The sequence below is a fragment of the Leiobunum rupestre genome, chromosome 5 (genome assembly GCF_980474605.1).
Source record: "Leiobunum rupestre chromosome 5, qqLeiRupe1.1.hap1, whole genome shotgun sequence".
NCBI lineage: Eukaryota > Metazoa > Arthropoda > Arachnida > Opiliones > Sclerosomatidae > Leiobunum > Leiobunum rupestre.
The window spans coordinates 54,448,702-54,520,790 of record NC_143388.1 but is presented as its reverse complement, the minus strand read 5'-3'; the positions used below and the strand labels follow the sequence as shown (position 1 = coordinate 54,520,790).

Below are 72,089 nucleotides of genomic sequence, written 5' to 3'. Positions count from 1 at the left end.
TTAATCACCTGTCAAAATTTCCTCCACGTTTTTAAGGGAGATCATATTTGTGTGGTTGATACAACGAAGAGCAATAACTAGGATACAATTAAGTAGATAACTCCATTATGAAAAGAATTAAAAGCAAAACCCTAAACAAATTTTAACATTTGCTAGTCAGGATTGTAAACACATGTATAAAACTATACTTATTATTAATATTAGTATATAAAAATCTACTACCTATTTATATTTTTTTACAAACTCTGTGGAATATTATATTAATACGTGATCCACATTAAGAATTTTGAGTTTAAATAATTAACAATAAATTTCAGAGAAATATAAATTTAGTTTGAGAGCGATGCTTCCAATTGTTAATAAGAACTTATGCCTTCGTTATATCATAAGATTTCGAGATAATGGTCTTACTTTATCAATAAAAATGTTCGTCAAACAACCATAGATAGGGATGATCTTATCTTTAGAAGGATTTAATCATATGTACCAAGGGGAACGTTTTAACGGGATTGTTTTTATACATTGATATTTACTTGTTTAAATTAAATTTAAACTGAAATCCATAAATCAAGGGTTTTATGATACAGGTTGTAGAACATGTTGTCTAATTAGGAAATTATAGTTTAAGCTAAATTCTTGTTTACTGTGATACCTCGGTTTTAAAAAATATTATATTATGTGTTAAAGAAATTTTGGTTTTATTAGAATAACAGAATCTAAGACGCCCGTACGTTCAAAAAGCGCACAAGGTCAACAAGTGACGTTGCCTGTTGAAACATGTAAATAATTATCTCTATGTTAACGGGTATATACGAGTAAGTTAAATGGTTTTATAATTAACGTTCGATATATGGGTAAAAAGTTACACTTATTATTTATTAATATAAGATAAAAGTATTTTTGAGAAAAATTCACTTCATTCTAGTGAGACATTCCAAATCTTGCTAATTTTTAATAATGATATATATCTTAAATTATAATAAACGCTTTTACAGATATTTGATTTATAGAAACTTCGCCAACAATATAAAAATACAAAAATGATAAATAGTTTTTATTTATTTTTACGTTTTTATTAATTAAATTTCAAATATATTGTTTATATTCAAAACCAAATCCATTCCACTAGAAGCAATGATGCTGTTGTTCAAATGTAATGTCTAGAGGGAATTCAACATAAAAACCGCTATTTTACCTACGTAAACACATTACAACAGCATAAAATATAATAATAATGTTACGATTTCAAAATACACAATAAAAAATCATTTCATTACATTTAAACTTTCTGTGGTTGCCTGTCAATTAAGTCTTTTGCGAAATAAATATTATTATCATTATTATTTAGTATTATAAAAGATTGTATCTTCAAAAAGTAAATTGTTTATAAGCTTTGGTTTTAAAACAAATCATTTTTGTTTACAATTTTTTTTCAAATTAGAGGATTTATTAATTGATATTTTTTTAATATCTAGCGTTTGTTTGTAAAAACCAGTTTTTTTCTTCTCACTGGCTCTGTGGAATGTCTCCTGGCGAAACGTGAACTGCGCTTATAATTTTATCGTTTTAGCGCGGAGATGTGAAAGTGAGTAAAAAATAGAGTAGGATCAATGATGCCGGATGTTAATTAACTTTTGCGTTTGAAAGTGTGACATTATTAGTAAAGTGGTAAATATTCAAACTTGTTTTACAAGGTTGTAATGTAGTTGATAAATTTTACGCGTGACGATAATTAAGGGGTGGTTATCAAATCAGTTTTAGAAGGCTAATGTGATAGAATGTTGAACCAGTTATATATATCCTAGAGGTAATTATAATTTATGAATTTAAAGATATATAGACAATTATTTTTGTAGGCAGAATTTCATAAACCGTGTCTTGCAGGACTGCTTTGCGTGTTTCTGGTAACGTGGTTCAGCAGAAAGTTAAAAATATAAATCAAATAAAGTAAGTTATGTTTTATTTGAAAATAATTAAAATTATTAAACTTAATTTTGCTTCAATATAGTCAGAAATAAACACCCGTCCGTTCACTGTGTATAGCCAGAGAAAATTCTATCTACGTGTTAAGGTATTCACAATGTTGCTATTTTTAATTAAAAAAAAGAAAGTTAATTATTTTTTATTTATTTTATAAAAACTGTTTTTCCCATTTTTAGAATTAATTAATTTAACATTGAAAACCAACCAGCCATCCATTTGGGTAAAATTATAGTCTTTTGTATTGCAAAAGTATCAATAAAAACAACATTGTATCGTCAAAAATAAATAAATGTAAGAATTATTTTATATTGACAAAGTAGTACGTTTTTATGGTAGGTGGATAAAATTAAACATCTGAATCGCTAAACCAAAAACATTGTATCTTTAAAAGTAAATAAATTGAATTTTTCATAATACATTAAGGACTAAATCTCTGTCGGATATCGCTCGATCAAGTCTATTGTAATGTTTTGTTTTAAAATGTTAATCGATTTTTTATTATATAATTAATTTATTATTTTAAAATAACTGTTTTTTTTTGGAATTTTTATTGATTGTGTTACTTTAGAATGGATTAGTTTACAATGGAAAACCAACAAGCTATCCTATTTGGGGAAAATTATACCTTTGTATTGCAAATGTAAAAACATTGTATCTCCAAAAGTAAATAAATTTTATTTTATTTCGACCGGGGTAAAACATAAGGGGCTAGATCTCGGGCGGATATTTACCAATCAGCCCCATTGTAATATGTTGTGTTTTACAATGTGTACTAATTGCTTATTATGTAATTATTTTTTATCTATTTATCTCCAAAAAGTAAATAAATTGAAGTTTTATTTCAACAGGGGTAAGTTGGATATCACGTGACAGACAAACTTGTTAAGTCTATAAAGCGAAGGTTAAGAAATTGTTTCGCTATCTCGTAATTAACATAATTATACTTTTAAATTGACAAAAAATGAAAAAAATTGTGACCAAAAGTAAATGACCATCAGTAATGGGTGGGGGTCAGAGACGAGTGCCGATATCTCGCCCGATCGTGTCCAAACTTGTTTCGGTGATAGACCGACGCTTGGGGGTTGTGGTGAGGGGTCAAGTATCAAGGTCAAAGGTCATCTTCAAGGTCAAATTTGAGATGAAAACCAAAATATGTTGTTGACTTTTTTCCAAGGTTGTGTGGGTGGTTTTTTGAAAAACATTTGACGTCATTTTGGCGGCCAAGATGGCCGCCATCTTGAAAAAAAAAAACGTTATAATTTGATCCACTACTTCTGAAATAAAATCTACGTTCCATATCTCCTTCGTGCAGAGCTTGGTGGAGGGTTGCTCGATACGGATGGAAGTTTTGATTGTGAAGAGTGGTCTACACGTAGTAAGTCGATAATCCGAGATCGTCGCTTGCATCTCTGACGCTGGCTCGAGGATACGCAACAAAATAGGCTAGAACGGTGTCTCCCATGTTCATGTTTTGACGACCTTAGAGTTCGGCGTTTGGATAAGAAATAATCACTTTATTTATTTTTATCCACAAACGAAAATTATCCGGGAAAAAACGATTAGTTTACATGTTAAGTTGCTATATTGCCGTGGATAATATCCATGGATAAACAGTTAATCGTAATTTTTATGGTTAATCAAAACTTTAGCGGTTTATTTATCTGTTTCGCCGAACTCTAGACGACCTTGTGCATGAAATCTGGGATTGACGTTTCCGTAAGTCTGAATGTCATAAACAGCTCCAAGAACGGTGTTGTGGCTTGGTCTTCTATCAGGATATCGAACGGTGAACAATTCTCTAGCCCTATGCGCGTTACGATTGGCTTCACAATAAAAAATACCTCAATTGGAAACAATTCCAACATCCTTATTACCAGTAATATGTTCACTTGGGAGTTTTCACAAGCCTAGTAAATAATACCGCAACTTACAAAAAATGTTTTTTATATAAAGGAAAACTTAAATTTTAACCTTTATAATTTCGTTATATTATTTAAATACCATGTAAGTATTAAGATATCGTAAATTAGATAAAGTTAAGTAAACTCCATGTTTCATAATTAATTGATTATTATATATATTAAATAATTATAAAATTATATATTAAATAATTATTAATAACTGAAAATTTGTAATACATGTATATTTAGTATCAACACTTTACCGGATTTGAAATAGGCACCCTTTCTTTGTAACTTAAAAGGAATCGTTTATTAACATAATATACAACAGGTACGTAAATAGTCCCGGCCAAAAGATTCTGGATATTTTTGTTTCGCTATATTTTTCAACCACTTGTACCAAAAAGTCATACGATACATTGTTCGAAAGGTAATAAACATGAGCCGTTGAGTATTATTTTAACACAAATTTAGTTTTGTGATTGTATACGTAGTTAAAAGTAATATTGTTTTAGGGTTAGTAATTGAAAATATTTCAAAGAACCACTCCTGACTATACATATAAATGATTATTTTTTCTTTAAATTGTGAATTCCGCCTAAGATTCAGTGAAAAATGAACTGGTCACAGCCGAGGCTGCCCCCTAAGAAGGTTAAATTGAACCTATAACACAATATAGATGATATAAAATGAATATTTTGCAAGTGTTGATACTTATAGGAGCTTCGTATTACAAAAGGTAAAAATAAAATTCGGAAGCATTTATTGTACCATGTGTTTCTTAACGTATTTTCCAAGCTAACCAAAATGGTGGATTGGAAAACATCAATACTGAAGGGTATAAGGTTTTTCTAGTTATTTATAGATTTGGTTTAGTTTTCCGTTACAACAAACATTACAGGCGATACTAAAAAGTTCAATGCCTCTATTTAACACGCAATGATTTGCAATTAAATATTTTATCAATTTACTACACAAAATTAAGGGTTGAAAAATATATACATAAGTTAACAGTCTGTCATGGCCTAAGCGGGACGACAAATGCCATGTACCTCTTAACTTGATTTTGCGACTAATATCAACGCCTACAGCGACTACTTCCAGGGCTAGATCCTTTATTCTTAAAGATTATAATTTAGAAAATATTCGAGCATTATTTATCACACATCGTTAAATACGTAGTAATAATTTCTAAAAGATTTAAACCATTTTTTGTATGATATCCAAAATAAAAAATTTCAAAAGTGTTGAATTTCAAGAAAATGGTTATTGATTTATCAAATAAAAACAAGGACAATACCCCCTTTTTTTAAGAGCTTAATTTAAAGCTCTTTTATAGAGCTATCTAATAGAGTATTTATATTTCGTGTTTTCAATCGCCCACATGACCCTTTAACCCCTCGAATGAGACCCCCAAAAATAAAAATGTACATTTTTACATCCAATAACCTGGTATCAATTCTAGTTAGGACTATATAAACTCCACCGTTGAATTGGCCTTGCCACAATGTGTAAGATTGTGTTATTTTGTTAAAATAAAATATATTTATAAAAAGTTATTAAACTTAAAGCGAAGGGGTACTGATATACCAAAAAATATGGGGTTTCGGTTAAACTGTGTTTATTCTAAAACTTCTCAATATTTTCAGCTAAAACCTTGGATATCAGATCTATCTGTGTTTAAAATTTAAAATAAAATCGATTGACCCATGGTGACATGAGTGGTCGAAATCGTATGGAATGACCCTGTTAACAAATTTCAAATACTTTTAGTATAGAATCCAACGTAGGCTTAAGAAAATACAAAAATCACCATTCTGATCAATAGATTAGTTTTGCTGCATTGTCTCCTTTCCAAAACCATTTTTCGATTGAAAATCGGTTTTTTGATTCCGGAAATAAGGTCAATTAACCAAAAGCCAAAATCGCGATTTTTAAGACAAACGAAAATAATAATAAAATAAAATAATAATAATCAGCTAGGCTAATACCCAAGGCACCACCTTAGGCCTAAGTCATCATGTGACTTTTGAAGCCCTTAATTCAGGTGGCCGGGTTACAATGCGTAGGAGGGTGGTGGCAAGCCCTGCATGCAAAAGAAGGCTTCTATTTCAGACAGTATGTTTTTTTCTGAGCGCTTCTTGGTAGATACCAACATTTCATGTCAACTTGACTATTGCTATAGGAAATATTATAATAATAAATAATATTGTTATTGTTAGTGTTATTATAATCGTTATATTCATGAGTAAAAAAAACACAATATAATATGACGCAACAATTTATCTTGTTTGTGTTAGAGTAAAGTACTTGACAAGCCATAAAAGCAATATGCATAATTAAAATTTAAGGTTTCTTCCTTGAATGAAATCTATTATCGTCTGCTTCTCTCCACAATAAAATAATTATTATTATGAAGTTTTCAAAATATTCTGTATTTTGACTTCAAGTTTATATAAGCTGTTTTAAACAGAATTTTAATATTATTTATCTAGGGGCGCTTTTGAATTTAATTTTGTATAACTCGTAAACGACTTGCTTGCCTTTAGAAGTCTTTGAATTCATTTTATTGCCGTGCAATTTGTTTATAGAAAAGTTCATCTTGTTTTTAGAAGTGTTCTACTTTATAAAGTGGCAAATTCTTTTGACGCCGTTCAACTCTAATTAAGCGGGGTTTTATTGGTTTTTAGCGGAATTCATTTGGCATTTATAGGAGTTGATACTTTTATAGGATTGTTCGGCTGCTATTTGCCGGTGTTCGACTTGTTCAACTGTTTTTCAAAGGTGTTCATCTCAGTTATTGGGGTTTTCAACTTCTATTTACTGGTCAATCGTTATATAATCTTGAAGAAAACTAAAAAGTTGATAGAAAAAACAACTTAAAACAGATTTGAAACATTTATAAGCAAAGTGAAAGGCAATTGAAAAATACTGAAAGTCAATGAATAACGTTTGAGGCTACAAAATCAATTTTAATCCAATTAAAATAGGTTAAAAAGAATCCAAAAAACACACTACTTTGTTTAATTTGAAGCCATTACGAAGATGGCGTGATCAAATATTGGAGACTGCATTAAACAATTTAGATTAAATTAATTTGGATTAGTTTTTGGTACATTAATATTTCATCAGACTTAGTTCCAAAATATTTTAGTAGAGTAATATTTGATCAAGTTGAAATCTAAAATGTGCTAATACAGTAAAATGTAAGTATCCCATTATTACTCAAATAACTTGCGATTAGATTTTGATCCAACATATTTGGATACCGTAACATTTGAATAAAGTTTAATCCAAAATGTTTTATCGATATAACATCCAAAGTACGGCTACTTCTGATCTTGACCTTCATTATAATAAGTAACAGCTTCCCAAAATTTGCAATTTTCCACCCTTAAATTGGCGTACTCGATTCTCGACCTTCAGAAAGGCAGTTTTCGAGATCTTTAGTTTGGGCATCCCTGTTTTAGAATAAATATGATCCAAAATATCTGAACGATTTAAATATAGAAAATAAGTTAAAAAACAAAGAAATCTCTCATCACGTTATCTCAAAGTGGAAAATGAACAAAATTTAGAAAAACTTTTGTAATTGGTGTAAAGGATTAATTAGAATGAATACGGATGAGCTAATGAGCGGGCTTTGAATTTTGGTTCTTTAATATACACGTTGTTGCGAAATTAGAAAATATATATGCATCATGGCGACTTTTGTTTTTTGAATTTACAAAAAAAGAATGAAGAAGGTTAAAATTCTTACTATTTTGAGAGATATGCATTCAATTAAATTTTAACGATTTAGAAAATTCACATGATCAAGGAAACATATGATGTTTCATTTATATCATTGATTTATAACAATTGAAGACTAAATGAGTTTTTGAAAATAAAGCATGAGGGACACATAATGGTATTTTTTATTATAAATGGGTTTTAATAAGTTATATTACTTAACCATATTGTCACAGCAACTTGCATTGTTCTTAAAAACGCATTAGTCGCTGATCATTAGGAATTGATTTACTACATAATATTTTTTCATTCTACAAGAAGCAGTTATTTAAAAATAAGATAACTGTATACATAAGCTTAAGTATACAGGGTGTCCACTAAAAAACGATCCAGGGCGAATATCTCAGAAACCGTTTTCTCTAGGAATTTTAAATTTTTATGTTACGTAGCTCGTGCAGAGGGGAAAGAAGAATGATAACCTCTATGACCTTGAACCATGTCTTCCAGGTCATCCAAAAACTATCTCGAGAATCGTAAGTGTTAGAAAGTTGGTTCCAATTAGAAAAGTGTTCCCCGTCACGTTTTATGCCTACATTGCGTGAACATGATCGGATTCGACCAATAGTAAGTCGAGAAAATTGGTAAAAAATCACAAAGGTCGTAAAAGGCAAAATTGCAAGACAGCGCTACTAACTCCAAAACAAGTCGTGCTACATTATCGAAATTTGCTAGACAATCGCATCATGGTAGGATATTTTAATATTTGGAAAATTGTACGACCTTGAACCATGTCTTCAAGGTCATACTAAAATTATCTCGAGAACCATTAGGTTTAAATCAAAAATTCCAATTAGAAATTATAATTTAAAGTTATTAATGTGACGAAGAACAACTTTCTAATTGGAATTTTTGCTCTAAACTACAATAGTTTTAGTTTAAACCACATGCAATAGTGACTGGAAAATCGAAAATAGTTATCAGTAGATCTAATGAAAAGTTAGTTAAAAAATGGTTTTCTATTAATGACTTAGAATAAAGTATACAGCTTAGGAAATATCCTTATTATATTTAATCCCACTTGGAAAGCACTTTGATATTAAATATTTATGGGATACACAAATGAGGTCAACAAAAATATAATAACAAACGAAACGTTTTAATTTATTATTCAATTAATATTAATTAAAATACTAAGAAAACAAAGTGGTTTTCCAAACAGATAATGCTTTTTTTCGAATAAAGAGTTAGTAAATTGCCTCACGAAACGAATGGCAATATTTTAAATTTTTTAGTTAATATCGCTAGTTTGTTGTTTTGATAAAAATAAGATTTACTGCTGTAGATCCAAATAACGTTTATCGAAAAAAGAACGATCTTATTCTTATGCCGATTAATCTTATCAATACTTAATTTGTGGTGAAGCATTAAATGGTGTTTATTAATTTGTTATTAGTGTACTATGCTATATAATGATAGGATAGGATAAAAAAATAAGCCTTTTTTTTAAACATGATAAAATTGATTCAGTGCTCTACTAGTTGGAAAATACCAGTGTCTGTTCGTAATCAAGGGGGAGTGGCGGATAGTGTGAATTAATTCCTTAAAATTTGTTCTTTTACTAGGTCACACCCATCAGATAGTATTTGATTAAAATCCGTCGCCTCATTGTTAAACAGTGAATGCAACTGCAGATCTAAAACCATGCTTGCAAAATCTCTAGCCGATTTTCCTGAAATATATTGTTTTGGTTAGATCACGCTGATGAAAGTCAGATTTATTGTTTGAAAACGGATGCCATCTTGTAAAACAGCGCTTAAATAAATAATTAAAACGACCGCAAACGACAGACATGATTGCAGGAAATGTACGTTTTTCACACCTTGCGAATAAGGCTTTTTGTGTTTGGTTCAATTTTCAGCTTATCTTGGTAAATGGTAGTTCTCACAAGGAATCCCTTAAGTATTTCTGTATCGTTTTCATTTCCTGCTGTTCTCGAACATTCACGAGCAAAAGTATCACCAGCAGTGAAATAAATTTCATTTATGCTCCTTGGATAGCAAATAATCCCCACAAAAATGAAACCGCTCACTTGTACTGTTTTATTATTTCAAAAATGTATACACCACTAATGAGCTATTGCTTAAGAAGTATTTTCCCTAACGCGAACGGTAAGGTTCAGATTTAGCGCCGGTGAGTGTCATCTCCCCTATCTGTTTCTACGGCCCATACATCCTGGTAAAGTCGGTTCAGTTAAGGCCGGTTTCGTTTCGCGGATTTTTTAGAGGTAAGGTAACTCACCAATAAAGCTTCAAGAAATTTCGTTTGCATATTTTTCATTCAAAAAATCTATGGAGCTTGGAATATATCAAAATAAGAGATAGAAAAGGCATTTTAAGAAAAGATTTATTGGATTAAATTTTTTTTAAACTACTTGACAAACTTAACGCCATTATGTATTATTACGGAAAAATATATTTCATGATAATCAATCAAGACCTGGTTTTAAAATTAACATAATAATTTTGCTTACAATGGTTCAAACCTTAATAAATGAGTCGAAAACTAGACCTATTAAAAAGAAAAAAAGAATTGATCAATAAGTGATGATGAATCTCTGGATGAACAAAAAGAAGATGATCATACCTACAATACGTAAGAACAAACGTATGACTTATTTCATTGTTAATAGCAATATGCGAGCCAGGTTATAAAGAAAATTATAAGAAATAAGTAGTCATGACAGTGCAATGTTACTGAATATTACTATGGTTAACATTTTAAAACACTCTCAAAACTAATCCGCAGAAGCTTGATCTCAGTTCAATTGAGCCTAGTGAAAATAGCATTAACCTACACCTACTGTAAATATCTTTGACGAATCCGAATCTATCCTCAAGTTTGGTAGATGTACTCTGTTTGAACTATCTTAACGAACCAGAATAGGTTGTATAAATTTGATGTATTCCTTTAAAAAAACGACAAATTGATATAGATTTTCTAAAATGTAAATAAGAAAAAATGATGTTGATAAACAAGACTCATCACGAGATCTCAATATCAGACACAATGGCAAGATGTTATTTCTTAGAAGATACAAAACAGATTTGATAAAATGTCTACGGTATACATACAAGAGTCTAAAAAGGTTCTTAAAATTTAAGTGCTTTGAAAAAGGTCCGGTGTTGATTCCGTTTAAAAAGCGTATGCCTTCATTTTTTAAATCAAACTCTCAATTCCATGAAAATTAAAAAATTCTAAGTGAAATAGTTCTTGAGAAGAAGTCACGGTACGAGCAATTTCAGACACGCTGTAGAATCTCTGCGATTTATATTAGAAATAAGGGCTTATGAGTCGCAAGATTTGACTTCTTTAAATGTTCCGAGAAAATAACTTGGTATGTGAAAACCGCAATTTAAACATTATAAGAATGCCATTATAATACGAAACGATCCTTTAGTCTCGCCGTTAAAGCGCTTAAAGACTGGTATCGGATTGTGGTATATCATAGTGAGAATATGCTTATTTTATAAAGCCTCGGACATTTAAACATTAAACTTGTTACTATCGAAATGTCCACCAAAAAAGAAACTAAGAAGTTGGAATTTCCTCACTAGAATATTTAGGCCATGAAACTTCAACTAGCTGGATAATTGAAAAAGCTAGATCTTAGGATCAAAAACTTTTTAGAAGAACAAACGTGATTCGATAGAAACAAAAATCACTAGCGTGTAGCGGAAATTAAATCTTCATAAAATACTTAATTTTTTGCACGCTTATGTACAAAATAACAAGTGGTTTCGAGGCATTAGGCAGGCTTTGGTTTCCCATAATGGGTGAATATAGCTGCGTTGGAGATTCCCTGGTATGACTTAAGAAACGTATGGGGTAAGAAATGACACGCCACATTTAGTAAGCAAATAACATTGCAAAACAAACAACATATTCCGCATGGAAGAATGAAATAAAAATTTGCAAATTCCCGCTTGTTGTAAGCAGATCGTCCAACGGAAGCACGAGCTAGTCCAAGCATCCACGCGGAATGGTACTTCACATTTCATTTGTTTGGTGGCCCAGTTTTTGTGTTGTTAAGACAATGAAACAAAGCTTGTTAGGATCCATGTTCATAAGACTTTTTTGATTTATTGGGAACCTAAGAACCCGCCCTAAAATGAATGATCTACTTTTATTTAACACCCTGTATAACAACAGTAGAAAAATAAAATGTTACATGGATTGATCTTATCTATGATTTATTATACCAGGAAGAGAAACGACAGATAAAAATTTATATGAAAGTGTGCAAACTGTGCATGATCAATGGAGATGTAGGATAGGAGAATAGAAAGTTCAGAATTTTGGAAGACCTATCTTATTTATCCGGCAAAATGCGATTTTAATTTCTTCTCCTTTATTTAATTAACGTAAGTTCTGCAATTTCCGAGTACAAGCCGCGAGCGCACGAAGTGTAGAAGTTAAGGGAAATGGCCTTTTTATATTGACTTTAATATTTTTTTTCGCCAAGAGTAAACGAGACAATGAAAGTAAACTTTAATTGCGTAGTTGAATATATAATAAAAGTAAATTGCGTGAGAACGAAAATCGATTTTAGCTTCGACGAAAACGATGCCGCTCTGGAAATAATATGAAGTTGACAGCTGTTGCAGACTAAAGATAAATACATTCTGTATTCGGGCACAGTGGGAAGACAACGAGCCCTCACTGAGACGTTTTTTTTAATTCAAGATGATGTGATAAGATAATTTATTGCATTTAAAGGTAAGGATAAAGTTTAACTTAGATTCTTTAATATTTAACCCGTTTTTATTTCCTGGTTTTGACGATGATATCATTTGTAATTCATCTAAATATGTTAGATTAAGTTAAATCCTTTATAAATTTCATTTCGTAAAATGAAGAAAACCAGAATACCTTAAATATAAATTTTTTCGCGTACCTTAGTTTAAACGACACCGGCTCTGGGTATGAGATATAATGCGTCTGGTTGTTTTTAAATATCACCAATTTAAATTCACTTAAATAGCCTACACAAAAATTAAGTTCACATACAAATTTTAGATCATTTCGACTTAAGGCACGAAATTTATAGTTTTACGAATATGCATCACATTAATTGTTTTTATTTAAATAAAATTGAAAAGTTTTACAAATTAAATAGATCTTATATCCTAAAACGTCTCTACAAACCTAATAAAAAGAACATTCCTATGCACAACTCACCAGCGAATAAAAACGTAACAAACAGAATCTCGAACGTATTTGTTTGACGCACTCTTACAAATGAGGGAATAGAATAATGGAAAAAGGCAGCCAAGTAGATTCATCCTAAATTTAAATTACTTATTTTTTTCAATCATTCCCCCACGCCAGTGTTTAAAGATCCACACAGTTTATTTGAGGCTAGTTTTCATCTCTTTTCCTTCATATGGCTAATATAACCTTAAAAACAAGGGTGTTTATATAAATGATGTTTTTGCATCATGTGTATGAAATTAGAAAATCATCAACTTAGAACCTTCCCGTAAAGTAACTTTAACATACTTCCCCAAAAAGATAAATCGCTTTATCAAATCACTTTTTTTAGAACAAGAAATGTCTCAAAACATACGATACTGCCTCACAGGAGTAAGATATTTTTAAAGATTTGTTAAGGAAATAGACTCTTTAATTTATTTATGTAAATTTGAACAAGATTTCTTTGAAACAATATCTTCTAACTATTGGAAATGTTTTTTTTTAATTCATAAACGAGATTTTTGCTTTGCAGATGCAGAAATATAAAGGGTTCTTCTGACGAGTATGTCGTCGAGAGTACGCCATAACTATTGGAAGCACCCTCTTTAAGTTACCTCAAGTTATTGGGCTTAAGCCTAAGTTTCACGGGTAATATTAGGCCACAGTGTTTTTCTATAACCACAATGCATGTGCCATTGAGTTTTCGACGGGCTGTGGCGTAAGTTATTACACATATAGAAAAACACATTTTGGATAATGCAAATGAATAATTTTAAATGATTAACATCCGTATTTCCTCCACTCTCGCCCTCCCAACATGGTCCCTCCACCCATGATTGGTTTCTTCGAAAAAAATTCTTGATGTTATCTCTTCTCTCATCGAAATTAGATTCGTTTGTTTTAAAACGTTAAGTTAAATTGAAATTAATTCGACTATTTTTCACCGGATTAAAACTTTGAAACTCACCTTGTCATTTAAATCCTGCGTGGGTGTAAATAATTTTTAAATAAGGTGAATTACTCTTTTGTATAGTTATTGTTATTCATTTCTCATCATACGGATTTTCTTTCAGACATGTTTAAAATTAAGATACTTTTTAAGTTTTAACTTTTCAGGCACCACCATGGGTTTATATACTGGCGACTCCTTCGAAACCCGCGCAAACGGAAGGTATTTTAAAACCTTTCTCAGATCCTTTAATTAACAGACTGAATTCCACGTAAGTTAAATATCCAGCTGATGTTCCTATTAACATGTTAAAGAAATAAAAAGTTTACAATTAAGCTTAAACAGAGGATTAAAATGCCAATCGTGTCTTGTTTTGATTTTGCTATTTTCTCACCGCTGATTAAACGGGCTACTTTCAGATTTTTTATTCAAAGTATTTTTAGGTAATCGGCTATAGAAAGAAAACAGATCTGAATACGTAATAGTTGAGACCTTTACTTGGCTATTACAAAAAGATAATTCACGGTAATTTTCATAAACGAATCATTTATGTTTCAAATGGTGATAAATAAGAGCAGGCTATTAAGAGATTTCCCACTAAGACTTTATTGCCCATTATTATTATTTTTTTGTATTCATCGCTGCAAATTGACAGATCTTTTTAGAATAATAAAATTATCTTTGAGATCCTCAAATCCGTAAAAAATTAAGATCATATGCGTTCAAAGAAAACATTTAAATGCTTGATATTAGCTAGCATCGTTTTTATAATAAAACTGTGTGACCTTCTTGTTATTTATGTTCCCCTAGCGTATAACTGGTGTCAAAAATTATGGTTTCTTTATAGAATAAAAATGGATAATTCGCTTATTTTAAACTTTTTGGGTAGTAAAAATGTTGTGAACAACTATTTCAGAATCGTTTTACTTCCTTATATTTGATTAAATTTTTGGGAAATGGAATTCGACTAAACCCTATTCATTTTTCATTACTTCAGGGATATGTTTTATAAGATTATTTTCACACCCGTAGAACTTTTGTTAATCTGGATATTATTATTCCTTTCTGATCACTTCCATTTAATCTTTCTTATTCGTTTTCGTAATCAAATAAATTAACGTTGGCAGTTTATCATCAATATTCGTAAGTTTCTAAATTATTGTATATTGTTCAAAAGTTTTTTGTAACCTTTTGTAGGAAAATATCACAAATATTTACGTCAATTTCATAATTGTTTTACTGATATCGACAGCTAACTTGTATTTCCAGAATTCTGAAATATTCCTGAAAAGTACCAAAAGAATCCAATCTTCCGTGCGAACCTCTATCTCAAATTTTTACTTTGATCAATATCTATCTGAGCATTAAACTTAAAAATTTAATTGATATAAAGAATTTAACTATATTTAGTTTTGTTATATAATAATTTGTGTTGGACTGCACATATATAAACGAATAGGGACACTATTTTTTTCTACGGATATCGCAGCTTCAGAAGAATTCCAACACAGTTTTGATGAATCCGTAAAGAGCGAGAATTTCTGTTGTTGGAAAATCTCGAGCTGATATTTGGTATTATTCGAGGTCTACATTATCTGACCGTTATCCACGCTAATTAACTACAGGGACAGTCTGGTTCTATAACGGTGCGAAAAACAGTTGTAACATTTTTGCCGCGCTGCCAGGTAAATATTTTTTTGCTTGTGATACAAACGTCATAAACAGGAAACTAAATTCTCGAAATATCGCCATCTATCCGAAAATATTATGAACTGTTGATGTGTCGTGATTTAAATTTCTTTCCGTTGGAAGCCGCTTTGTAACTTAGCTCTTAAGTATTTTTTATTGCCTTTAAATAAGTTTATTTGTAGGTATTTATAAGTACTATTATAATTAACGTGCTGTAAGACATTAATTGTGAAAAATGAGAACTAAACATTGCGTTTATAAGAAATGCAACAGTGATTCACGTTATTTAGATAAAGCCCACATGTCAGGAGTCTTTTTCTTACCCTTCCCTAAAGCTAAAAGCAACTTTGAGAAGTGTAAAAAATGGGTTAAATGGTAGAGAAGAGAAGATTACGGCATCGAGCGATTAAATGCCAATACATATTTATGCTCAAAGCATTTCGTGGGAGGAAATGGGCCAACTACCCAATTCCCAGATCCAATTCATCACGGGGCATCTGTAAGTATCAGTCTTTGCATGAATTAGAAATTTGACTTTATGGTACACCAATTTAATGCTTTCTAAATACTAGCCCACCGCAAAATTGGATGCAATTCCAAACGTTCCCATTTGCGGGGTTGGAATAGAAGAACAGATAATCTGCACCAATACCAATGACCTAGTTTCAGAAATGGTAATAACAGTCTGGTATAAGTATGGCATTTCATTAAAGTGACAAAAATAATTGCAGATTCATGAGAGTTAAATTTCAAGTAAAGCAATTTGCAGCACTTCTTCTAAACCAGTAAAAGATCATGCTTCAGAAAGGGTAATAACGGTTTTGTTTAAGTATGGTTCGATTCATTTTATTAATTTGACAAAATGTACTTTAGATTCATGAGAGTGAAATTTCAAGTAAAGCAATTTGCAGCACTTCTTCGAAACCAGTAAAAGACCATGCTTCAGAAAGGGTAATAACGGTTTTGTTTAAGTATAGTTCGATTCATTTTATTAATTTGACAAAATGTACTTTAGATTCATGAGAGTGAAATTTCAAGTAAAGCAATTTGCAGCACTTCTTCGAAACCAGTAAAAGACCATGCTTCAGAAAGGGTAATAACGGTTTTGTTTAAGTATGGTTCGATTCATTTTATTAATTCGACAAAATGTACTTTAGATTCATGAGAGCGAAATTTCAAATATACCAATTTGCAGTACTCCTTCGAAGCCATACAATAATAATCCTCTAGGGGGAATGAATACATCTGCCAATCTCAATGTATATTTTAAGGATTATTTGATTAGTTTTATAAGATTTCTATTTGTTTGATTACCATTGTTTCTCTTAAAGGACCAATCAGTTTCAATTTTGGAGGAGACAACCAGTAATTGCGCTGTACCTTGCTTGTCCAACAGAACATTCAATGATTCTACAATATTTACAGTATGTACCAAATTCCGAGTAACTGTAACTGTTGATTAAAACATTTTCCCTTTTTGATTTTAGGATCCCAGGTATCTGCAATTAGCTTTTCAGGATTTAAGTTATCCATTTGGCTGGAATGTCACATATTTTTTGGACCTTATAAAATCAATAAAGACACTGGGTATCCAATATATACAATAAATATTGCAGAAGACTTTTTGGTTTACTATGAAGTCACAGGAAAAAAGCTTTTGAATGAAGATCTCATAAATGATTTACCAATCAGAATTAATTCAGTTGATAAATTGAGAACTGCTATTCTCTGTTTCTCCATTTGGAAACTATGCAACGGCAGTCCGGAAAGCAAATTTGTGGTTTTGTTTGATAATAGCACGCATAAAGGCGGATATAAGAATACTTTGTCAGGGGCCATTCACAGTGAGAGGTGTTGTTTAGTAGTGAAAAATACTAGCAGAAAGAGATGTTTTTATTGCACTAAACAAAGGTCTAGTTGAGTAGCTATTTCCCAAAAGAAATCTAAGCCAAATGTTGCTAAACGTTTCCACAATTTGAGTAAGACTGAATTGGTGAACGAATTGAAGGAATCCAAAGTAACTGGAACAAAACTCATTCCCAAACTAAAGCGATTAGAAGTTAAAATTAAGAAGAAAATTAAAAATGCAGAAACTGTAGAAGATGGAAACCATGAATTTTTAATCAATATTTTGAAAAAGAATTTGAACAGTTCTAAGCAGAATGATTTAGATTTTCAAACAGTTTTCCTAAAAACACAACTACAGATGCTACGGAGTAACAAATATGGAAGACGATGGCATCCATTGGTGGTACAGTGGTGCCTTTTCATGTACCAAAAGTCACCCAGCCTGTATAAAGTTCTGGACGAATCTGGAATTTTAAAATTGCCTTCCAAGACAACTTTGATGAGGCCCTCTTCAGACATAGGTGGGAAGCCAGGATTCCATACCAATGTTTTCCAAAAAAATACAAAGTGATTTCAAGCAGCTCAAAGTTGAACCACACCATGAATATTTTACGTTGGTGGTTGACGAGATGAAAATCTACGACGACATAGTTTACAGAGTGGAAAGCGGTGAAATGGTAGGATTCACTAATTTGAACAATGTTCAAAATAAATTAATGGCTTTAGAAACAAAAACGTATAAAGAAAAGCCCCTTGTGTCACATGTACTGCAATTCATGATTAGGGGCATAACATCAGGCTATCAATATGCGTTTGCACACTTTGGAACCAGATCATTGACGGCAGAAAGTGTTGATTCCCTGATTTTTGAAGCTATAAATAAACTGGAGTTATGTGGCTTAAAGATTTTGTGTGTAGTAGGTGATGGAGCATCAACAAATCGCAAATGTTTTGCAATGAATGGAGGGGAAAAATATTATAAATGCCAAAACCCATTCACCACAGATGATAGAGATATATATTTTTTATTCGATGTACCTCATTTATTGAAAACCGTGCGAAACTGCCTATTGCACAGCACTGAAGGGTGTAAATATAGGCTCATGAACAACCATGGAGAGAACCTGACTTGGGATACCATTAAGAAGGTTTACCAAAGAGATGCAGAGAAAAGTGGTTCGTTAAGGAAGTTACACAAGCTAACGGTGGACCACATTACAGTAGAAAACAAAATGAAAGTGAAACTAGTCACACAAGTTATAAGCCAAAGTGTTGCAAATTGCATAAAACAAGAGTTTCCTGGTGAATTTCCCGAGACAGTTCGTTTCATCGAATTGTTTAATAAATGGTTCGAACGTGGGTCATCTTTTAGAGGGATTTCATTCACAAAATCCGAACGTTCACCCTTTCCGTAACGTTTATGATTGCAGACTTAGCGTAAGTAATTTAAAATGTTCAATCAAATCCTTGAGGTATCCATATTAATAGAAATAATTAATTTCAGTGGCTTAAAAATGAATTCCTCTATTATTTGGATGAATGGGAAAATTTTGTGGAAGAACAGCCCATATCGAGATCATCGAAAAATAAAATGTTACTTACCAGGGAAACGTTGTCTGGATTACGAAAAGCAAGTAATTAATCATAATCTCTAACATCGTACATTGTAACTAATATTTTATTATTTTAGCAAATGCCATTCTGGAATTGATTCCTTTTTTACTTGAGAAAGGTGCCAAGTTTATTCTAACTACCCACTTCAATCAAGACCCTTTAGAACAATACTTTAGTAAACAGCGGCAAGCGTGTAAAGCTGGTTCACAACCTAGGTTATATCAGTACTCTAGGACAACAAAAGTTTTACAAAATCTGCAGGAAGGAAGAGTAGCACTAAAGAAAGTCAAAGGTGCCAATACTGAATAACCATGGACAAAAATTAGAGATGGGCATGTGTAAACCCACCTGAAAGTCATTGATAAGCAATAAAATTAGAAACCAAATCAACTAAATAAAAACTCTACTAAGATAATATCCTTTAGTTTTATTAATTTTAAAATAGGAAACCATTACCATGTATTATCACAAAAATGTAGGACACCCATAGCATCAGTTATCACAACTTTTTTTTGGAAAAAATTTCTCTTCAAACAATAAGGTTGTGTTTCTTAAAAATTTCTTGTTTTAGTTCACTTTAAATTTTTTTCTTTAATATTTCTTTTCCATCAAATTTATCTTCAGCCTTTTCTTTCTTATCTCATCTTTTTTTACACTTCTAATTTTCTTTGTCATCCCATTACCTTTCGTATTAATGTAAGTTTGAATAACCATTTTAAAAATTTCATTCCCTTCAAAGGTGTCAACATCAGCGCTTGCCAGCATTTTGTTCCATCTTTGTTGAATGTCCAAATCATTTTTTATTGATGAAAGACATTTTTGGATTTTATTGGAACGTGTTTGATCAATTAAATTATTGGATACGTGCCTATCAATTTCCTCAAATAATTTGGAAGTTTCCATGTTGGGGTATTTTAGCCCACCTCGGCTCTGCATATCCGACCATTTTTTTATAATTTTCTGGTATACATTTGTGGTCAGTCTCTTTCATAGCTTCCCCAACTCTGTGATGAGCACTTGACTTGGTTTTTTTTTCAATAATTTGTTTATTACAAACCCAGCAACGTAAAATAAAGTGTATGCTTCTTCCGCTGGAATATATGTATTTTTCACAATGTTTTGTTTTGCACATACCCCACAGTTAAAAATTTCTTGTATAAGAATCTTTAAACCAACTTTTTTGTCTTTATCACTTAAAGTGGTATCATAATTTCTGCATTTGTCAATTAGTGATTCTATATCACTATGAAATAGCTTTTTGAACTTGGGGTAGATTTAATCTTCTGGGCACTGTTCAACAATTTCCCTAAAGAGCTCTCTTACTTCGATATAACAAGAGCTCTCAGCTTTGATTTCTGAGGCCCATTTCACTCTTCTAATTTGATCATCTAAGCCTCCAATTTCAATCATTTTGTTTAAGGCTTTCTTCGCTTCATCGAAGGTAGAATAAAAGTGCTGATCGTAGTTCAAATGCAATAGAGAATTAGAAGCATTATTTGATTGCAATTTAAAAACATTTGTAACCGATTTCAAAGCTTTTGTCTTTGGAGGAGATAATGCATTTTCTAGACCTGATTCTGGACTATCTATATGAAAAAAATTAAAACCAAACAGTACTAATAGTTAATATGTAAATTTTGGTGCTTACCATAACAAATTTGAGGGCCAAAGTTCCCACAAGAAACTGAAGATTCACCAAAAATTAATTCATATGAATTATTTGAAAAATTTGCCATTATGAAAACCAGCAAAAGAAAACAAGCATGGCACTAAGGGACGGATGGACATCTGCGGAAAAATATTTCATCCCCCCCCCCGTCTTGAATTTGTATCAGTACCTATACAAGAATTTCCTGTAATGCACGCAAGCGCCACTAGGTGGCGTCATTATTTGTTCTTTTTACATTTTCCCCCTACCAGACTGTCCCTGTAGTTAATTAGTCCATGTTTGGGGTAAGCTATGGATAAGTATGAAAGTCGGATAATTTGTTTTATAACATAACGTAGTGGAATTAATCAAATAAAATAGTTGGGGATGTAGAAGATTACCATTTTAATCAAAAAAATTATTGCGTTAAAAAATTTTCCAAATCTCTTTGTCGACAAATTAAACTGTTCAACTTTCGACAGAGAAACAAATGTTCAACTAAGCAATAACAAAATAAAGAGACAAATAGATAATTTCCCTAACATTTATTTTTTTAATGGTTTTTTAGAAAGAACTAGATAAATAATTGTTTATGGAATTGTTTTTTAAAGGTTTTTTGACTCAATTATACCAAAACCAATATTTTAATTTGTTGAATCGTTATCCTTCCACCATAACTTCAGAGACATCATGGCGGTAATTGTATCCGCCTGGAGACTTCCCCTCTTAGTGGTAAAAGATCACTTCCAACAGAAAATACTCTTTCGGCTGGCACTGATGTTGCTGGTATGGCAAAATAGTCTTTCGCCATTTTACACACCGAAGGCTACATAATTTGGTTATCCTGCAAAGAGGACATCGTAATTAAGGATGTATTGGTATTAGGTTTGCCAGATGGAGTTTATGGTAACCTGTTTGCTTAGTAGGGTCAAAATTTGGTCGAGTCTTGTATCAAGTACTTGATTAAGAAAATATTATTCACGTAGTCAAGTTAAGAAAAATGTCCGGTTACTCGAACGAGTTTATGTAGTTTAGCACTTTCGTTACGCGCTTAAAAACGTCTATATGTGTCAAAATTGAGGAACGTGCTAGTGGTAAACAAGTGATATGCTTGTTTCGGACTCAAGACCAGTCCACACTAGGAATTTTTCGCGATTTCGCACGCTTTGCTTTACACGCGTATAGAAAAATTCATTATGACGCGTGTTAGTGGAAATTAAGCTTAATGCTGTTTTTCACTAAAGTGGCCGTAACGACGCGTTTCCCAACTTTAACACATACAAACGGTTTTACGCGAGTAGAGACATATGACGCGCGCTGGTGGAAACTACGCTTTACAGTCGAACGATAAAATCACGCAACTGCTTTATGAACGGTTTTTAGTTTTAATCGGTCAAGGTCGTGGAACAGCGGATATTCCTCGATCACTTTTACTCCTTTACCGTTAAAGTGAATATCGCCGAAAGAAAATCTCGGAAATAGCATCGCAGCGAGCTTATAACTAGTACCCAAAGGAATTGGAAAAATAATAAGTCAGCTTATTCTGATATTAATAGATAAGGTATAATTTTTCTAATCTCGAAAAAACGACTGTAATCACAATGAAACTCTTCTCGTAGTAGGTAATAAAAATATTTAAAATCTTGGTCTGAATGGATTTAGCTTGTGTTTTTTCGCAACTTGCTTGGATGAAATCCATTTTTAATGTAGGGTCCAAAGCTAAATAATGAAGATAATATTTAATTATACGTTACATATATACAGAGCTTAATAAAGGTTCTATCTAATGATTTGAAAACATGAATAGTAGGAACATTAAGCTACTCGTATTTGTGTTATGTTTCGAAATAATGGCAAAATAAGTTACAAGAGTGTGACGCTATCTAGTTGGACAACGCAACGTTTTTAATTGATAGCAGGTGAAATCTATTCGCCAGTCCTGACGCAGACTACTCGCCGGATATAGAATTTTCGGACAGTTAGGGCTCTCGAAAACAGTTTTTCGGATCGTTCGGGACTGAACTCAAGTAAAATTCGTCTGCTTGTTAGTCAGCAGTCAAATATAGCCCCTGCCTTCTCCATTTTTTTTAGTTCTTAATCAAACTATTCGAATATAAAATACCGAACTGTTGGGAATTTTTAGTGACGTCACATCTCGGTTTTGAACAGTACTGTGGACTGTTCGGGACTGGAAAATAGTTTTCACTTAATTAGTTGCACCAAGAACCACACAATAAGAGTCTTAGAACTGCGAACTACTGAATTGATCTAAAAACATTTTTCTCGTATTTATATTCATCAAACTACGTGGCAATAATTTCTACGTAGTAAATTCTAGGAACCGGAACCGATAATATCAAAATTTAAGAATAGGATCCGGAACCGATATAGCTCAAAAACGTGGAACCTTTGCATCCGTACTGTTCACTTTACAAAAGGTACTACCTAAGATTGTACTTCCTGTACTCGGTGTACATAATTATGAAAGGTAGTGCACCCCTCGCGTTTGGGATAATGAAAACCAACGTGCTTGTAACTAGTGACGTATGAAAAAATATCGTACCAATAGCTATCCAAAAGGCTTCGATATTCGAAGATTCACGATAGGTGTTGAGCTTAGCTCTAGCAATTGAGCACGCTACCCCCCAAAATCGGGTCCATAGTGAGATTGTTTAGTTTCTCAAGCAACCAGTGGTAGGCCGGCATTACCATGGAAATAGTGGGATATGCCACAGAAAAAAAGAATTCCCCAGCAAACACAGTTAGCTCCCATCGATATTCATGCTACGTTTACTTTGGATATTATGATGTCTGTGAGATACCCATATATCCAAGTTTTCGTCACATGGATATTCAATAGATATCCAGATGTCATGGTTTTGGAGATTTTAAAATATCCATATAAATATATTTTTATTTTTTAAAGGAGAAAAATTTATTTATAATGGGTTTTTTTTTGGTTTATTCTATAATTTATAGAAGACGTTTAGTTTACTATATTTTAAAATGTAATTATCAAAGTATTAGACATAGGAAAATATTCTTAAATAAAATGACGATTCTTGCATTTAAACCAATTATTACCTATATATAGCTAAATAATTGGTGTAAATGCAAGAATCATCACATTAACATAACTAATATAATTAATAAAATTTATAGATAAGTGAAATTAACCTTTTTTTAATATAATGATTGGAACTAGGCCTGATGACGAAAGATATTAAATACACCACTAATTAGATTTAAAATTTCCTTTAATCAAGGTTTTATTTAAAAAGTTCTTTGGTTCCAAAATCATTGTTAAAGTTATTTAAACATTATAATTATTTAGGTTTTTCTTTTTTACTTTCTGCTGGGCAATGGTGCGACCAGTCTTTAATTATTAGTTCAATTTTAGCAATCGTAGAATTGGCAGCGCATTTTGATCGTTTAACGGCCGCTAGAAATAAATTATTGCCAGTGAATAATAGTCGTAGAATGAGAAGCAATCTAGAACAATACACTAAGGATAATTTTCATTGTGATTAGATCTTGTAGTTTTTTTTTTGCTTTTTCTTCCTTCCCAACTGTAATGTGAACCAAGGGTTTTACTTAATCAGAGTTAATTAAAAAATTTTGCTCGTGTAAATCCATTTTATCGCTGGCAGCAAGCTTCAAAATCAAATCATACGGAAAGTGCAAGCTACGCTAATTTTAACAAGTCGGCCCAGGCCGTAATATTAGTTCCACATCAGTGTATTAGAGTGGACAAACCTATACACCCTTAGTAGACATAGGTAGGCAAACTAATACAAACGCTTATTATCGTTTGATAAATAAATTGCCACCCTAAGTTAAAGAGTGGATGCCGCCCACCATCAGCTGACCCGGGTGGGCAAACTAATAAAAAAGCTGTTGAGCCCATTTGATTTCCTATTGTTTGATATAAAATTCACCATCCATTGTTAAAGAGTGGCCACCGCCCACCCTCATGAAATCAACTTTTTTTTTCGGTAACTCTCCCTTTACGGGGGTTGGTCAGAGGGGGCGGAAATTAACGGCACTGCGTGCGCGTCAAAGAGTTCTATCGAATGAGACCCACTGTTTTTTTTCGGTCATTCTCCCTTTAATAAGAAAGTGCCACACTTATTAATTACTTCTGACCATATACGGTTTCGATAAGAAAGTGCCCCACTTATTTATTATTTCTGGCCATACACGGTTTCGATAAGAAAGTGCCACACTTATTTATTACTTCTGGCCATACACGGTTTCGATAAGAAAGTGCCACACTTATTTATTACTTCTGACCATACACGGTTTCGACCTTTGCGACAGCTACGAGGTAGACCTCTCTGCAATCAGAGATCATATAATATTATATGCTCTCTGCTGCAATGTCTAACGGATCTATCTCTCCCGCCTTTACGGGCACTACTAGTTAACAATCTACTTGTACCGCTATTGAGTAAACGCAAAATTTCGTTCCGCTCCCCCCCCCCCCCATGGAAGTAATGCGCCCCCCTATTGGGCGGGAACGAAACAAAAAGTGTTCTATAGTAAAAGTTTAAGCTATTCTCACGCATAGGACGGCGTAGCATAGTGGGTAAAATCTTCGGCTTTTGGAGATTACGCGGGCAGCAGCTATCTGCGTTCGAGTCCCGGCGCCGGCGGTAATTTAAATTATATTAATAAATTCTTTTTCGCAGCTCCATCTGCCGTGTTGTTGGTTTCCACACCAAACAAACAACAAACAACACACAACAAACAACAAACAACAAACTACAACAAACAACAAACAACACTTAACGACATTCCGTCCATAGCAATAGTCCCACTTCGATATATATATCTCGATGTGGAACTAAAAAGTGAAACAATAACATCAAGAAGCCACATTCAGAATTAATTGAAAAATCTGAATAAATTTTGCTCGTGTAAATCCATTTTATCACTAGCAGAGAGCCCCAAAATGAAAATGCCAGCTATACAAAATAAAATTTTAAGTCTAGTGGGGGTTATTTTTCACAATGAGGAGTAATAGAATAATTGGCATACATTTTACTTGTTTAAACCATTTTTCCTCCAGCAGCAACGTCAAACTCAAATTTAATGCAAGCTGTTTAAAATTTAAGAAAAATTACCTAGGCTTCAGTGAGATTTAATTACAGGTTGGTAAACTGTAAGATTTCCAAGTCATATTGACTTTTGTATTACTGACTTGAACATGAAAAATTGCTTACCTCTTATTAATAGTTCCTATAAGTTTTTATCGTATTACTGCCGACAGAATTATTAGTGTTCTACGTGTTGAAAATGGGGTCTAGTAAAAGCGTTACTTACTACCAAACAATTCAATCAGAGATACTGACAATATAGAGATATGAAACTCCCTATACATCGCTGCGACCCTTTTTTTTTCGTTAACGTCGGCGCCATCTATCAGCCGGGAGAAGGCTTTTTCTTCTCGTGTTTATTTGTAGTAGGTTTACGTTTTGTTTTGAATGAAATTCAATGAATCATATGTGCAGCTTTAATAAAGAAATACGATTGCTTAGAGGATTTTCAATATAATTTATTAAGATAAGATAAAAAGTAAGTTTTTAATTAATTATATTTAATTATTTTAAGAAAGTTCATATATTAACTATTTTTATGTTATTTTAGACCTTTGTTACTTGAATCAGGGCCAGAGGTTAAATTAATGATCATTAATCCAAGGGTATTTCTGGGATAAATAATTGGAATATTATTAATCCAAGTATATGTCATCAAAATGGTTAACGACTAAAATGTTTGGTAAGCATTTGTTAATGTTGAACCTTAAGTAATTTGCGATCTAGATGTTTCGGGGTTTTGTCATACTTGTGGTTAAAATTATGTTTTTCCAATGTACTAAGAATGGAAAGTTGTACAACACATGCATCTCATCTTTTGAAATAAACCAAGATTGATCGATTGTTCTTGAAATAATTCTGGTAATCCTCTCTTTGACTTTATTCATTTGTATTACCATTGGGAAAGGTTTATCAAACTTGTCCTTGATCTCAGATACGTAGCTCTGGAATCTTTCAGTTGGTATTGTCAAGCCACTGAATGTTGATGTATCACGAGACTTAAATGATGCTAATATATTTGACTGGTTGAGTGTTTGTTTTTCATCTACAAGTTTGGTTTTGCATGATTCACAATTGTGGTTTTTATTACAACGAGATAAGACATATCCTGAAATGTAAGATAGTGTGTTTTGTTTTCCAGGCCCTTGGCTTTCAAGGGAACTTTTACAAATTTGAAAGTCTTCCTCCGAACATGCGCTGGGATAATAATTATTTGCTGATGGAAGACTTTCATCATAATCATCTGGAATTATTTTATGGGTCTTATATAAGTCAATGTTAAGAAGGAATTGGTCTTGATATTAGGTTTAGTAGCCTGCTGAATTTCAATTGTAGGAATTTCCACAGATAAAGAAAATCATGTTAAAATTTAATAGAGTTGTTTTGAATGAAACTGTTTACAATCCTGTTCTGTAGATATAGATTCGCTGGAACTTGCTGCAACTGAAACACGGGTCCTTTTTGTAGGTCTATTATTGCGCTCTTCAGGGGCGTAGGAACGTTCTAGAAGTTGGAGGGGGCAAAGTGAAACACAGTTGAGGTTCTATAAGCTTTATATGCTTTTAAAATGATAATTTGAGCCTTGCGAAGATTTCAACTGACAAAAATGTTGGAGGGGGCAATAACATTAGTTGCCTCTCCCAGTAAAATTCTAGGGAGGGGCATTGCCCCCCTGGCTCCTACGCTCTTCCACCATTTCTACAGACCGTTTACTAGATTCTATTTGAAAATTGAGTTTTAACTTATGACCCCGTTACCAATGTATAAATTTCATTGTACCAGTTTTTTTATGATAGTCCTTGATATCATTTTCTACTAAGTTCTCCGGAACCTTTACGTTTGGGCAACTAGCTAAATTATCATTCCCTTGGGAAATATGTTTCATTTAAATTAACTTATAAATAAACAATACTTAAAACTCAATTTTTACTTGTTGGCTTAAATTCATTTGAATATTGTTGGAATAGCGTTTGATGTCAGTCGGTTTTTGGTTTTACTATTCATAAAACAAGAATCCTCAAAATGTAGGGCGCATATTTTATTATGATGCAAATGTTTCGCATCTTTCAAATAAAGATAGCTTCTTCTGACATTATCAGCCATTTCTCAGAGCAAAGTTTATTGAAAAACCACATATTAAAGATAGGCCTAACAAAAGCTATTAATTAATTTTTCCCACCGTTCTTTCTCTTTTGGAAACTTAAACAAGGATATCCTTTGCTTTTCTTTGGAACTGTTACAAAATTTTACAGAACAATTACTTCCAGGCATATTTCTTTATTGATACAAACCCTCAAGATGATAATTTCTAAGACAAAACGCGTATATAAATTTTTGCGTCTGAAATCCGCTGTTTGGGATTTCGAAAAATACGCTTTCTCCCGGCCGTTAGGCGTCGCTCCGCTCAGGATTTTTTTTAAAATTCCGGGGGTCGCTTTTCAGGCGGAGTTTCATATCTCTATATTGTCAGTATCTCTGATACAATTTAGTACGCATGTCACGTGGATGGATCGAGTGGTAGTCAAATAGAGGCACGGCCAACTTCGATCACGCGTTGCCCCTATATCGCGTGCGACCGAAGTGGACCGTGATAGAGTGCATAAAATCGAAAAAAATATATATTATTTTCAAAATTATTAAAATTACTAAAATTATTTAAAGAATAATATATTTATTTTAGTATAAATATAAAATAAATTTCAATTATTATTATAAAATAGATAAAATGTAGAGGGGAGCTTATTCTTAAGAATTGAGCGCCAAGTTTGAAACTTTTTATACTTTTTTACTTTAATTTTGAAAAAATGCATATTTGATTAATTGGAAATAATTCTTCTAAGTATTAACTATACTGTTTTATTAAAATTGATATTGATTCGTTCTATCCTTACGCTAATAATTAAAAGAGTTCTAAAAACATTTACGAATTATTGCGTAAGTTAAAATATTTTCATTTATTACATATTTATAAACATTTAATGGAGGTCGACTAGTTTCGGCGGTATTAATGCCATTATACTGTTTTACATCCAACAAAAAAATTGTTTTTATAATTTTAAGACTAATATTTATATATTTCTGTATATTTAATTAATCTATGCAGATAATATCGGTAGTCCTGCGTATGTAAACTATACTATACATGTATTTCTCGGACTTATATATTTTGAGAAGTTTTATAGTAGTTTGAATTAATTAGGAAGCTCTGACGCGAATGGTAATAATAAGGAAACTGAAATTGAAATTGATATCAATTGGATATTAAAGAGCCTTCCCCATTTTTGTTATTTTGGACATAAACAGTCTCCGATATTCGGACGTCCCAGGGATATGCATTAGATTTTGAAACTTGGATGTATGAACTGTAAGATTCGGATCTTATATGAATATCCCCGGTACTTTTGTGTTTGCTGGGTCGTTGCTTCATTGAAATCCTAAAAAAATGTTGTATTTTAAATTTACCTACGCTGTTACGAGTTTGTATAATTTTGCCGGCCTGCTCTTTCAAATGATGAAAATTAGGAGATAGTAAAGTCAGCTGGCAGTTTGGTCGGGTTTAAGTAACCTGAACCCGCGGGTTGGGTTTAACACGATTTGGCCCCAAGCCCAATGCGCATTTTCTGATTGGGTAAGTTTCTAGTAACTTGAACTAGCCGGTCTGTAAGCCTAGTTAATATGTTAATATTAGCAACACTAGAACAATAAGTATAACAGAAAACGTTGCCTGGAGTACATTTTCAGAGTTATAGCGCAATCAAGGTTTAATTCAGCTCAGATCTCTTTATGTCCAAGCCGATCTGTACTACTATACCAAGGACGAATATTAACTCCCGAAACGTTTGCGCGTCATATAAGCCATTGGTTCCCAAACTGTTCCGTCGTGGAAACTAAGATTAACCAACATCTGCACAACCTCAAAGGCCAGATGGATTTTGGTATTCAACAGTCTTTTAATACTTTCGAAATAAATCTTCGGATAAAGTTTCGGAAACACTGGTTTGTGTTTCCACCGTTCCACTTGCAAACGTTCAGAACATTTCGGCTGAAGCGCTTCGCGGAGTAACTTAATATCGTTTCGTGACGTCGTCGCATCGGCGTTCAAGCAACGCATGACTATCGCTTCGCGTATAAAACCAAACCAGTTAACGAAGTGGTTCCTAAGCACTACAAGCCACTTTGATATCGAAACGATTGCTATTTGCTGCACGAATTTCGTTGTTAAAAATGGCTGGGTCAGAATTTAGCATTAACGCAAAATGAACTATCATACTCAGTATTTTTAAAGTTACTTATGATGATACTAACATTAAGCAAATTAATTAGTACGGATAATGCATCCCATTCGGCGTCTGATAAAGTAAATTTCCTTATGTCTTTATCTGTTTGCATTATTGCTTGCATAGACTAAAGAGAAGCTATTTACAGCAAAAGTCAAAATTTCATCTAAACACGACCAAATCGCTAATCAAGAGCGTATCAAGGATTTTATTTTGGGAGGCGTAATAGTCGAACAATTTCCCGAGACTAATTCAAGCTTACCCCCTGCCACTCATCCATTGCCTACGGGGGGTTGAACTACTAAAACCCTCCGCTTCGATACGCCCTTATATATCACTTAAAGACCTTTCTTAAGTACGTAGCTCGGGAAAGCATGGCGTAGGTTGAATTCCAAAGAGTCTTTAGGTCGAGTACTTATTTCAAATCCTTTATCCCAAAAGGAACATTCAGCTGTGATAAATTCTTTTCACGAATTCCAGATAACCTTATTTTGGTGACCACATTTCGAATCTGTAAACAGTCGATAATTTGACTTTGTTCAGAATTCATCTTAAGCTTATGTAATTATTGCCATTAAGCGATATTAGACCGATTTTTAAAACAATAGAAAGACACCGACGGTCAATATATTACAAAAAATAAGGTAGACTCGAGATGCCAACCGACTTGTCTACATACTGAACATAAGAGTACAGAGAGGGTCTGTTTGCAGATTAACTTGACGAAGTTAATCGATGATAACTCGACGGACCATGAATTTTTGCAGATTAACTTGACGAAGTTAGTCGATGATAACTCGACGGACCATGAAGGAGATAACTTAATAAGGCGCAGACTGAGATATAATTAAAATTGCATCTTTATTTAGTTAGCTGAACAAGATTCAAAACGGAACTGAATATTTACACTTAAACATTTATATTCATATACAGTATTAAAAAACCACCTTTTGAATTAAAGCGTACATTGTACATCGTCATAAAAAACAACCATAAAAAAATAGAATCTCGAACATAATCCCCCCCCCCCCTTGACTTCGCTAGTCAATGAAAGCTAAGTGCTGTCTATAGGTAGTAAACACAACTTCATTATGGATCTTTTGTATGTTTTGTTGCCGATTTTTACCGTAGCCACTCTGACAACTCCATCTGGACCGGGATGCGTTTCGACAATTTTAGCGAGACTCCAGCGGGTAGGCGGTAATTGTTCATCCTTCAGGAGTACTAAAATTGGTACCACAGTCTGAGTACAAGTCAACGCATTTTCCTCGTCTGGATGTGAAGCGTCTGAAAGCTGCAATGAATGCTTGCGAGGTGAGATCACTCACCAGTTCTAAGTGAATAGCCTTTGTCACCATACATATGAAGACTGCAATATAGCCTTTGGTGGTGCGTTGATGACCTCGTAATCTTGATTCCCGGATCATAATTGGACCTGAGTAGTCAATTCCAGATTTCAGAAAGGGACGGGCTGGTTTCAGTCGAACGGAAGGTAGATTCCCCATTATTTGCGGTGTTGCACGAGCCCTTTCACGATAGCAGGTGCAGCATCTATGAACAACTTGACGTGCCAGATTTCGAAGACCCAATATCCAGAACTCCTGCTGAATGGTCGTGACCAGAAGTAGGACACCCGCATGAAGGTTATCCAAGTGTGCTTGATGTACGATCTGCTTACTGATTATACTGGTGTTTGCTAGGACAATGGGATACTTCTGGTTGTATGGAACATCTGCTTGACCGATTCAACCTCCAACTCTTATTGTACCGTGGGCGTCCAGGAATGGATATAGTGAGCGTAAACGGGATTTGGGCGAAACTGACCCTTGTTTGCTCAAACTCTTCAATTCTTCACCAAATGATATCGACTGCATGATACGGACCAATTTGACGACAGCGCCTTGCAGCTCTGCAGGCGTTAAGCGTCCAACTTTTCTTTGCTTCATATCTCCATGGCATCTTCGCTTTACCTCGCAATTTTCGTAAAATCTGATACAGAGAGCTGTGATTCTTTTCAATTTAGTCCACGACGAGAACCGTGAGAGTAGTTCAAACTCGGTTGATGCTTGTACATGTAGTACGCAAATCTTTCTTTCCTCCAAGGTTGTGTCTTTTACCAAGTTAGTTGGCCAATTTGACTCGTCCTCTTTAAGCCATCGCGGACCTGTCCACCAAAGTGGGTGGTTTGCTAATTCTGATGCCGGCACTCCCCTCGTAGCTCAATCAGCTGGGTTGTCGTTGCTAGCCACGTGTCGCCAGTGATTAGATGGTAGTTGTTCTTGAATTTTCGCTACTCTATTGGCGGCAAATGTAGTCCAACGTGTTGAAGACGATGCTATCCAGCTCAAGGTGATCGTTGAATCTGACCATGCATAGGTCGAAATGTTCTCAAATGGTAGGGCTTCTTAGATTTTTACGAAGATTTCAGAAAGTAAATGGGCGCTACAAAGCTCCAACCTCGGAAGAGAGACCTGCTTGATTGGTGCCACCTTAGTTTTAGCCAGGATCAGGTGAACGGACGTACGATCTCCACAGGTGACTCGGAAATAGCCGGCCGCTGCATATGCTGTCTGTGAAGCATCACAAAATAAGTGTAGCTGGTAATTACTTGCCTCTGGTGTAAAATTGATCCATCGGCTAACTTTGATTGTTTGAAGCAACGGGAGTTCATCTCTGTACTTAGACCAGCTTCGTTGTATGTCTTCAGGGAGTGGTTCGTCCCACGTTAGCTTGCGTAGCCAAAGTTGCTGAAACATTACCTTGGCGGTAATAATTGTTGGAGCTAACCAGCCTAATGGATCGAAGATACGAGCCACATCTGACAACAGGTTTCTTTTAGTGACAAGCTCTTTCGCTGAAGGCAACATGACTGAAAAGCAGAATTCATCTGTTGCTGGGTTCCACAAAAGTCCAAGTGCTTTGACTACGCCTTCGTTGTTGATTTCCAACGGCAATTGGTATTCCCGATCGGCTTCCGACACCGCTGATAGTACGACCACTTTCTGAGTTGCAAACCTCCAGCGTTCAGTGACTGGATGAATTGTCGTTGAATTTCGAGCGCAGTATCTTCATCAGGCGCCCCGGACATACAGTCATCCATGTAAAAGTCATCTCTGATAATTGGTGCTGCCAGCGGGAATCTGTGACTCTCATCATAGCTAAGTTGCTGCAATACCTTAGTCGCCAGGTATGGGGCAGGAGACATACCATATGTTACCGTCGTTAAATAGTACTCCTTAACGGGTTGCTTCGAATTTTCCCGCCATAGTATCCTCTGGAAGTCGTGATGTACAGGCTTGACTAGGATTTGGCGGTACATCTTTGCTATATCAGCTGAGAAACCAAATTTATGGATCCGGAACCGTAGAAGAATTGAGACCAAGTCCTTCTGAATTACTGGTCCTACAAGCAACCGTTGATTCAAAGAAACTCCAGTTGAAGACTTCAGAGAACCATCAAATACAACCCGAAGCTTCGTTGTGGAGCTTGACTCTTTTTCAATTCCGTGATGTGGTAGATAGCAGTGATCATTGTCAGTCTTTTGAAGTTGCATCATTGGAATTTCCTTCATGTGTCCCATCTGTCTATATTCGTTCGTAAATTCATGATACCTTTTTTTTAGGGTTGGGCGACTTTCCAGTTTCCGTTCGACTTGCAGTAGTCTCTGCATAGCTGCATTCTTAGTGTTGCCAAGGGCTGGTGCATCCTTCTTCACCGGAAGTTCAACAACGAATCTACCTTCTAAGTTCCGCTGGTGTGTCTTTGCGAAATGCGATTCTACTTGATTCTCTTCGTCGGTATATCTGTTCGCAGTTGTTATGGTTTCCAATTCTTAAAATTTCTTGAGTGTGCTGTCCAAATCAAAAAAATAATGATTACTATTATTTAAAAGGAAGTACTTACTTTTGATGATGTCGTTATTCTTCCAGACAGTAGCCAGCCCAGTCTAGAATTTTGGCATAAGGGTGCACCTTGCGGGCCTTTGATTAGACCGTCAACCAGGATCTCCGCCATGATGTCTGCTCCCAAAATGATATCCATTTCACCAGGTTGATGGAAGGTGGGATCTGCTAGAACTAACGTCTTACGATGACTCCAGTCATCCATTTTTATGGGTTGCATTGGTAACATCTTCGTCAATCGTTGAAGAATTAACATAGATACTTCAAATGAAAATTTTCCGGTATAGGATGCGATATGAAGACGTACAACACCTGTCGTGGTTCCAGCACTACAACCTGACAATCCACTAACTGAAATTCGAGCATGATTCCTCTTCAGCCCAAGTCGCTCCATACAGGGCCCAGAGATAAAACTTGCTTGTGACCCTCCGTCAATCAATGCTCGGCATAGCTGATGAGATCCGCTTACGTCAGCAACTTTGACCAATGCTGTTGAGAGTAGCACTTGGTCACTGCAATGACTGTGATTGATATGCCCACTGATCGTTTTGGAACAGGTTGCGCTAAATGAACTCTTAGGATTGCTTGGCGTCGGATTTCCTAATTGAATACCCGGCTCTTCTTTCGGCGTTTGCGCTGTACGATGAAGCAATGTGTGATGTCGTCCCTTGCATTGTTTACATGAAGACGACCGACAATCGCTTGACGAATGCCCCTGTCTAAGGCAGTTGAAACACAGGGACCTTTGTCGAACCATGGACGAACGCTCATGGACTGGCATTTTAATAAATTTCTGACAGACATATAGTGCATGTGCTTCATTGCAGAATGGGCAACTGGATGATGCCGAATTACTTGTATGATATCCGATGATGGGTTGCTTTTGTGGAAATAGGTTAGACCTGGTATTGGATCTTGACTGCTGTAAGTTTCCTTTCCCAGTTGAGATGGTTTCAAGAGCTCGGCAACGCTTCTCAATAAATGTAGTTAACATCTTGAAGGTAGGAAGGTCATCTGTAGACGGCTCCAACTCCCATTGACGTCGAGAGTCTGAATCGAGCTTGCTCGTAACGATGTATACTAATAACGTGTCCCAATACTTTGTTTTTTGACCAAGCACTTGCAAGGACCGGATGACTTCCACAGTGGTTTCGAGCAGCTTACGAAGATCTGAAGTCGACTCGTGTTGTAGCGCCTTCTGTCCAAACAGAGTATCCAAATGTGATTGAATGATATAGCGGTTGTTGTCGTAGCGACTCTTCAGGACTGCCCAAGCTTCTTCATAATTAGCATCGGTAACGGAAAATGAGCGAATCAAGGAAGCTGATTCCCCCCTCAGAGATGTTTTCAAGTACTGCAGTCGTTGTGCATTTGTCAGCGATGGATTTTTGTGTATCGCAGAATCGAAGAGATCTCGAAAGGACATCCATTCTTGATAATTTCCCGTAAAAACTGGCAAATCTAATGGCGGTAACTTGACATTTACATTTTGTTGAGTGGCTAAATGCTGGAGAGAAGAGGCAGTTTGCATGAATTTTTCAAGAATATCTTATATATCTGTATAGAGTTGATAATAAATTGTTTCGAAATCCAAACGTTCAGGTTCCTGCCAATTGACCTCGACTTCATCTTTACATAAAGCTTCAATTCCTTGTTGTACTGATTGAAACTGGTTCCATTGATCTTCGAAATTCTTGAGGCGTGCTTCTAGTTGAAACTTCGATGTTGTAAATTGCGTGAGCGACTTTTGAATCCTTGTAACAGCCCCCTTTATGGTACCTCACTTCCTCACTAAGACATCCATTTGTGAAAATATCCGGCTCGACGGACCAAAATGTTTGCAGATTAACTTGACGAAGTTAATCGATGATAACTCGACGGACCATGCATGTTTGATAGTCAGTGGCTAGCCACAAGGAGATAACTTAATAAGGCGGAGACTGAGATATAATTAAAGTTTATACGCAGTTCACTATTGTTTCAGAAGTGGGCAAAAATGGTGAGAACTCTTCCAAAATGAGCGCTCACTCATTGCCAGGCTATTGTGCAATATCATCGCTAACAATTTTTGCCCACCTCTGTATTGTTTCACTTTTAGATACTATTCATACTAAAAATAAATAAAAAAGTACTAAATTAAGACTTAAGTTTAAATGTTGCAGTACAAAATCAAAATAAGTAACATAACATTTCAGCGCACCCTACCTTTCCCACAGTTATTTTTATTAACGCTTCAATCAACCTGCCTCCTCTGCGTTATGAAATTTGCTAAAGGCGCCATACCAAAGTAATAAGTCTTTTAAATTTCATAGAACCACGCCGTGGCATTTGTGAGAAGTTCGTAAATTGCTGTTATATCGTCTGTTTTGCAGACTATTTTCATTGATAAAAGACCAAAGCGTCTGTTTAGCAGACACAAATTCAGCAGTTTGCGAGCTTCTCACATAAGCCACGGCGTGGCTTTATCGTAATTTAAATGGCTAATTTCGCATTACGTGTAGCGATAAACTGTACAACCTACATTACACGTATCTACTACTAGTTGCGATTCTAGTTGCCCAAAGGATGTTGAAACTGGCCCACATGCCGAATATGTTAAATAAATGGGGAAAAAACCCGTTTGAGTCACGAGTTCACCAGTCCTGTGATGTAAACCTATGAGAATCCATTGTTTAGCTCGGCAATCCAAGTATAATTTCATGATACGATCCCTTTTTTCAATATTCAGTGTATATGCTCACGGGGCCGGCGTTATCCGAGGTAAGCGAGGTGATCGCGTAGGGTTTCCCACTTAGCGTCGCTTAAAAAGGGGCCCGATTGTGAACTTTCCTTCCAAAAGAAAATTTATTGGTGGGAGGGACCCGCTCATTGGTCGCTGTACGCTGAGACACTAATGTATTTAGTAAAGTTTACATTTTCTGGCAAGAAATTGAAAACCGTCACTCGCAAATACCAAAATTAAAGTATGGAGTACTTACTTTTCGCAGTATTTACAATGAGCCATACTACCCACGATTTCAGAATGAGCCAACCCTGGACTACGCACATTTCGTTTCATATTTAGGTTATCATTTTGCGTTGACTCTAAATCATTACCTGCCATTGCCTAAATTTAAATACTCGTAATATATCCAAAAACCGTACAAGCTACCACTTTATTACTACCCTCGGATAATATCAGAAATATACGAGCCGAGAAATAACCATCACATAGCCGAGCAGCTTACGATTAATTAATTCATTTAAACGGTAATGAAGTTAACTTATTTTGGATTTTTTTAAACATATCTGGGTAGGTGATTCACAAATTCAACTTTTTTGTAACCTGAAAGAAACGATTAAAAATATATCAAACAACCGAAGCTTCCCTTATTTAAAAACGTCAGACGAAAATAAATCATAAAGCCAAATTCTTTTAAATAATAATAAAATGATCATTTTTAAATTAAAAATATAAGTGTGTGTTCAAATATTTATGTTGCACAGCTAACTGGAATGGATATTTTTTTAGTTATTTGAGACCATTCAATTTTAACTGCGAATAATTATCTATGGTTAACACTTAGATTGCTTAATCATGGATAAAAGTTAACTGAACGCCGACATATTCATTGGCATACATGTTTTAAAAGACTAGGAAGATTAATCGATAATATTTTTTGTAACTACGCGTTTGAAACTATTCTGATGTTTCAAGCTTGACTGTAAGAACACTTTAACGTGATTTACAAAACCTCATAATAAGGTATTAATATAATTGATATTCCACAGATGTTCGAACACACTTGCCAACAGAATTCAATCAAGATTTATTGGTAAACCCGTACATAGTTCAACCCCTTGAAATACAAGTTATAGAATGCAATATTATAAATATATATATATACCGAATAAACATGTATATTCCAAAGGATTTTCACAACGCCACTTATCTTTACTAATCCTCCAGGTAACCAGAATGTGTTTAACTATATACAAGTGATGAAAATTTCAAAATTTTACCAAAATCCAAGGGCTTCTCCTAAAGAGATCCCTGGGTTCCGCACGCGCCATTTAAAGATATCTTCATCGCTTTCACCAACCAGACAATGAAAGAGTATATGGGCGACTCTTCAGAGGCTTTCCTGCACAGCTTGCAGGCCTGTTCAAAACCAAACAACCGATGTTGCCTCTCTCCCGACAAATGGGCAGCCCGTTCTAGCGTCGAACAGGAGGCAGCTACACCAAGAACCAAGTTATTTTAAGGCCAAATCTAACTTCAAGTGGATCCGAAAATAATGGTTTTTTTAAATGTCGCACGTTTAAGGGGTGTTGACTATGCGATATTCGTACCGCTTAGGGCTATGGTGTTTATGTATTTCAAATCTAAGACTAATATCATGAAAATTTAAAATATAAGAAATATCCAAGTGGGGAAATGAAAAATGTAAGCACAAACCAAACAATTTTTTAAAATTTAAAAATCACGAACGACCAACTTTAGAAACAAATTTTGAAAAAGGCTACGGGCTGATTTTAAAGATTATTGGTTTTTAAAATAGTGCTAGTTTTTATATTTATGCATTCATAATTGAAGCTTAAATTTATTCGCAAAGTGTAATATTTAAAGACGTCAATTTCAAAAGCCCCTTTGAAGGTTTCGGCGGTTCTTATCAATGGCAATGCTAACACAGGAATATTTGCAGATAGCGGAAGAAAGCGAATTTCTAAAAACATCCAAATTTCACGGTCGGTCTGAGAAAAATATAAAAGGAAGTTAATTTATTAATATTTTGAAAGTCGACGTTAAGTTGCTTAAACTCATTCTTGAAGAACTTGTTGCTTAACGTAGTGCAGCTTCTGTCCTACAAAGACACCATATATTTTATCAATATTTGTATTTCTATAATCCAAAAACCTTCACAGTGCAAAAGTTAAAGTCGCAATATCGAATGAAATAGACGAACCAGTAATATTCGAGGCGGTTCAGTTGGGGATTATGTAGCGTCCGAATATGACTCTGAAATAGCTTCAGTGTAAAGCTTCCAAAATTTTATTACAATCTGATGAACCATGTTCTCAAGAGTGTTCGAACCTCCGTGGAAGGACCCTATATGATTAAGTACGCGCTATGTTGTGAGCTTCAGTTTGAGAAAAAATGCACTAAAATATTAAATTAAAAGATCGTTTAAAAATTGTAAAACTTCCGCAAATATAATTTGTATAAGAATTCCTTATTATTGTCAATTTATGTATAACGTAAAATATAAATTTGAAAAACTAGTAAACAGACTTGAAGACTTAAATTTATAGAATTTTCAGAGAGGGAAAAGTGTATTGTTAGTCGGAGAGCTAACACAACCATGACTTTCCACAAGGTAAAATTTGTAGCCAGCCAGGGGCAGCACTCTGTTTCTCTCTTACCCTTCTTGTTAACTCCAATTAATAGGAAAAAAAATTATCGAGGCGTGTATTGCAACTCATTTTGGAATAGACACTCTTCATTAGAAATATTGTAATCGTATTGTATTGATTCGACAGTTTCAACACCGATTCCAAACCAAAGGGGTTTCTTTTCTCCGCCACGAAACTAAAACGTAACCTATTAATTCAGTTTAAAAACCAGACCCGTTATTTTAAACCCATTAATAAATAATACCACCTAACTTACAAATCAAATTGAACGTAGGATAGCTATTTTAGTCGGGCCAATCCTAAGTACCATTAGCTCTCCCAAAACTAAACGAAAAAAAAAACAAATAATATCAACTCCCGAGCAGTGTTTTGCGACATAGTTTCTAAATGCAGAAAACAAAAGGCATTCATCATGTCTGTTTTAATATCATCTTTTTATTCCCAAAGCCCTTTTCCGGCTTTGAAATAAAGTATTTCAATTAATATTCATTGTCTGATTTCTAAAACAGAAATCCAATGACGCCACCAATAAAAAGATTTGGCCCACGAGTTAGTGTCAGGTTCATAGCGGTATTTAGAAAGAGGGCGTTTTTTAACCTTCTTTTCAGGTGGGCCCATCGGAACTTTTCGTTTAGTATTATTGCTTTCCTGGGGCGACTTTGGAGGTCGATTTTTGCGTTTTACGACTTTGACATTGGGATCTTTTTCAAAATCCATCGCGTCTTCAAATTCGGCATCAGACTCCGAAAACACGGATGGTTTTTTGAGTAAGGCGGTCGCGCGATCAAGCGAGGATTCACGAGACTTCGTTTGAGTCATATCAGTTGCGGAGGTTAGGCACTCAGCCGGACGAGTTTCAGTAACACCTGAGACGGATGAAACGATCGTAGGAACTTGATTGTCGGCCGTGGTTGAAGTTGAGGCGACAGTTTTTACTGTAGTAGGATCGGATGTAGTAGATTGACTTACCGCGGTTGAGGCGGATGTTGAGGTAGGTACGGTGGAGTTGTCTTTAGACGAGGAACGCTTACAGTTCCGAATGACGTGACCGGTTTCACCGCATGCCACGCAGCGAACCGGATTATTCACAGGAACAATAAACATCTCCTGGTTAATAAAGACGGTGAGAAATTCAGGAAGAGCGCGAAATGCGTCATCCGAGTCGAAGAGAACTGAAACTTCACGGCGAGCGCTTTTGATGTGCTTAAACTCGGGGCGAGTGACAGCGGCGGTGATGGAACGAACTGCGCCTTGCACTACGCCATAGCGCGATAGTATGGACGTTATCATCGTATCTTCTATGAGGGGGTTAATGTTAGACAACATCACCCTTTTCGGTGCAATACCAATAGGGATACATTCCAGCAATGCATTTCGAAAATTTAAGCCGTCGGCTAACAACTGGCGGGCCCAAGAAGAGTCCTTTATTGAAGAGAATTGTTACTTATTGATCAGAAAAAGATTTTTTAATTCTGCTGCTTTTGACACGTGGAAGCAATAGTAAGATTAACATTGAGATTAAATAAAATATTTAAGAATTTTTACGCCAAAGATAATGTTTCAAATTCATGAAAGACGTAAGTTAACTTCTCCTTACAACAGCCAGGTGAGTCCTTAGGGTATTACTAGGTTTTCATCGCAATTTTTAGGGCTTCTTACAATTTTCATGGCGTACGATATTGTCCATTCAGTGACTCTCTCTTTAAGGGGGGGGCGGAAATTAACGACACTGTGTGCGCGTCAAAGAGTTCTATCGAATGAGACCAACTTTTTTGCGGTCACTCTGTCTTTAAGGGGGTTGGTCGGAGGCGCCGGAAATTAACGGCACTGCGGGCGCGTCAGAGAGTTCTATCGAATGAGACCAACGTGTTTTTTTTCGGTCACTCTCCCTTTAAAGGGGTTGGTCGGGAGGGGCGGAAATTAACAGCACTGCGCGTGCTATCGTTTGATATAAAAAGTACCATCCTAAGTTAAAGAGTTGACGGTGAAGAGTGCGTATTGTTATTAACGGGGGTCAAAATTGTCCCCTTGTTTACCTGACAGACCTGAAACTGGCCATCGGGAAAAGTGGTGTAGCCCCACATTGTAATTCAAACTTCCCGCCATGCCCGTGTCACCCTTCTTTAAAATCCACTGAGGTTAGGGGAGGTCAAGTTTGAGGTTCACTTGACCTTAAACGCCGTAACTATACGTAAAATAACGCGGAAAAAGGAACGACAATTGCGACCACTCAACTAGCCAAATCCCCCCGCGTCGCTTAAAACGACTAGAAGTTCCAAGTATATAAATCTCTGGACCAACTATTCAAACTATGAAAGTGTACAACGCTAAAAGTTCAAGCATGAAATTCGGAGACGACGGCGCTACTCCGTTGGTATAGGCGGCGGTTTTGGAGATAACGCGACCAGCAGCTATCTGGGTTTGAATCCCGGTGTCGCCAAAAATATAAGTTATATAAAAAACTAGCCAAAAAGCACGCCTGACAGGCGGGCCCCCAGCTAATTGTGTGTTTCGAGGCACTCCACTCCAGTACGCCCCCCAACCCCCTTTCCCCATGGAATAATTTCCATGGCACCCTTTTCCCCATAGTCGAACCACCCTCCTCCTTTTACCCATGCGAGAATTGCCATTGCACCCATTAACCCTTAGTCGAACCACCGCGGTAAGGCCCTTACTCCACTTTTTCTCATGTTATAATTTGCGTGGTACCCACCTCTCCCTTTTCCCCATGTGATAATTACCGTGGTACCCACCTCCCCCTTTCCCCAGGTGATAATTACCGTGCCTCCCCTTTTACCCCATGTTATAATTACCGTGGTACCCATCTCCCCCCTTTTCACATGTGATAAATACCGTGGTACCCCCTCTCCGCTTTTCCCATGTGAAAATTACCGTGCTACCCTCTCCCCCTTTGTTCCATGCGAGAATTTCCTTAGTACTCCCCTCCCCCTTTCCAAAACGATAATTTCCGTGGTACCCTTTTCCCCGCAAGAACAACTCAAACTCGCAGTCGTATTAAACCCCTCTGTACCTCTTTAAGCCCCTGTATCCAATGGCTGATGCATAAAGGCCACGGGACTAACGTACGCCAAGAGAGCCACGGGACTTTCAAATCGAAACGACCCCGAAACCCTCACACCCTCCCCGACCCCACCTCACTCCTCCCACCTCCCCGTTGCCAAAACTCACAGGCCTTCTGAAACTACCCCATACAATCCTCCCCTCCGAAATTTGCGGCGGAAAGGGATAAAATTTCGGGTGTATTGCTGGTTGCAACAAACACGGCCGAACTCTCAGGGGCGACAGATTTTGAGCATTTTTCGAAACTGACATTTGTGTTACTTTTGAAAATTTGTAATAAAGAATTTAAAAACCAAATCGGAAATCAAAGCCGACTCGATGCGAAAAAGCGAACCGCAGCGTTCGTAAAGCGTTCGTAAAAAAATGCCACGCGACCCTCGCGCCCGTAACGTGAAAATCGTTAGAAAATCAAGAAATAAATCTCTCAAATCGGTTGACGAACGAACCTACCACCCAACCAACAACTTTTTATTATATAGACTAGCTGAAGGCCCGCCCTATGGGCGGCAAATACAATGTTTCCAAACCCCCCAGTAAGGCACTCCTCGCCCTTTTCCCCGTGCCAAAATTACCGGGGTACCCTTTTCCCTCGCTAAAATAGCACCCTTCCCCTTTTTCCCATGCGATAATTACCGTGGTACCCTTTTTTCAGTAAGGCACCCCTTCCCCTTTTTGCCATGCGAGAATAACCGTGGTACCCTTTTCTACCCAAAGACACTCATTTCCCTTTCCCCATGCGAGAATTACCGTGGTTCCCTTTTTCCCATGCGACAATTACTGGGGTACCCTTTTCCCCACTAAGGCACTCCTTCCCCTTTTTCCCATGAGATAATTACCGTGGTACGGTACTTTTTTCCCACTAAGGCATGCCTTCCCCTTTTCCTAGTGCGAAAATTACCGTGATACCCTTTTCCCCACTAAGACACCCCTTCCCTTTTTTCCCATGCGAGAATTCCCGTGGTACCCTTTTCCCCACTAAGGCACCCCTTCCCCCTTTCCGCGGGCGAGAATTACCGAGGTACTCTTTTCCCCCCGTCCCAAACTCCCCTGTACCCCTGTAAACCCCCACTAAGGCACGCCATCCCCTTTTTCCTAGGCGAAAATTACCGGGGTACTCTTTCCCCCCCCCGCGAAAATCACTTAAAAACTCGCCTTTTACCCTCGTCCCAAACTCCCCTGTACCCCTGTAAACCCACTGTATTCAATGGCAGATTTGCTTTCCCCTCATGACGAACAGAAAACTACGCTCGTCCTTTTGACCCGACTTCCCACTGATCCGCGGGCCGCTCTGCCTATTGTCGAACCACTTCAGCAACGAAGTGAAAGGGAGTCTCGGTTTCCCTCTGTTTCGCGAGTCGCTTTTTTATATATGTGATACGAAAAGAGAACGTGATATGGTGGTCCGAAAATCCAAAAAGCCCGTCCTACGGACAGGCCCTCAGCTAGTGGTGTATTTCGAGATGCACTAATTTATCACATAAGGTTATTTGTGGTATTGGCCAAAAACTCATATCTTTCTCGTCCCAAAAATCTATAGTAGAACCACCCCAGTCACCCCCGCCCCCTTTTCCCCACTAAGGCACCCCTATCCCTTTTTCCCATGTGATAATTACCGTGGTACCCTTTTCCCCACTAAGGCACTCCTTCTCCTTTTTCCCAAGCGAGAATAACCGGGGTACTCTTTTCCCTCGTCCCAAACTCCCCTGTACCCCTGTAAACTCCCTGTATTCAATGCCGGCCCTGTAAACCCGCTGTATTCAATGGCATATTCGCTTTCCCCTCATGACGAACAGAAAATTACGCTCGTCCTTGAGAACCTTGAAAGCCGCCGGACCAAAAACCGAAGGGCGAAAAGGCCTTAAAGTTTTATTATATTTATAAATATAAATAAATATAAATATAAATAATTTTTCACCGCCCCATCTACCGTGTCGTCGCTTTTCTACACCAAACAAACACTTAACGACAATCCGTCTATAGCAATAGTCCCACTTCGATATATATCTCGATGTGGAACTAAAAAGGGTACAAGTAGTCAGATAAATCGGGTTGTTTGTGGGAAATAGGAGATATAGTAATCAGTTTGCCTTATTCTGATAATCGTTAGAAGCCCTTTATAGAGCCGTATGAATTTGAAGAATGTATCGCAAAAAATATGTTTCCGAAAATTTTGCCACAATTTTCAAAATTCCTATGAGTTATATTTTAATGAATTACAATTTCGTTATTAAGAACATTAGTCTTAAAATGATATAAGAAGTTTAGGGTCATACGGGATGGCGTATACCATTAAGAAGGAAATTTTGAAGGCCTTTTATTGAAAAGTTATGTACAACGTATTTTGTGACTTGCGATTCAAAGAGTTGAAATGTACGATTTTATAATTGAAAATGTTGTTCAAAAGTTGCAAAATATCAAATTTCTGTCATGTCTCTTTATCCAAATCGACGATTTTTACTAATTCAAGAGAAGCAATATTAGTTTTTATTAAAATAACCTCTATCAGCAAAAGTTTGGAAAAACGTTATGTAGAAGGTTTGGTATGAACGTATTTTATTAAGCACATTTTCCGCTTGCCTATTTATGACAAAAAGTTAATCTAAAAAAAATCAACATTTTGGTGTAAATTTAACAGACATGAAAATTAATAAAACGGTTCCATCATATTTACTTTCGAAAATAGGGAATGCATATTAGATTTATGACGTTCCTGTAAACAGAAAGTCGAAAAGCAGTGAACTAGATTTCCTTTCATTATAGTACTCTATTCAAGGCCTTATGTTTTAAGAATTGAAAGATGATTCGAAAGGTTTTATGAATTAATTAAAAGTATGTTTTTAAACATGCCAGGAACAGAGAAAGTAAATATGTATATCAAAGTTATGGCAAACATGTGACCTACATTATGAAAATTAATTGAATCACCTGAGTTTATCAGGAATATGTTTTACATATATTTGATCGCATATAATGTTAAAAATTTCTCGAAGAACTTAAGAAACAGTGTACTTTAAATTAGGCACTAGATCGATATGGAAATCAAAGTAACATTTTCGCAATGGCTTAAGAAAAAGAGCTCGAAGCGGTTAGTTTAAGAAGTTTGAATACAATTTTTGATATTTAAATTGTTTCTGCAGCGTGTTTTAAATATGCAGTTCATTCCCTTTCTTGTCAAACTAATTTCCACTTATATTTCATTTACACATAATAAAAGGTAAGTATGCAGTACTATATCTAGGTATTGATCCAAGTTTTAAAAATATATAAATATTTATATTTGGAAAGCTTTCATTTCGCTAAACCTTTCAATATTTTTAAATCTACGGTGTCTTTCAATATATAAAAAAATGGCAGTACTCATATTTTTGGGAGTTGCAAAATTGATAATAAAACTATGTAATTTTTAAAAAAAGTTGTAGTTTCTTAATCGCATTTGGTTATGCTAAATTTGATTAGTTCGTATTGTTACTCAAATATCATTAAATTCAGAAAATTTATGGTTGTCTGAGTTTAAGATTCGACGTTGAATACTCTTTAATAAGCCGGTTCTATTTTCAGTATTGGTCGATATTTAGAAAGTGGAATTTACAACAGGGATTTGGAGATTCTGATAAGAGCAAGTGCACTTTGCGATAGTGTGATGTCAGAACCAGCTCCAATTGTTAGTTTGCCTTTCCTAATTTGGTTAGTGGAAAACTTAAAAAATCTACGGTTTAATTAAATTAAGTTTTGTCAAATGTTTTAATCAATCTTTAAGTTTTGAGAAGTCCCGCTATAGTTTTTAATAAGGTGTGGGAAAATCCTAAATTTGAATGTTAACTCTTATTAAATAACTTTGAACAAAATGTTTAAAAGAATTTCAATTACCTGACATTGTATGAAACATATGGCTTATTGCAAAAAATATCCATAAAGCACTTAATATTCTCTAATGCTGCATCTCATAAACCCTGAGGGATTTTTGGAACAAAGAAAAAAATCTGCATTTTATTAAATTAAAATAAACGAAATTTGAATTATTTATTATTTATTATTTAAATTAGTTTATTTTAGGTTTTTTTAAATATTTTAAAAACACGGTAAAATTTTACTATTATAAATATATGCATAAGCAGATGCAGACACGTTTAATGGCCTATCAAACTCCATTGATTATAAATATTTACTAAGATTTGGATCTCAACGACATGTCATGAACGAGAAAATCAAAATAGACTTTTTTCAGCACAACTCCTCTGTGATTCACGCTGAAACGAAACACACTTCCAGGCAGTGGCGTAACTATAGGGCGGCAGGGTTGGCAAAATGCCACGGGCCCCCGACCCGAGAGGGCCCTGGCGCAAGCGGCCGCGAGTTCAGAAATAGCCAAACTTTTTTTAACAAAATATTGTACCTAGGTGACGATTTTTACTGGGAGGGCACCATCCAAAGAATTTGCCACGGGCCTCAGGTGGTATAGTTACGCCACTGCTTCCAAGGCAAAATTTTAGAAAGACTCAGTAGACCAGGTGAATTCCATTCACCAGTCGCTCGAACATAACGCCAAAGTATCAATAAAATTTCTTATTTTGTGGCCTGATTTACTTATTTCAGGTTTCAAGCAAAAACATTACATTTCAGTGTTCTTTCTTTGGAAAGTTTAAATTATAATAGGAAAGAGCTTTTACGACAATATAATCTTTGATATTTAAAGATTATCTATGACTTTGAATTTTAGTGATATATTTTGCTATTAATTTAATAATTGAACGATTAATTTTTTTGGTTGGATTAACAGTTTTTTGGTGGAAGTTTAATTTCAATTAATTATACGGGCAAATTAATTTTTTGGGCAACTTTATTGTGAGCCCTAAAAAATTAGAAACCAGAAAGCAGTAAGTATTGCTACATCGACCTCAGAAATAAATTGGAAGGCTATACATTGTTTTTAAAACCCGAGATTTTTAATCATAATTTTAGGCTTGTGATCGAAATAGAAAATATAATTTTTACGTGCGCGCTTCGCGACGCATGCGGCAGGACGTTTTTATGCGTGAGTAACCTTCGGTTTCATATCATTTGTATATTACGTAGCTTAATGCATGCGTATTTCAATTACTTCTGCGGATGATTTTTCTCCTGGGTGTCCAATCAACCTGTCTTTATTCCAAGATGTACAGAAACGTATTACACACAATGGTCAATGATACGCTCCGCATTTTCTGACGTCACGGTTCAATACATTAATGGATCAATGAACTGTTTTTTTCTGTACGAGGTTTAATAACTTGTCAAATAGTTTTATTGGCAGCCATCTTTTTTGGAAAAATATATTTAGCATGTGGTTCATATTCAATCCGTTATTGGATCAATGAAGTGTTTATCCGATCAAGCTTATGTTTTTAGCAGTACATATTTGTTGGGGGTAAAGTTTCTAGGTTATAAGTAATAAGCTTTCGAAATCCTTCCCCCAGGTAAACAGGGAGGTGTGTACGTGTTTAAAATTTTCATGTGATTTGATAAGGGGGAATTTTTAATAATCTGTCAAGCGTTTTACCTACATTGAAAATCATTTCAGTGGCTATTTTTATAACGAATATATTTTGAATTAGTTTATTGCCATATTTCACTGGAAATAACCGTTAGGAAACTAAAATTGTTTGTTTCAGTATCGTTAGTTAAATGGATCAGTGATCTACGCGTTGAAGGTTGTTTTTGAGTAATTTGGTCTTAAACAAGTTGTCCCTTTATGAAGAACACGGTTCGTTAGATTATGAATAGAAAACGTTTATGTTCCAATCATTGTCGCCCCAAGTACGGTGTGAAAAACATTATAATTTTGATTACTCGTCTTTTTACATTAATAACTGCGGTTTTATATTTTTCGTTTATCAACCTAGCTGTCCCTATATGAACCTTTAAGTATGTTTAACGGTTTTGAAGTTATTTTTTTTAATTCTTCTATATATAAGCACTATACAAACCATAAATTTTAAAATGATAACGTATACATGGCTAAAACGTTGATCCCATGTATCAGAAACTAATATTTGATATTACCTTATAAAAAAACCATTACTAAATTTTCGGGTCAATTATCATTATTCGTTTACGTTGCCTTTTTAGTTTATTTAAAACTAACATTTTATATAACCTGTTATGAAAACCTTTACTTGACATCGAACATGTAATATTTGACCTTTGGCAGTTTACCTGATATAAAAAACAGCAATCGAACGTGAGTAGGAGTGTCTACCATCTTTGAGGGTTTTCCATGTAGAGGTAGAAAGGGGGTCGGAAATCCCCGCTTCCTTCCCCCCTCCCTAAACTAGGTCACAGGTGGCGCGGGGGGGTCGGCATTTTCCTCCCCATCGAGGTCATTGACCTCCGCAGAGTGGCGCGCGCTGATTGGCTGGCGCGGGGAGCACGTGGTTACCTGCGCGCTGATTGGCTGGCGCGTAACTACGCGGTGCGGGAACCACGTGGTTACCACGCGCGTGTACTGCGCGCTAATTGGCTGGCGCGAAATTATTCAAAATGGCGCTGATTGGTTGGTATTTTGGCGCGAAAAGGGGTCAGTACTCCTTTAAAGGAATTCCCAGGCTCGCTATACTCGGGCATTGTTAAAGTGGTGACAGGTTTGATTGATTACGAGCAGGTGTTTATCGAGGAATGCGCCGTTGCTAGGTTACCCAGTACGCTGTTAGAGACTCGGGGAATGTGTGACCTTGTAGCTATATAATAAAAACATTTTTTGGCGGGAATTTAGACAAAGGGTTAACATAAGTTTGTAACTCTCTTTTAACGGTTATTATATGAACTCTTAGTAATTTGGAAAATTCACGTGATTTGGCCGCCATCTTTAATGTCGCATATTCAAACGGGTAGGGTGGCCATCTTTGTTATTTACCATATTTACGTCAATTTTTTAACGCTTTTTAAACAAGTTGTTCCTAACGGATTTTTATATCGTTACGTACCTAGATGGCTCGAACTTGATTATTATGACATATACATCATATATTACCGTCACTTAACCTTTAATAACGACGCGAGGGAAAGCTTTCTAATTTATATTGAATACATTGCCACTATACGAAATATTTACATAAATTAAACAAGGTCGGTTCGCGCTCATGAAATTTAAATAAACGTTAATAATGCGGTAAAAAGCTAAGCCTAACAAATACTTTGTCGTCAAAACTACTGTTACACTTTTTGTTATAATCTCCCGCGTATTGACTTAATAATTATGGTATTTTATAGCGTCATATGAAATAACGGGCGGAAATAACTTACTTACGTGTTTAAGGTGAATCCTACGAAGCAAGAATTACATTTGTATAATAACCAACAAAACATTTACTAATAAAAAAATTATAAACTGAAAATGTTTTTGAAATATATTACGTCATTTAAACAATGACCAATCAAATCCCTTACGTCAAATGGACAATGTAATAGTATTATGTCAATTTATAACGCTACCAAGTAAAAACGGTTTTAAATGTGCGGTAGATGGCCAAGTCAAACAGCGATTTATAGTCCTCCTGTATTCATCCATATTATAAATATAACTCTTAAAATATAACTTAACATTTTTAAATACAAAAGTAAATTAATTAAAAAACGCAGCCGATACATTTAAGCGATCATACAAAATAGTAAGAAATCAATTTCATTACACGAAACATTTGTTTGATTTATAATACATTTTTAACGGTCTGCTACGTTTTACATTCTGTGATGTTAATTTGTTTGGGTTTTAGTTCTTTAACAATTAAACTACTTTACATCTAAAAAACCAATGTGTTGCTTATTTGAATTGATAATAAAACTTTTTTACAAAACTCAAAAATGAATAATACAATGTTATAAAATAATTTTCAACTCTGAACCTGAAATTAAATATGTTTGTCAAATTGTTACCATTTTTTTTAAAATTATCTTACATCCTTCTATGTGTAAAATAAAAAACTCTGATTTAAATTTAAGACTTTATTTTACAACATTTGTTGTTGACACAAAGGAACTATCGTTAATAACATTTAACACGCTATCAATAAAAACCACTAACTCGTCTATCGCCTTTAAGAATCCAGATTTTGGGGGTCGTTCCAAATGCATTTCGTGAGAATTATGCTCTTTTTGAAAATATCTCATTCTTTGTGCAATCAAATCCATTTCAAGTTGACGATTCATTTTTTTCAATTCTTTATTTATATGTTTAATCAGTTCATAGTCCTTGTTTTCTTTATAAGTCAATATTCCACAACAAAAACAAAACGAAACTAGTTTGTACAAAACGCGATGTGGTTGGTTCAGTACAGGTCGGACACAAAGGAATCTGATTACTGATCTCTCTCTCCAAGCCGTTAGCGCTCCTCTGATTACCGCGAACTATATCTCTCTCCACGGCGTTAGCGCTCCTCTGATTACCACGAACTATCTCTCTCTCCGCGTTTATCTCCATTGTTGATTTATTTAGAACAGGTGTTGAGCGGAGAATCCCCGTTAAATTCGTTAACCTCGCATGGTTTAAAAGTTCTCCACTTAAATATACGAAGTTTGAGAAAAAACTTTGACCACTTTTTTGTTTATTTAGAATCAATTAACATATCATTAGATGTAATTATGAAACTTTTCAAATTATGGAAAATAATGAGTTCAAAATAAATGGTTATAATTACTGTTTTACAAAAATGTGTTAAACCCGAAACGGTGGCATAGTTATTTCCGTAATAAATGATTTAAGTTTAGTTGAGAATGTATTTACGATAGCCGAAGCAACTATCAAAAGCATCGACGTCAAATTACCTAATAATAAAATTTACAGGATTATAGGATGTTACCGAGTAACAGTGCTCTAGAATTTATTAGTGATATGAATTCCAAATTGTCTTATTATACGAATATTGAAAATGTAATTTGGGCTGGAGATATAAATATAGATCTTTTATTGCCACACGAGAAAATAGTTACTGAGTACCTAAACGTACTACACGAAAACGGCTTTTTTCCATGTATAAATAACGCTACTCGAGTAACTTCCACTACTAAAACGAGTATTGACCACTTTTTCATTAAGCAAAACGTAAAAAATGAATCGTCAACTTGAAATGGATTTGATTGCACAAAGAATGAGATATTTTCAAAAAGAGCATAATTCTCACGAAATGCATTTGGAACGACCCCCAAAAACTGGATTCTTAAAGGCGATAGACGAGTTAGTGGTTTTTATTGATAGCGTGTTAAATGTTATTAACGATAGTTCCTTTGTGTCAACAACAAATGTTGTAAAATAAAGTCTTAAATTTAAATCAGAGTTTTTTATTTTAAACATAGAAGGATGTAAGATAATTAAAAAAAAATGGTAACAATTTGACAAACATATTTAATTTCAGGTTCAGAGTTGAAAATTATTTTATAACATTGTATTATTCATTTTTGAGTTTTGTAAAAAAGTTTTATTATCAATTTTATTCAAATAAGCAACACATTGGTTTTTTAGATGTAAAATAGTTTAATTGTTAAAGAACTAAAACCCAAACATATTAACATCACAGAATGTAAAACGTAGCAGACCGTTAAAAATGTATTATAAATCAAACAAATGTTTCGTGTAATGAAATTGATTTCTTACTATTTTGTATGATCGCTTAAATGTATCGGCTGCGTTTTTTAATTAATTTACTTTTGTATTTAAAAATGTTAAGTTATATTTTAAGAGTTATATTTATAATATGGATGAATACAGGAGGACTATAAATCGCTGTTTGACTTGGCCATCTACCGCACATTTAAAACCGTTTTTACTTGGTAGCGTTATAAATTTACATAATACTATTACATTGTCCATTTGACGTAAGGGATTTGATTGGTCATTGTTTAAATGATCTAATATATTTCAAAAACATTTTCAGTTTATAATTTTTTTATTAGTAAATGTTTTGTTGGTTATTATACAAATGTAATTCTTGCTTCGTAGGATTCACCTTAAACTCGTAAGTAAGTTATTTCCGCCCGTTATTTCATATGACGCTATAAAATACCATTATTATTAAGTCAATACGCGGGAGATTATAACAAAAAGTGTAACAGTAGTTTTGACGACAAAGTATTTGTTAGGCTTAGCTTTTTACTGCATTATTAACGTTTATTTAAATTTCATGAGCGCGAACCGACCTTGTTTAATTTATGTAAATATTTCGTATAGTGGCAATGTATTGAATATAAATTAGAAAGCTTTCCCTCGCGTCGTTATTAAAGTTTAAGTGACGGTAATATATGATGTATATGTCATAATAATCAAGTTCGAGCCATCTAGGTACGTAACGATATAAAAATCCGTTAGGAACAACTTGTTTAAAAAGCGTTAAAAAATTGACGTAAATATGGTAAATTTCCTAAAAAAATAAAGATGGCCACCCTACCCGTTTGAATATGCGACATTAAAGATGGCGGCCAAATCACGTGAATTTTCCAAATTACTAAGAGTTCATATAATAACCGTTAAAAGAGAGTTACAAACTTATGTTAACCCTTTGTCTAAATTCCCGCCAAAAAATGTTTTTATTATATAGCTACAAGGTCACACATTCCCCGAGTCTCTAACAGCGCGCGGAGTAACCTAGCAACGGCGCATTCCTCGATAAACACCGGCTCGTAATCAATCAAACCTGTCACCACTTTAACAATGCCCGAGTATAGCCAACCTGGGAATTCCTTTAAAGGAGTACTGACCCCTTTTCGCGCCAAAATACCAACCAATCGGCGCCATTTTGAATAATTTCGCGCCAGCCAATTAGCGCGCAGAACACGCGCGTAGTAACCACGTGTTTCCCGCGCCGCGTAGTTACGCGCCAGCCAATCAGCGTGCAGTACACGCGTAGTAACCACGTGCTCCCCGCGCCAGCTAATCAGCGCGCGCCACTCTGCGGAGGTCAATGACCTTCGGTGGGGAGGAAAATGCCGACCCCTTCGCGCCACCTGCCGGAAGTGACCTAGTTTACACACAGGGGGGGGAAGGAAGCGGGGATTTCCGTTGCCGACCCCCTTTCTACCTCTACATGGAAAACCCTCAAAGATGGTATATTTTATTATACCCTTTCAAACACAAACAACTTATCGACTTGACTAAAACTTACGACAACAGATATGTAGAAGTAGGAAATTTATTTAGCAGAAAAACTTTAAATTCATCATTTAGTAATTGATTTGGGTAATAATAATTTCGTACATATGCGTAGAATTTCTCTTTGTAATATTTCCAATGGTACGATTGTAGTTTCATAAGTACCACCCCAGCCGATTATTCCGTATGATATAATTGATTGAATTAGGGCGTAATATACTGTTTTTAACCACGGTATTTCTAAAAAGTTTTTAATTTCACGGAATTTATACATAGTCGAATTTTATTAGTGATATAGGTCACATGTTCATTCCACTTTAGATTACTGTCTATTATTACCCCCAGATATTTTAGTTTATTTACTCTTTCTAACTTTAAACATTTTCCAGTGCAGTTTCTACAATTATTATTTTCGTGAATTTTTTATTCATGTAACAAATCTATAGTCGTTCTCGCGGAGAAACAAATGTAATTAGTTTTATTTATGTTGAGTGTTAATAAATTTTCCTTAAGTTTCATATAAACTATATTTAAATTTTCCTTAAGTTTCATATAAACTATATTTAGAGCCCTTTCTGTCTTGGAAAAATAAACCAGCCTAAGGAATATTTCAAGTTTTTTACATTATTTATATATGGTTTTCTTTATCGTCCTTCGAAGTCGGTCGTGTCTGGTCTGGCCGATCCCGATAGCTATCTGTTGGAGAAACAGGACAACGACGTTTCAATTCAGAAGACTGAAGTAGGAGAGAAGAATTATAGGATTAATTTACAAGGTTGCTATACTTTGTAGATTCTACTCCTTTAGTCCGCGATAGGTAGTCGTAAAACACAACGATTTTTTTCTTATTCGCTTATTATACTGGGAAACGTATTCTTTACCGCGATATTATGACAAATAACTACAGAAATCTACTAACAAAAGAGTCCTGAAAGATTAAGAAACTAGTCTATTAAATTAAACCCAAAGCGCCACAAATCATGAAGCTACTTTTACATTAAATAGGTATCAAACATTAGTTAAAAAACTTGTGTTCAAGTTGTTGTGATAACAAAACATGATTTTCGGTGAAATTACCCCAAAGTTTAATTGCCAATAACAATAATTAAAATATCAAATTGATAGGCTGGTAATTGTTTGCATGTTTCGTTAAAAAATAACTTGATTAACTGAGTTCTATATTTATAGTATTATTTATTATCTATAATAATGTAGTATTTCGGTTATGTAAAATTTTTTTTGGCCATTTATCTAGCTGTACTTTTTCCAAAAATATTGTTCATAGGATATAAGGTGCTAGACTTTATAATGTATGTCAAATCTGTTAAAATTTAAAAGTACATATCGCCGGAATAAATTGCAACTCTATTTTCATTCTTATTATAACTGACAATAGCGATCAATAATAATTCCCATTGAACCGTATAGGAGTAAAACGCTCAATAACTAACCATAAAAATAACCTAAAAATGGTTAACCAAGTAACTTCTAGCTCTGTATTTGACGGTAATTAGAATGTCATACTTATCGACTGCTGCTTTTTGAAAAAGTTATAGTATTAATGTACACGTTTAACACGAATAACCGTTTAAAAGTTCATATAGGGGCGACTTGTTTAGGTAATCCGAATCCATAGATACCTGCGTATTAAACTTTTTATAATCAATCTTTATGGACATATCTTTTAGCGACGAAAATTCAGACGTTGTTAATTATACCGTCATTGGTCTATTAAAATGATGAACGGTTATTGAAATATCCATTACAAAGTCAAGTAATTTACCCTACAAAGTTTACTATTATATAAATTTCATGAGCGCGAACCAATCTTGTTTAATGTATGTAAATATTTCGTATATTGGCAATGTATTCAATTTAATTAGAAAGTTCTGAATACTATTATGTGTTCAACACGCGAACTTATAAATGCATTATATTTATCTAACCATGGTCGATTGGTATAACTAAAAGGTTACGGTCATACGTAAACTAATATTACTAAATGTACACAATGTGGGTAAAGACATTGTATACAGTGAAACATTTATAAGGCCAGATCTGCAAATTGTATACCAAGCTGATTCTTAATATAGGGACAACTTGTTTCAAACTGCGAGGTTAACGAATTTAACATTGAAACAATCTAAAGGTATTTGCTAAGTTTGTTGATACTCAAATAAACGTCGCGCCGAAGTCACCATAGCAACGGGGGATTCTCCGCTCAACACCTGTTCTAAATAAATCAACAATGGAGATAAACGCGGAGAGAGAGATAGTTCGTGGTAATCAGAGGAGCGCTAACGCCGTGGAGAGAGAGATAGTTCGCGGTAATCAGAGGAGCTCTAACGGCGTAGAGAGATAGTTAGCAGTAATCAGATTCCTTTGTGTCCGACCTGTACTGAACTAACCACATCGCGTTTTATACAAACTAGTTTCGCTTTGTTTTTGTTGTGGAATAATGACTTATAAAGAAAACAAGGACTATCAACTGATTAAACATATAAATAAAGAATTGAAAAAAATTAATCGTCAACTTGAAATGAATTTGATTGCACAAAGAATGAGATATTTTCAAAAAGAACATAATTCTCACGAAATGCATTTGGAACGACCCCCAAAAACTGGATTCTTAAAGGCGATAGACGAGTTAGTGGTTTTTATTGATAGCGTGTTAAATGTTATTAACGATAGTTCCTTTGTGTCAACAACAAATGTTGTAAAATAAAGTTTAAATTTAAATCAGAGTTTTTTATTTTAAACATAGAAGGATGTAAGATAATTTAGAAAAGTGATAACAATTTGACAAACATATTTAATTTCAGGTTCAGAGTTGAAAATTATTTTATAACATTGTATTATTCATTTTTGAGTTTTGTAAAAAAGTTTTATTATCAATTCAAATAAGCAACACATTGGTTTTTTAGATGTAAAGTAGTTTAATTGTTAAAGAACTAAAACCCTAACATATTAACATCACAGAAAGTAAAACGTAGCAGACCGTTAAAAATGTATTATAAATCAAACAAATGTTTCGTGTAATGAAATTGATTTCTTACTATTTTGTATGATCGCTTAAATGTATCGGCTGCGTTTTTTAATTAATTTACTTTTGTATTTAAAAATGTTAAGTTATATTTTAAGAGTTATATTTATAATATGGATGAATACAGGAGGACTATAAATCGCTGTTTGACTTGGCCATCTACCGCACATTTAAAACCGTTTTTACTTGGTAGCGTTATAAATTGACATAATACTATTACATTGTCCATTTGACGTAAGGGATTTGATTGGTCATTGTTTAAATGACGTAATATATTTCAAAAACATTTTCAGTTTATAATTTTTTTATTAGTAAATGTTTTGTTGGTTATTATACAAATGTAATTCTTGCTTCGTAGGATTCACCTTAAACACGTAAGTAAGTTATTTCCGCCCGTTATTTCATATGACGCTATAAAATACCATAATTATTAAGTCAATACGCGGGAGATTATAACAAAAAGTGTAACAGTAGTTTTGACGACAAAGTATTTGTTAGGCTTAGCTTTTTACCGCATTATTAACGTTTATTTAAATTTCATGAGCGCGAACCGACCTTGTTTAATTTATGTAAATATTTCGTATAGTGGCAATGTATTCAATATAAATTAGAAAGCTTTCCCTCGCGTCGTTATTAAAGGTTAAGTGACGGTAATATATGATGTATATGTCATAATAATCAAGTTCGAGCCATCTAGGTACGTAACGATATAAAAATCCGTTAGGAACAACTTGTTTAAAAAGCGTTAAAAAATTGACGTAAATATGGTAAATAACAAAGATGGCCACCCTACCCGTTTGAATATGCGACATTAAAGATGGCGGCCAAATCACGTGAATTTTCCAAATTACTAAGAGTTCATATAATAACCGTTAAAAGAGAGTTACAAACTTATGTTAACCCTTTGTCTAAATTCCCGCCAAAAAATGTTTTATTATATAGCTACAAGGTCACACATTCCCCGAGTCTCTAACAGCGTACTGGGTAACCTAGCAACGGCGCATTCCTCGATAAACACCTGCTCGTAATCAATCAAACCTGTCACCACTTTAACAATGCCCGAGTATAGCGAGCCTGGGAATTCCTTTAAAGGAGTACTGACCCCTTTTCGCGCCAAAATACCAACCAATCAGCGCCATTTTGAATAATTTCGCGCCAGCCAATTAGCGCGCAGTACACGCGCGTGGTAACCACGTGGTTCCCGCGCCGCGTAGTTACGCGCCAGCCAATAAGCGCGCAGTACACGCGTAGTAACCACGTGCTCCCCGCGCCAGCCAATCAGCGCGCGCCACTCTGCGGAGGTCAATGACCCCGAGGGGAGGAAAATGCCGACCCCCCGCGCCACCTTCCGGAAGGGGGAAGGAAGCGGGGACTTCCGGTGCCGACCCCCTTTCTACCTGTACATGGAAAACCCTCAAAGATGGTAGACACTCCTACTAACGTGTTTCAAATATTTGATCTTTGGTCACGAAAGATGGGACCAATTCTGTCTGGTGGGAATGACGTGATAGGTCACCTTGTCTTTTAAGAGTTTAAAAATGTATCTACGTCCAAATTTTATTAATTTGATTTCTAAGCTTTAGTATTACCATTTCTTACTTCTTATGAACTTGAAGGATCAATTTGTAACGGCTTTATTCCCCCTAATACCAAGTCCGTAGGTAAAGTCCGTAGGTGCTTCAAATAAATTTTGTTTTTATGGTCCGTACATTTTTCCGCAGCGGTTTAATGGGATTTATTGATTTTAGGCGATTGTCTTTTACAATTATTATAACCAGAGTTAAAGACTTCGTATAATAAAAAGTTACACAAGTATTGGAAAATTTCGTAAATGTCAGTGAAAAGTAGTATAAGAGGCATAATCCCTTAACGACATTGTGGCAGCTAGGTAGCAATAATTACATTTTCCCACACGTTCCTGATTGTAACAAATATTTTTAATTGCATTAAACGATTAAAGGGTACTGACATAATAAAACGTTTTAATGGCAGCCATATTGCTTCCAACCGTACCTGATTTTAACCGATATTTTAAGCTTTTCGGAATAAAGTTTTTAGGGTTTATTATTAATGACTATTATTTTGTTAATGGTTGGATTTAAAATTTTGGTCCTTGCGTGGTAAATTTTAAATACTTTACAGGGTAGAACATTTCTTTCCATTTCTTATTCAATTGTTTTGACAGTAACATTTTCTGTTTTGACTCGTATTACGCCAGTTATAATAAGTCTCAAAGAAAAAAACGGGATCAATTATATTTGTAATTTATTTATAAATCATAATTATTGTATTATTTTTAAATCTCCACCCATAATTATCTTATAATGCATATATTAAATACACTATTATATTATTACCTAAGTTCATTTATTTACAAATCATATAACTATAATTGTTCATTCACCAACGATAAATAACAAGATTGTCTATTAAATGTATATATTACTTACATCTTTTATTTTTTTACCCTTTGAACTTTCAAGGGCAGTGTGTCAGAATTTATAGTCCGGTGAACCTAGTAACAGAGACCATACCACCGGAGGCCTATCATCATAGTGCCCTACGCCAGCGTCCACAGCCCGGACAGGTGAAAACTCTAGCATGGGTAGCAGAACCCTACTACTGCTGGTCGCACCTTTGACGCAAGCCACTCAACCCAGCAGAAGAAGCAGCAATGGGTGGACCAATCCCCAGCCGAAACCCTACCTATGTAGGTAAAGAGTCAAGCCCTTTGGAGAGAGCTCCTAAAGGGGAACGACGAGCACACAGCAGTCCAAGTAACCCGGCACAGCTGGCATCGGAGATGCCAGTGTGACTCCAAAGGACCGGGAAACAAGACCGCCGTGCCCTCATACGGAGTCCCGCCGCCCCACAGCAGGCTAGTTTGCACGGACCCTCTCCGTTAGCCTGAGCCGAAACTCAGTATCCAGCCCTACCTGACCGAAGTTGGAGGTGGAGATAGGACCATTTGACCAGAGCTAACATATCCCAGTGCACCACTGCCCTTATGGGTTACAAGAGCCGGACCACGACTCCCCGGTAAAGCCACCAGTTATTGCACACCCTGACCCATTAAGGGCCATCTTTCAAGGGCATGGATAATTAGATAATAGGCAAAATTATAAAGTCCAGGGGGGGGGGGGCGAAAAGATGGTAGTCACGTGACTTTGTGGTGTACTGCAGCGCCATCTATCCTATGAAATACGAATTACTATACATTTTTTTGGCTAATGGTAGTTACATTTTTGATCGATTATCTAATTATTATTATTATTTAAAATATCTTGCAATAGATAGGTGTAAGTTAATTAGCTGTTTTCAGTATCTGGAAGGAATACTTTTTTTCTCTACCGTCACACTGCTAACTATGAACATGAGTTACTAAATCGAAGTTGGCCGTGATATAGTAGTCGCATGATTATGTTTTCCCATTTTAACAAGTTGGTTAAGACTAAATTATGAAAGGGTGCTCGCTGTGGTAGACGATCATGTGTGGGGATAGGGTAGCTGATATTTATATTATATGAAAAAGCTCAGCTGCGTTGAGAAAAAGGGGATATATATATATCGTTTCACTACGGCCAAGAAGGGACATGTATTAGATTAGATGGTTAGTAAGGTTTTAGGGGAGAACCAATGGCGTAGCGTGCATTTCTGCTACCAGGGGCCCTTCAAAGTTAAACCTGGAAAATAGTGGGGGGCGGCAAATTTACGGTTTAACATTGATGGGCCCCGGGTAGCAGAAATGCACGCTACGCCATTGGTTCTCTCCTAAAACCTTACTAACCATCTAATCTAATTCCTGTCCCTTCTTGGCCGTAGTGAAACGAAAAAAGGTAAGTAGCTTTAAATCCCCATTTTCTCAGCGCGGCTGAGCTTTTTCATATAATATATGCCCCTTCTTCGAAACTATAAAGGAATTATACCAATACTATAATTTGTCTGTGTACTCTCTAAATTTAGAACCTGTTAATTTAGAACCAGCATTTTGCCTGGGGAGAGGTTCGCGTCTCAGAGAAGTATCCCACTAACAAGGAGACGACCCGAGGTGTAACACAGCGATTTGGTTCAAACTCGGGGGTTTGGTAGACCTTCATGTAACTTGAATAACCCTAAAGGGAAATGTCTCCATAGTCAACCGTTTTGCCATGGCAACCCAAAATGTTTTTGACAACACAAAATATAAATTTTCCTATTGAATATAACATGGGAATCTGACCAAATGTAAGGGTACCCCTGTAAAGATTTTAATCAACTTATTTATATTTTCTATTTTTAGCATTTTCAAAAATAAATTTTTTTTACAGGGGGTACCCTTACATTTGGTCAGAATCCCATGTTATATTCAATAGGAAAATTTCAATTTTGTGTTGTCAAAAACATTTTTGGTTGCCATGGCAAAACGGTTGCCTATGGAGACATTTCCCTTTAGGGTGTTTCAAGTTACATGAAGGTCTACCAAACCCCCGAGTTTGAACAAAATCGGTGTGTTACACCTCGGGTCGTCTCCTTGTAAGCGCAGCATTCTTTTTATCGGCAAGAAAAGAACTGGCGGCCTAGGCATGGAAGTTTACAGCCAGGTCAGATGGGCGACGCTCAGTGCGAAAACCGAAGAGTGAAAAATCGGTCGCTCTTTCACTCTCGCTCTCACGCAAATCGCTCTGTGTGAAGAGCGTATTTTCCCCTTTTTCGACGCTCTCTCTCTAGAGGAAGAGCGCCAGAAAAAAAAAGGGTGATTTCCCTCCCCTCTCGCACTTGCTATTGTGGGCTCTACGCGAAGAGGTATCAGTCCCTCTCTCGTCGAACCACCCTTCTAAAAGTGCGACGCTCTCGTCCCTCTCGATTCCGCTCTTTTCATTTCCGTTGCGCGCTTCGAAATGGTGTGAATTTCGAATTTCAATATTTTTTCACTCTTTAATGGCTGAGAATTCTTTTCTATATTTATTTATTTAATTAATTACTTGGAAAGCCTCAGAAATTCCCTTAATTAAGGTTTAGTAAAAACAAAGGAAACACATAATTAGGTAAACTATTAAATGAAGTATAATATTTCAGTGATTAATTTTATCTTGTATAAGTAATTCGGTAAATTTTTAAATGCTGTTTAGTTTGGTTCGTGATTTACTTTATCTTGTACAAGCCCGTTCTGTGGTTTTTTGTACCTATTTTACTTCTAAATAAATAAATAAATAAATGAAAATAAATAAATAAATAGGTGAAATATGTAATTTTTCGCTGAATTTTACGTAAATCTCATTAACGGGAAATAATTGGTGATAGTTTTCGAGGCTTTTAGGCCTAGTTTCACTTTGAATCTGGAAAAGGGACCCCTCGATTCATCTCGGACGCACGGTGACCGTCCCGCTCTCGCCAAATATCGGCTTATCTCTCCCGCGCTCTTTCGCGTTAACTGCACTACAAAATTAACTTGTCGCAAAGGATATAGCAAGACGTGTACAAATAACTTCTTAGCGCAGCCATATACTGTGCAGATTTTCACTCCGTATCGAGTGAAATCGGAAAAAGAAAGGGCGAGTCTAGATTGTAATGTTGTGCGATAATTTTATATTATTAGTTCTAAAATAAAACATGAAAATATATATATTTTAATATTGGAATTTTACTTATTTTCTAATGTTTTCCGTTTGACCGATATTTTGACGTATATAAGGATCATTTCTAAAAAAAATTAATTTTAAAAATATTTTAATGTAAATTTAAATCGTTTCGGACGTGTCACTTTTAAATAAAATATCGTATTAAGATATTGAAAGGAAACACAATTTGAATAGCAGCTAAATTTTATTTAATTAGTACAATGGGTTTACTACAATTATTCAATAAAAACATGTTAAAAATGACTGCCTTTTCCCCGGCTGGATTAGGATACCTATTCCTTACACAATTTAAAACACATTTAGGCATAATTTGCCTCCGATGAAACACAGTGTTCAAATTGTTCCGGGTCAATTCTCTACTTTTCATAGCTAAGTATCTTGGATCGGTCCACGCTTCGAGGTTAAACAACATTTTCCCAAAATGGCCGTACAATTTCCTTCTTGCGCGACTGTTTCTACCACACGGAGGTCTTCCAGGTCCCATAAAATCATTCGCTCTGCTAGTTACGCGAGGCAATAAATGGTGATATTCGCATTCATTGACTGAAACGAAACAAGTACATGAGTAAAACTGTTTCCTTTCACATGAAGTTAATACTTTGAAACTTCTAACCAAAGGAATCACAGTGGACTTCTATCGTTCCCCTGCTCAACAACCTCACTCGTTCTGTGCGACAGAGCAGTGGGATACTCCACCATCGTCGCAATGACTCGATCGAACCCAGCTCTCCCTCCTGTACACCAACATCGACTCGCTTAAGACGAAGCACTACGCACTCCGTGCTTACATTGATACACATAGTCCTCCCTTCATAGCGCTCACAGAAACCAAGCTAGATGCTACCATATCATCTTTCGAGCTCTGCTGCATTTATAGGCCACCGCCAGTCACCCTCACGTACACCAAGAGACTTAATAACTTTCCCAGTATTGACTGGGTTATCCAGACAAGTTCCTCGTCAGTGGCAACGAGCTTTCTTTATAATCTCCAGGCCTCTCACCTCAGCCAGCGTGTCACTGAGGCCACTAGTTTACGTGATTCTGCTGCCCACATCCTTGACATCGTTCTGGTTTCCGATGACAACATTCTTGAAACTGTCGCCCATCTTCCGCGCATCAGTGACCATGATTTTCTCCTGCTCAATATTCGTGGGGTCCACCCTCTACCAAGGAATCCTCCTTGATCGGTCCGTGACAGCAAAAATACCGACTTTGCGTCCATGACACGCTCGCTCTCTGATATCCACCTCCCCGATGCCACTTCTATTGAAGAGACGTGGAGCGCTGTCACCTCGGCCGTCAGGCAAGTGGTGACGGATCATGTTCCCACTAAGCATCTGTCCTCCAGGCATTATCTCCCGTGGGTAGGCTCTTCCCTCAGACGTCTGATGCGCATCACAAAGCGTAGGTACAACCGCTCCCGGAAGTACCCTTCTGCTGCCAATGTACAATCCTTCAGTCGGCATCGTGCTATGGTCAAATTTGCACTCTGAACTGCGCGCACCCATCATATTGACAAAGTAGCGTCGGATATCTCAACCCACCGGAAAAGGTTCTACCAGCAAGTCTCCAAGAAGGCGAAGTCAGCGGGAGTTCCCGATCTCTCCAGCTCTGGAACAACGTTTACCACAGCAGTAGACAAAGCCAATCTCGTGGCATCTACCTTCCGGCGTACTTTTCCGACGTATGATGTAGCCGTAGTTTCGCTCTTGGCGCCTCTTGCACATCATCTTCTCAGTCAAAGGAACACAGCAGCTGTTGACCAAAGTCAAACCGCATAAAGTCCCGGGCCCTGACGGCATCCACTCAATTGTATTGAGCCAGTGCGCCGATGCATTACCGGCTCCGCTTGCGACCATCTTCCAGCTCTCTTATGACGCCGGTGATATTCCGTGTGATTGGAGTCAGGCTAACGTCACGCCAATACCCAAGGGTGAAGATAAATCCGATCCTTCTGAGTACCGCCCAATTGCTCTCCTGTCCCTATTTCTGAAAGTCGATGAGCATGTCTGTGCGTCTGCCATTTTTACGCATTTCATCCAGCACAATCTGATGAATCCGTTCCAGCACGGGGCTTCAGGAGTGGCTTCAGCACCGAAACCCAGCTCCTTTGCTGCGTCGAGGATTGGACCTCTGGCCTTGAGCAGGCTGGCCGTGTCGATATAATCTTCGATGACTTCCGCAAAGCACTTGATTCGGTCCCGCACGAGCTTCTCAAGGCCAAGCTCCACTCTAATGGGGTGCGTGGTCGCACGCTAAACTGGCTCTCTGCTTACCTTGAAAATAGGGCGTTTCGGGTTGTTCTGCCCGGTGCCACTTCCGATTGGCTCCCAGCATCGTCTGGGGTCCCAAAGGGCTTGGTCCAGGGACCTCTCCTCTTCATCATCTACATCAATGACATTGGAGACAACGTCATCTCTATGATGTATGTCTTTGCGGATAATGTAGCCCTCTCCAGGACGATCTTCTCGTCGCAGAACTGTAACACTCTACAATCTGACCTAGATACTATTAGCAAATGGAGTGACCAGTGGATTCCCCGCTTAACACAGGCAAATGCTCTGTCCTTTCCCTTCGAAGGGTGGGCCAGCTAGCACATGACGCTAAATATACTCTTCAAGATGTCAACCTCCGTTCGGTCACATCCCAAAAGTATCTTGGGGTGACCTGATACCCTCTAGTGGACAACGCTCATCACCCGGGTCGTCACCCAGACTGCGAGAGCGCTTAGGTTCATTCCACGTCCCCTTTCCCGCTGCTCTTTTGCCACGAGGTCACTCGGTGTCAAAACCTATGTATTCCTGATCCTGGAATACTGCTCAGCTGTTTGTTCTCCTTCGACAACGAGTGGAGTCCAAGCAGTCGAAAAAAACCAGCTCCGAGCCCTCCGCTTCACTGCCAGCGTTGGCTTCGCGTGGAGTCCCTCCATGACGAGGGTTCTTCATAACTATAAGTGGAACACAATGACTGCGCGCCGCCGTCTGAGGAAGCTTGCCATTGTCAACTGTGTCGTGCATCGCGCTTCTGGTGCCCTTGCTCCACTTTCGACGTTCATTTCCGAAGGAAATTCCAAGTCGCGTTCAATTCCGGAAGGCGCTTTCCTCGTTCATGGACCTGTACGAGTAATGCTTCCCTGTTGCAACGTGATGGGTTTTTTAACCCTTTGTTTCAGAGCAAAAACCGAACTCAAGAACTCAAGAACTTGACAATGTTACAATCTAGACTCGCCCTTTCTTTTTCCGATTTCACTCCTTGCGAAATACGGGGTGAAAATCTTAACCTACCCAGCATATGGCTGCGCTAACAAGTTATCATGTTATTTGTACACGTCTTGCTATATCCTTTGCGACAAGTTAATTTTGTAGTGCAGTTAACGCGAAAGAGCGCGGGAGAGATAAGCCGATAATTGTCGAGAGCGGGACAATCACCGTGCGTCCGAGATGAATAGAGGGGTCAGAAGGGGCAGCCACATACCCGCCTGAACCCTTTTTTCCAGATTCAAAGTGAAACTAGGCCTTTAATAATGTATTGAACTCATTTTATATAAGAAAAAACCTTTTCATTGGTTTTCGCTTTAAACAGTGATTTTTTAATCAAAACATCCCTTTTTGATAGATCCACTTAGAAAGAGAAACATTTAAATAAGGTTACGTTTAAAACTTGTAAGAGAAATTTAAATCAGCTTACGCTTAGAACTTAGGACAAGGAACATGTATAAAACTTTCAAGAGACATTTAAATCAGCTTACATTTAAAACTTAGGACGAGGAAATTTTAAATTAACTAACGTAAGCTTACGTAAGATAATTATTACTAGGAAACCTTATGAGTTTAAATAAGCTAACGATTAAAACTTAGGACGAGAAACATTTAAATAATCTTCTGAAATATAAGGACGTCAGTATTAAAGACTCCGCAAATATCGGGATATAGAAAAACTCATCCCAAATGCCGAGTTCCCCCTTTTTTATTTGTTAACGCGCTGGCGACGGTTCTGATTTTTTTTTGAAACCCCAAGCCAACCCCCTCGCCCCTTTCAATACGCTCTTGGCGTTAAAGGTCTTGAACGGCATGAAACTGACGCCTTTACTTACTTTTGTCACTTTTACCACTTTTACAAGTGTAGTTATGAACAAATATCATTGATAGATAAAAGTGATAAGCTCATTAACTTAAAGGCCTAGGTTTTAAATTTTCTTTCAAACTTACTTTGCCACACAAATACCCTAGTGGCACGGCCGGCGTTAGGGGGGGGGGGGTAAGCTGGGCAAAAGTACCCCGGGCCCGGGTCTCCGAAAGGGGCCCGCCGGAACTGGTGCCTAAATAAAATTTTCTGACTATTTCCAAAAAAAAACAAATTTTGGAGTAAAAATTACCTGGGGCCCGAAACTCCTAGCGCCGGCACTGCCTAGTGGTAGGCCAACCGCAGAACACGTTGGCCTACCACCAGGGTATTTGTGTGTGTGGCAGGTAAGTAGATATATTAATTAATGAGAGACCAGTAAAATGCGTCGAAAAATCACAATTTCTAAATTAGCCACTAAAGTGTTATAATGAATTTAAATATTTACCGTAGTATTAAAATATCTCGGTCGAAAACATTGAAATAAGCTTACTTTTTTTTAATAATTATTTTATTTATTCTTGAGAAAAATAGGAATCAAGCCATTTTTTGTACAGGGCTAAGTCAGATATGACTTTTTGCCCGGTTATAATTGTTTGCGTTTCCTAGGTTACATAATTATAGTTTAAATTAAAAAACAAAAACAAAATTAAAGTGACAATAAGAAAAAAAAGAACAATAAAAAAAGAGAACAGTGTAGTAAACAATGAAAAAAACAATAAATAAAGAAAACTGTGTAAACACTAAAAGTAAAAGGATTAGGGTCTTATGGATGCCCTATATATTATAAAATCCCTCGCTAGTTTTTTAAATTGAGTCATGGTTTTTAGGTCTTTTATCATACATTGATTAAAAAGTTTTACTCCATTATAAAATATGGATTTGATTTTTTTGACGGTTCTTACTTTTGGTACTACTAGGAAATTGTGTCTACGGGTATAAGTTATTATATTATTATTTAGAGTAAAGTTATTGCATATGTATGTGGTTACTGATCTAAAAATATAATTTAGGCAGGCAAATTCATAAATCTGGTAAATGTTAAATAGTTGCAGCGAAATGAAAAGGGGCTTAGTATGGGCCAGGAACTCTGCACGGGCTATTGAGCGAATGATTCTTTTTTGTAATAACAGTATACGTTTTAAGTTTGAGTCCGAAGTATTGCCCCAAATTGAAATACAAAAGGAAATACGAGAATAAATGAGGGCGTAATACAGTTGTTTACAAATATTGTCTTTCTACACAGGACAAAAACTCTGAAATAAGCTTAGATTTAAAAAATCTTACATTAAAGAGGCAACGAAGTTCCCTTACAATAAAAATAAATACGCTTATAATAAAACAAAAATTGGACACACCACAATACGAAGCGTAGGCTGTTAAGTATGACTTCATCGACTATTAATTAATCACACAAAAGTAAACTGCATTTAAAAATTTTCCCAATAATTAATTTTTCGACATTTTTAATAAATAGAATATCTGATTTCTCAGCCAATAAAGGGTGAAAAAATATTGAAATTCGAAATCCGCGCCCTTTTGAAGCGCGCAACGGAAATGAAAAGAGCGGAATCGAGAGGGACGAGAGCGTCGCACTTTTAGAAGGGTGGTTCGACGAGAGACGGACTGATACCTCTTCGCGTAGAGCCCACAATAGCAAGTGCGAGAGGGAATACAAATACTCTCAACGCACGGCTCAGTTAACTTGGCCCCCCCAAACGCTGTTTTCAAAAACTAACAAGTTGATTGAAAGGCACCCATTATGCACCAAACAGTAACCCATTTGCACCCATGGTGTTCAGTAAGAAATTGCAATTTCAAAGGGGGGGGGGGGGCAACTTTATCCGAGCCCTCCCACTTCCACTTTTCCCTAAAACTTGTTAACCAATCAAACGCACCCATTACGCACCATTATGCACCACAGTCGAATAATTACGCACCCTTATCCCTATAGCATTACATCAAATATTAATTGGGGGGGGGGCTAGGTTAACCCCAGCCCCCTTTCACCATTAGCATCGAAAATGGTGCCACTCAAACGCATCCATTATGCACCATTATGCACCACAGTCGGATCATTACGCACCCTTATCCCTATAGCATTACATCATATTAATTGGGGGGCTAGGTTAAACCCATCCCCCCCATTCACCATAGGCATCGAAAATGGTGCCATTCAAACGCACCCATTACGCACCATTATGCACCACAGTCGAATCATTACGCACCATTATGCACCACAGTCGAATCATTACGCACCTTTATCCCTATAGCATTACATCAAATATTAATTGGCGGGGGGCTAGGTTAACCCCACCCCCCCATTCACCATAGGCATCGAAAATGGTGCCATTCAAACGCACCCATTGCGCACCATTATGCACCACAGCCGAATCATTACGCACCCTTATCCTTATAGCATTACAACAAATATTAATTGGGGGGCTAGGTTAACCCCATCCCCCCCATTCACCAAAGGCATCAAAATGGTGCCATTCAAACGCACCCATTACGCACCACAGTCGAATCATTACGCACCCTTATCCCTATAGCATTACATCAAATATTAATTGGGGGGTGGGCTAGGTTAACCCCAGCCCCCCTTTCACCAATCGCGCCAAAACGGTGTCATTCTAACGCACCCATTACGCCCCATTATGCACCACATTCGATATATTATGCACCATAATAGTTAATGGAAATTTTTAATTTTTAGATTTTGGTCTATCCTAAATTTTAGAAAACAGACTGAGCAGATTTGGTTTTACCTCAGCCTCCCCCATTCAATAATTAAGATAAAAATGGTGCCAATATAATGTAAGCTCTAGCGTAGAATTATCTTCCGTACTCAAATTATTAGGCACCATCATATTATATCATTATTTAATTATTTAATCTTATGAAATGCTCCGCAAAAGAATAACATTATTTACCTGGATAGCTTTTTCCACAAACTCCCGGATTACAATTAATTATATTTTCGCATCACACTTACAATTTGTTCGCTGTTCAAAATATAATATTTATATTAAAATATTAATTTATAAATAAAAATTTGTGGGTAGTCAAGATTGTTAATGAAAATTAAATTAAACCGATACAAAATGCTTGTGAAATTTAAATATATCTCTCCATAACCCCGATACCCAAAAACTAATTCCATATGTGACAAAAACAGACGCGATAAACATCAAATAGCCCATAAGGCCCTAATTAAGAATTAAGGCAGAAATAATCCGTAAATAAATATACACATTTGCGGTAAAAATAAACACTTTGCACAGGAGCTATTCACCAATCCCCCTAAAAATTGTGTCTTGCATATGCAACCACTATGCCCCACAGTAGAATTATTATGCACCATAATAGTTAGCGGAAAAAATTAATTTTGAAATTTGGGTTCTCATTTTTCAATTTTTCACGTGGACCAAGTTAAGACACCCCCCTTCACCAATCGCCCTGAAATTGGTTCCATTCAATTGCACCCATTAGGCACCATTATGCACCACAGTCGATTTATTATGCACCATAATAGTTAGCGGAAAAAAATTAATTTTGAAATTTGGGGCTTAATTTTTTACTTTTTTCACGGGGACAGAGTTAATTAGGCACCGCCCTCCCCCTTTCACCAATCGCCCTAAAAATGGGACCATTTAAACGCACCCATTACGCACCATTATGCACCACAGAGAAATTATTACGCGCCTTACTATTTAACCAATTTAAAATATTTTTAAACATTTTGTCATTTTTTAATTATTTTAATTAATCGCGGGGCTAGATTCACCTCGGGCCCCGGAACTATTATCCACAATGCATTTCACGGTGACGCTCGTCGAAATCACGTCACGGTGTTTATTACCCCTTCACTCCCGCGTATCGTTTAATTACGACGTTGCAGTGCGTTGATGATAATAAGTAAAAGAAAGATGGTAATATCGGACAGTGATTAGGAAACTCAATGAAATTCAGGATTGAAATTCTTTTATTGATAGATAAAAATAATAAAAAAAAAACACAATATAAACGAAAAGTTAAAAATTGGACTTCTAACATAAATCAGGCGTATCCTCGGGATACCTGGCAGCCATGGTAGGGGTTATAACACTTAAAAAATGGGGACGGTAAAGAAAATAATAAAGAAAGATAGAAAAAACTGGCGTTAAGCGCCTAAATTTACTTAGATTTAATATTATTTATCGGTGTGGCTCAAAACGATACTGGCGTCGAGAAGGTAGAAATCGTTTAAGATACAGATCTGGGTTAGGGGCTTGGTTTTTATACTAGTCGGAATAAAGGGGTATTGTTCGGGGCTCTCAACACGGGGATTTTCCCGTTCTCGGGACAGGAAATTGACAAAACACTCCAACTTGGTATTAGGGGAATTATTGGGGAATATCGATTTAACATGGTTTTAGGGGCTCTAGACTCAATCTTTTAACCTGTCGGGGATTAGCGTATATTCTTAAACGTAGTTGTTTCGTCTCGGGGAATAGTAAGGGGGGGGGGGGGGGTTTCAAGGAAATTTTCTACGTTACGGTTTCGCTGTCAGGGGATGTTGTCTTCTCTTCGCTGGCTCTGTTTCTTGGTGTCTCGAATATACTGCATAAGCGACTTGGATTAGAAGGGGACGGAACCCAGGAATGTCCTTTGCCAGTGGGATGATACTTCGACGACAGTTGGGTTTGGAGGTGTGCCTTTAGTTGACTCGATCTGCTGATATAGTTTTTTCCATCACGGGAAAAACGTTCTTGGATTTAGGGATTCATTTGAAATTCAACGCGATGGGCATTTCGCCTCTTTTGGGTTGACCGTTAAGTTTGTGCATTATGCATCTTTTACTGGGATATCGCGGCCGAAGCCCGGACTGAGTTGGGGATCTCTCCTAGTTCTGATTCTGTTCAAACTATTCCTGTTAGTTCTTCTGTTTCCTTTGCGTTCTCTGGTTTTGTTGTTCTTCCGTCAAGAGGGAGGGGGGGGGGTGAGTCGGGTGTCGGAAGTGTAGGCTTGGTAGTGGTTTTTACTTGCAGCTATGGTTTCTTGGGGGGTTGGAAGGCGGCACTATTTTCTATTGGAGGGGTCTCTGTTTCTACCTATTTGGATGACTTTCTATTTTTCGTCCTTGGCAACTAAGTTTGAGGGATTTTTCCAGAGCCGAATATGACCTTTCACACTGTAAGGCAGGGATAAGGTCGGCCGCTACATAGTTTGCGTGGAAAAAGGTGGAAATTTTGGACGCTCTTTCCTGTTTGGAACTGTCGCCTCATGGTGCAATCTGACCTTCTGGGTGGATATTCTATTTTTCCCTGGCGCCGGATTGTCTATCAGGGGGAAGGTGACACTAAGGTGGGACAATGAATATAATAGATTCTGCTTTTAAATAAACTTTTCGGATTTTTAGGGGTTTTGTAATTTAACTTTAATATTTAGAATTTTAAATTATATCTATTTTCTGGGATTTTTCTGGGGCTTTCTAACCATACCACGCATGGCATACCAAGTATAGTAGGGGTTAATTAAGTGTATTAAAGGCTTTTTATTAATTGGGGATTTTTGATTAAAAAAAATCCCCGTGTTGAGAGCCCCGAACAATACCCCTTTATTCCGACTAGTATAAAAACCAAGCCCCTAAATAAACAAAAAATCGATAACATTTACTTGTAATATATTTTTAATTATGTCTTAAAAATATTTAAATTTGTATTTCATTCCAATTTTACGATTACGGGTTAAAAAAGGATTCATTGAGCCGCAGATTATTGTTTTGGGGCCCCTACAAACAACGGCTTATCGCCTAAGCCTCTTAATTGAAAAGTAAATCAT

At 36.0% G+C, this 72,089-nt stretch overlaps 2 protein-coding genes and 1 long non-coding RNA gene across 3 annotated transcripts; 1 reads left to right on the top strand and 2 right to left on the bottom strand.

Annotated features, from left to right (window-relative positions):
• Nucleotides 1-26,524: 26,524 nt before the first annotated feature.
• LOC149945308 (uncharacterized) lies at nucleotides 26,525-26,996 on the top strand. The gene is made up of 3 exons (XR_016480777.1): nucleotides 26,525-26,577; nucleotides 26,651-26,741; nucleotides 26,858-26,996. It is a non-coding gene; the product is annotated as an uncharacterized LOC149945308 (long non-coding RNA).
• Nucleotides 26,997-31,201: 4,205 nt separating this feature from the next.
• LOC149945307 (uncharacterized) lies at nucleotides 31,202-31,939 on the bottom strand. The gene is made up of 2 exons (XM_090176505.1): nucleotides 31,762-31,939; nucleotides 31,202-31,689 (listed from the first exon to the last, which is right to left on the bottom strand). Exons 1-2 carry the CDS (start codon nucleotides 31,937-31,939, stop codon nucleotides 31,202-31,204), a joined length of 666 nt encoding a protein of 221 aa, XP_090032631.1.
• Nucleotides 31,940-32,212: 273 nt separating this feature from the next.
• Nucleotides 32,213-33,663, bottom strand: LOC149945306 (uncharacterized). Its single transcript, XM_090176504.1, has 4 exons — nucleotides 33,084-33,663; nucleotides 32,606-33,024; nucleotides 32,451-32,563; nucleotides 32,213-32,288 (listed from the first exon to the last, which is right to left on the bottom strand). Exons 1-4 carry the CDS (start codon nucleotides 33,661-33,663, stop codon nucleotides 32,213-32,215), a joined length of 1,188 nt encoding a protein of 395 aa, XP_090032630.1.
• Nucleotides 33,664-72,089: the final 38,426 nt, after the last annotated feature.

Bases quoted from the DNA above. Each gene is read 5' to 3' on its own strand.
- LOC149945307 (XM_090176505.1), bottom strand. From the start codon at position 31,939: ATGAAGCAAAGAAAAGTTGGACGCTTAACGCCTGCAGAGCTGCAAGGC. The intron at 31,690-31,761 runs GTACAATAAGAG...CCATTGTCCTAG, and splicing joins TCCATTCCTGGACGCCCACG to CAAACACCAGTATAATCAGT.
- LOC149945306 (XM_090176504.1), bottom strand. From the start codon at position 33,663: ATGCAGAGACTACTGCAAGTCGAACGGAAACTGGAAAGTCGCCCAACC. The intron at 33,025-33,083 runs GTATGTCCGGGG...CAATTCATCCAG, and splicing joins TGACTTTTACATGGATGACT to TCACTGAACGCTGGAGGTTT. The intron at 32,289-32,450 runs GTTGGAGCTTTG...TGCCGCCAATAG, and splicing joins AAGCAGGTCTCTCTTCCGAG to AGTAGCGAAAATTCAAGAAC.